At 36.0% G+C, this 72089-nt stretch overlaps 1 protein-coding gene and 1 long non-coding RNA gene across 2 annotated transcripts; both read right to left on the bottom strand.

Annotated features, from left to right (window-relative positions):
• Window positions 1-12195: 12195 nt before the first annotated feature.
• On the bottom strand, window positions 12196-43760 carry LOC130239971 (uncharacterized). The gene is made up of 3 exons (XR_008838727.1): window positions 43672-43760; window positions 18480-18607; window positions 12196-12255 (listed from the first exon to the last, which is right to left on the bottom strand). It is a non-coding gene; the product is annotated as an uncharacterized LOC130239971 (long non-coding RNA).
• An 11284-nt stretch (window positions 43761-55044) lies between these two features.
• Window positions 55045-65706, bottom strand: LOC130240024 (neurofilament medium polypeptide-like). Its single transcript, XM_056471440.1, has 5 exons — window positions 65695-65706; window positions 61505-61578; window positions 57390-57501; window positions 55487-57243; window positions 55045-55128 (listed from the first exon to the last, which is right to left on the bottom strand). The coding sequence occupies exons 1-4, from the start codon at window positions 65704-65706 to the stop codon at window positions 56215-56217; spliced, it is 1227 nt and encodes a 408-aa protein (XP_056327415.1). The 3' UTR covers window positions 55045-55128; window positions 55487-56214.
• Between the last annotated feature and the right edge of the window lie 6383 nt (window positions 65707-72089).

The following is a 72089-nucleotide window of genomic DNA, read 5'->3' as shown; positions in this document are numbered from 1 at the left end:
CTTATTATCATATGACAAATGACTTTTGATTAGACACACAGCTTTTGGTAGAGGGCTTGAAATGTTTTTTTTTTTTCTACCCACAATCCTCTTTGGCTGGATCAGCAGGGTATTAAGGCATGATCTTCAGTAAAGCCTAAAGCTGCATTGAAAACAAACTGAGAACGGTGAAACTAACATAAAAAAGGAAACTGACTTGACTACTCATTTTTGGGCACTGCATAAATGCTTTATGTGAATAAAAACACGTTTAGCTTTAGATGCTAACTTTAGATTTAAAATCCCTACCATTATTATTATTTTTTTTTTCAAATATTGTATAAAAATACAAAAATAAAAATTTTAAAAGATATTACTTAACATTTTTTATTTATAATATAAACTGAGCAATAACTAAGGTCCCTATAAATAAAAAAAGAAGAAAATAACCATTTAAATTAATGCAAGTAACATAGATTTTAAACAAATATATTATAAATAAATCTATACAAGGCGGTGCAATGGGCAGCACTGGGGCGACACAGTGGTGCAGTAGGTAGTGCTGTCGCCTCACAGCAAGGTTGCTGGTTCGAGCCTCGGCTGGGTCAGTTGGCATTTCTGTGTGGAGTTTACATGTTCTCCCCGTGTTCATATGGGTTTCCTTATGGGTTCCCATATGGGTGCTCCGGTTTCCCCCACAGTCCAAAGACATGCAGTAGAGGTGAATTGAATAAGCTAAATTGTCCGTAGTGTATGAGTGTGAATGCAAGAGTGTATGGGTTTTCCCAGTGATGGGTTGCAGTTGGAAGGGCATCCGCTGCATAAAACATATGGTGGATAAATTGGCGGTTCATTCCGCTGTGGCGACCCCAGATTAATTAAGGGACTGAGCCAAAAAGAGAATGAATGAATGATAATATAATATAATATAATATAATATAATATAATATAATATAATATAATATAATATAATATAATATAATATAATATAATATAATATAATATAATATAATATAATAATAAAACATACTAATAATAAATACATAAAACAATACAGGAGAAAATTAACTGGATTTCTTTGTGCACTAATCCAACTTATGCCTCGGAAATGCAGTCATTTATAATCATCTAATGATCAAAGTAAGGCAGATAACCTTTTTAAAGAGGGCAGAAAACAGGTAATATGCTCATGTTTTTGATACACACTTACAGGATGATTTCCCCGTTTGTATGGCGGATGTGATTGTTAGCACAGCGGTGTAATTACACAACTTGTATTAAAGGCCAGCACTGTCTGAGGCTCATGCAGGAGATGTAGTCATTACTGCAGCCCGGGCCAGTAATACTTCATAATGACAGAGCCTGGCAGTTATTTAAAGTTTTCATTGAAATCCTGCCCTTTTGACCCTGCGGGATCACACAGCGGAGCCGCAGCGACCCCATCCCACCAGGCCAATCAAACAGCAATGACTGGCTCACTAATAGAGCTAATGTCCTGATTCAATCAATGCGGCTCGTTTACAGCAAACTGACTGTGGACGGATCAGACAGTAGAATTAACAATCAAAGAAAAATGAAGTTTACAAATCAATGTAGCTTGTCTTTAAGCTCTCAATTGTTTCTCTTTAAACAACATGATATTGGAGAGAGATTGGAAAATAAACTGAGAATGTTAAAGTTACTACAGGGATAAGATACGATCAAAATCAGGTTTAATTTTGCGAAGCCAAAAAGTCAATATATTGCAGCAACCCTTTGCCCTTCGTCATTGTAAATGAATATTAGCTGCTTCAGTCCAACATCTACATTAACAGGATGATGAAAAGGGAATAAGGGTGAACACTTCAGCAAGACAATGATCCAAAACACAGACAAGGAAACTCGCAAATGGTTTCATAGAAAGAAAATCAAGCTGTAGAATGTCCCCGCCAATCCCTGACTTGCATCCAATAGAAAATACTAAATAAAGGTCAGATCTGACAGACGAGACCCACAGAAAAAAAAACTGTTTACACAAAAATCACACCTTATCAATTCACGTGACTTCATTCTCCATATGAGAGGCATCTTTAAGCTGCCATTACCAAAACAAGCCTTTTCATATAAAGTATTAAATACATTTCAGTAGTTCAGTACTTTCTTTCTTTTTTTTTATGTTTTCTTGTTTGGGTTTTTACTAAAATATGGTTCAATTCAATGTCAACAACTCCATTAGAAATATTATTTCCAACATAAATATGACGTGTTCAATACGCATTTTCCCCGCTGTATATTCTTTAGGAAAATATTCCAAACCCAAATGATGTGAGCTATTTCTTTTATTGAGTTAAAATACTTTTAACAATTCTCAATCTCAACAATTCTCAATTCTCAGGTCTCATTAATGGTATAAGTCATGTTTACATGTTTTATGAATATAATGAGTGAAATGGGTTTAAGTGAAGTACTGAAATTATTACTGAAATTATTACAACTGAACTTAAAAAAACAGAGCTATAAATAAATACATATTTACAATTTTAATAAGAAAATAACAAAAGCACATAAATCCACTGAAACCTGCAATTCCAATGAAAGTTCAATGGAAGATTAAGATATCGTAATATAAATAACATCTTAATCTGAAAATATCTAGTGGGAAAAACATTTGTAAAAAGTTGGGTTGTGATATCAAAATAATAATGAACTGAGAATGATTTAAAAAATAATTTATTCTACTCCTGATCAGGACTCGAATATATACAGTTGAAGTCAGAATTATTAGCCCCCCTGAATTATTAGAATTATTGAATTATTTTTTTTCCCCAATTTCTGTTTAACAGAGAGAAGATTTTTTTCATCACATTTGTAAACATAACAGTTTTAATAACTCATTTCTAATAACTGGTTTATTTTATATTTGCCATGATGACTGTAAACAATATTTTTCAAGACACTTCTATCAAGCTTAATCTATATATATATATATATATATATATATATATATATATATATATATATATATATATATATATATATATATATATATATATATATAGATAGATAGATAGATATGTGTGTGTATGTATGTATGTATGTATATATATGTGTGTATGTATGTATATATATATATATATATATATATGTATATATATATATATATATATATATATATATATATATATATATGTATATATATATATATATATATATATATATATATATATATATATATATATATATATATATATATATATATATATATATATATATATATATAGATAGATAGATATGTGTGTGTATGTATGTATGTATGTATATATATGTGTGTATGTATGTATATATATATATATATATATATATATATATATATATATATATATATATATATATATATATATATATATATATATATATATATATATATATATGTGTAGATACTCAAAAATCAAATGACTCAGACTCAAGGGCAAAAATCGATACATCCCTGATTGATAATAACAATAATTGGTAGATGTAGTAAATAACATTTTGAAGAGAAAGTTATTTGTAAACAGAAAGTACATGAAAAACTATAAGTTCTGACTTTTGATTTCAAAATAATAAACTAAGAATCATTAAGTCAATTCAGGGCAATCAGTTTTCCACATGACGTCAGTGATGTTTACCTCCTCTTACAGTGTTCTTCATGTTTATATAACCTGCTGCACCACCACATCAACAGCATGTGCTTCTCATTTTAATCAGTAACACCCTTTCCAGTTAACACATCATTAAAAACAACATTTACACTTTATAGACAATCTGATAACAGCTCATTACGCGCAAGTGCCATTTACAAGACAATAACTTTTACATTATTAGTGAAACATATATAACTCAGAAGCCCTCAGTTGAGTATTAACATTAAAATATTTGACAGACATCATCCAACATCACAGTACATGCTGTGTAATATTTATCTTTTATGATTATATTTTGCATTAATTGTTGTTTTAAGAGCTGACATTATCAAATGTCACTCATGCAAGTCCAAAAGCATTGACTGAGTGAAGCCTATTAAAATGCAAATATAATTACCATATAATTATGAAAGTTATGCAAGCAAAAATATCACTTTTACAAGCACGAGTGCAGTTTTCCAAAATAACAGCAGCACATAAATGAGATCACGTGTGCTTGTTGTAATTCAGTTTTTTATTGTTTTCTTCTGGAACATAAAGTAATGCAAACAACATATAGCAGGTTAAAAAAACTAGGACAAATCCAGAACATTTACAGTGGGTAAAATGGACAAAAATGCTAAATTGGGAGCAAAATAAAACCAGGTAAATACATTTATAAAAGTAAAATCTATATATATTATAGGTGGGCATAGATCATTTTTTTAATCTAGATTAATCTCACTATAATCTTGGAATTAATCTAGATTGGTCTAGATTAAAATGGCTCATTTGAATTCTGCCAAAGGCATTCAGAATATGTGTGCTACCCAAATAATGACTAAATATAAGCCAGGTGGTGCATTAGACCAGGGGCTCAACTCCGGTTTCCAAAATACATCACAAACTGCTTGAGAAACTGTTCTACTTTGATAATTGCTGATGAAAATAAATTATATTCAATAAGATGTACATGTGTTTACTAACTTTTTATTCAGTTAAACATGAATTTTGAACTGTAGGCCAACATAAACTCCAAACTGTGATTTTTGATTACCTTAATCTGACTAAAGTCATAACTAAACTAAACAGAAATGGAATTAGTGGCATTATTGAAGTAAACACCGCCAAGAAGTTTTGTGCACCAACAGAGGAAATCGGCACTCGAGCACAGAGATTCACATGCTCGTATTACATGAATGCTATCTCGACTTGTAATACTGCGCTCACGACATTTGTCAATGAAATAACGCCACACGTAGTAGGTAGATCTGTGTAAAAGGCCCAACAGAGTCTGCTGCCACAGCTGGAAAACATCCTAGAGGAAACACTGGTAATTCACTATAAATTACTATAGTATTTTTTTCACATGGGTTGAAAGCATGCAAGAGAGCTGTCTTTCATAAATGGCTTCATTATTGACAGGAGAGACTGACCTTTTTTCTAGAGAAATTTCACTGAAGGAAAAAAAAAAATCACGTGAAATTACGCAATTACAGCTTTTACTAATGTTTAGCTATTATTATTGCAGACTCAATCCAGTCAATACAATAGAATTAGATACAAATAACAATTTTTCTGTGATTTAACACTGGGTTCATGTTGGTTACACACATTTACTACACTGAAGTACACAAAGCTGCCTTCTGTGCGAGGCGTTCTTCAAGCGTCGCTACAATATTTACAATAGACAATGGACATTTTCTGAATTTTTTTTCGCAAATCTGACCACACCTCACTTTTATCTGGGAGAAACCGTTCAGAATTTAGCCCTTCAAAAAAAACATCTGCCCCAAAACTGACACCAGACAATCCACTTATCTAGAAAAAGTGCTTCCACAAGGACAGAATCACCTGCCTCCATATGAGCCTCCTTCCTTTCATCTCTAAGTAGTGTGACTTGAACTTTCTCTTTGAAAAGTCAGTGATCATTTCCTGTCACGCACATGTCCCTTCGCCAGTGTGTTGTAAGCGGACCGTCATGACCCCTGGCAAAAAAACGGACTGATGCTTAACTCTGTACAACAATGCAGCATCAGTGCCGTCTGTGTCGCGTCCAGCCATCAGAACAACCTGATCATTGTGCCAAACATTAAGCAGGAGCTCTGAACATTCCCGGCATACCCGGATTTACATTACAACTGCTTGCTTACGTCACATATTAGTTTTGGGGGTTGAGATTTAAAAAATTCTCTACAATAAAGGGATAGTTTACCCCAAAATTTTAATTTACTTAATATTTACTTTCCCTGAAGTGGTTATCAACCTTTAGGAGTTTCCATCTTTTGTTGAACACACACAAAAATAGATATTTTGATGGAAACCTCTAACCATTAACTTCTAGCAGAAAAAATTCAAAGAAAGAACGAAGAAAGAAACTCAAACAGGTTATGAACAAATGAGGGGTGAATAAATGGTATTTTCATTTTTGGATGATTTCATTTTTATCCCTATAAATATTAAACTTCTTAATGCAACTCTGACATGAATAGCACCTCATCTCATGCATTGTGTGTAAAAGTCTGCCTTTACTTTTTTAACCTTTCAGAATAATGATTTTTAAATAAAAAAAATTAACTAAACTTAAATTTTAAGTGGTAAGTTATAATTAAAAAATGAATCAAACACTTGAAACCATTCTGAAAATTACTCTGAAACTATTCTAAATTAACAAAACACATCCTTTATTCATTTTCCTTCAGCTTAGTCCCTTTATTCATCAGGGGACGCCACAGTGGAATGAACCACCAACTATTCCAGCATTTGATTTACTGTACACAGCGGATGCACTTCCAGCTGCAACCCAGTACTGGAACAAATCCATACACATTCACGCTCACATTCACACACACACATACACTATGGTCAATTTAGTTTATTCAATTCACCTATAGCACACGTCTTTGGACTGTGAGGGAAACCGGAGCACTCGAAAAACCCACGCCAACACGGGGAGAACATGCAAACACAGAAAAGACAACTGACCCAGCCGGGACTCAAACCAGCAACCTTCTTGCTGTGAGGCAACAGTGCTAACGACTGAGCCACGGTGTCGCTCTAACAAAACACATAAAAAATCCAAATTGATTTGATGTCAAAACACTGACGTCCATTTGGCATCTATATATTGATACCTTTTGACCAGAAAAATTATAATCACAAAAATAGTATAATATAAGAAATGTATCATTCATCTGAAAGATTCCATTTGGATTTTGTATGCCTAATGCATGTAAACTACTCTGTAAAAAATAAATCGTCCTCACTTTGATTTTTTTGTTGCATCAAAGTAACTTGTGGTTAAGTGCACCGCCATATTGCACCAATGCGCTCGTGGTGACCCGAGTTCGATTCCCAGATTGAGGTCCTATGCTGATCCTTCCCCTCACTCTGCTACCAATGATTACCTGTCAATTCTCTACAATGTTCTATCCACTACAGATAAAAAAAAATGAGTTAAAACCTGACTAATTTATTAAATTAAGTTAAAGTAACAAAAACATTTGTTGTCATGACTTCATTCATTCATTTTCTTTTCAGCTTTGTCCCTTTTTTAATCAGAGGTTGCCACAGTGGAATGGCCCACCAACTTATCCAGCATGTTTTATGCGTCGGCTGCCCTTCCAGCCACAACCCAACACTGGGAAACACCCATACACGGTTGCATTCACACACATACACTACGGCCAATTTTGTTTATTCAATTCACCTATACCGCATGTCTTTGGACCTTGGGGGAAACCGGAGAACCCGGAGAAAACTCACGCAAACATGTAGAGGACCCACACAGTAATACCAATTGACCCAGCCAGAGCTTGAACCAGCAACCTTCTTGCTGTGAGGCGATCATGCTACCCATTGCACCACCGTGATGCTCGTCATGACTTTTTGACATATATTTTTAACAATGTACTTTAATGCCAAAATAACATCAAACTGACATTTAACACTGGCATCAAACCAAGTACAGGAGAGTTCGTAAATTGATTTTTAACGTGTTTTTTGATGCTTTGGTGTTAGATGTCAATATGATTTTGTTTTGAAATGAAGAAAATTGATATCAAATAATTTGTATTTTTGTTGTGTTTTTTTAAGTGAAATTTTACAAACTAATTTCGAGAGAAGCAAGTCATATTATTAATCGGGGGTCACCAATCTCATTCCTGGAGGCCCTGCTAGGGTTTAGTTCCAACTTTCCTCAACACACCTGCTTGGGTGTTTCAAGTATACCCGTAAGACCTTGATTAGCTTGTTCAGGTGTGTTTGATTAGGGTTGGAGCTAAAATCTGCAGGAGACTGGACCTCCAGGAACAAGTTTGGTGATCCCTGTTATAGATTGTGGGTGGTCTCTCATCTGTAATCAGCAATAGTTCATTCAGATTGATTCAAGCCAACAAAAAAAATAGACCTATTTCACCCTACTGCCTTATCTTCATTTTGGAAGAATCCCCCTTCCACCCCAATTCCTCCTAATCCTCCGTTTACCAGAGGGAGCTCTCGAGGCCTACTTGATCTCATACCCCCTTCATGTTAATTGACCTCAATTATCTCAGAGCTCGGAGTTCTCTCCCGGGACAGCATACCAAGCCTGCTAATAGCATCAAGCAATAGCTAATATCTGTGAACTCTTGAATTGTTTTTATAATGTTGTTTTAATATTAAGGAACCTACTAGGAGAATAATAAAAAAAGAAAATCAGCCAATATTTCATATTGTATGCTCTAAAAAATGCGTGGTTGTTATGAATTGGTGTTGGATAAAATATAGACATACACAACCACTGGAGTGCCATTTCAATTTAATTAAAAAATTCACCCAACATTGGGTTTGTCCATATTTGACCCAACGTTTGGTTTATGGCAACCCAGCATTTTTGATTAAATCTAATCTTAGACTATTGATCACATTTGCAGCCATGTGATTTCTTTTTCAGATGAAGCAGAACTGTCGACTAAAGCTCTGGGATGTGTTTAAATCAGCCACGATCTGTGTAATTCACACAATAATAGAATGCAAATGTTTTATTGATCCCTTAAGAGACATCCAATGAAAGTAGGAGGATTTGAGGAAACCTCACAATTAGGGAAGCCAAATAAGAAAGAGGAAAGAATCTGTGAAGGAAGGCAGCACGAGTGATTTGGGATCTGGGAAAGTTGAAAGACGTTTCATCATAGCGATAATGGAAGAGAGAGCAGCCAGACTCCTCACAGGACAAACCACAGAGAGCTCATGATAATGGATTTCACATGCCTCGCTCTCTCGCTTTGTGTTAAGCGGCCTGCAGCTAATTTGTCGTCATTTCGGTGGCCTTGTGTAATTGAGATCAACGGCAGGGATTCATTAATTGTGTCAGCGGAGTCAAATGAAAACAAAAACAGAATAGAAACGTACAACTGATTGTTTAAGGACTAATAAATGGCAAAGTCTTAACCCGGTTGAGCTTTTAACTTTCTTAAAATTGTTATACATCTTAAATTTCAGTTTCATTTCCTTTATTTATCCTGTTTAAATGTATATATTTTGTCCAAAAAACTGACCATCATACATTTTTACTTTTTACTTCAATTCTTAAAGCATTTGGCATAGAGAAAATTTTAATCTTTAAATATTATTTTAGTGTGTTTACTTATTCCTTACAGGTCAGATTTAGAATCAGAATGAGCTTTATTTTCCAAGTGTGCGCAAACACACAAGGATTTTTTTTGTGGACTTTTTTCAGGAGCTCAGAATACATATAGTACATGGATGCATAACACAACAACGCAGAATGACATCTAAATAAGTGGAAAATAAAGTAAACAATAAAAATTCTGAATTATATACATCTAGGTGGTTTATGTGCAATATGTGCATTGTTGACATTTTTAACTGAAGAAATATGAATTAAGAGTATTTACAATTAAGTGGCTTTAATCCATAAGCAGTAAGGGGCCTGTATGTTTATGACCATAAGAAAACAGGTAGCAAATTTAATCTGTTGTTTAATTTTAACACAAATATATTCTTTATATTTGTGAAGTTATGCTGACAGACAATAGAAAATATTTTGACATATTTATCCCAACAGAAGTTATCTGACGTGTCGATTCATCTAGCTATATAGTCTACTTTCTATATTATGCACAGTACTGTATATATTGTATCCAGATTGCATGCATCAAGTATTTTTAGTAGTTGTGTCATTATAATATAGCAATAGTAAATACACAACACAAATAACACACGAGCAATTCCATGCAAATGTCAACCTTGCCATAAAAAAAATATATATATACTTTTCGCCAAAATAGAGAAACCATTTCTACATTTTTGTGTAAGCAAGTATTTTACAGTACTTTAAATATACTCATAAATGTATAAAAGTGTTTCAAACTATTATATTTAATTTGGCAAAATCACACAAGTGGCAATTTCACAGCTGTTATATCCATAATGGAAAAGTGTCACATCCATAACAACACTTTTTCCTCATAAATGCAAAAATGTCATATCTGTTTGATTAGCATTGCTTCTTTTGGGTTGTGCAGATTAATTGACAGAATTTTTACAATGTATGCTGTATACTGTAAACTCGCAAACTTTTTTTGTCACATCCAAATCGCATGTTTATTTTCCTCATTTAAAATATAAAAAAAATTTTACAGATTGATTTTTTCTGATCCTATAACTTTGTGGTTAGTTGTTTTGGAGAATATAAACAGATGTGTCAATTTAATGTAATGTTTGAGTTTTTACTGCAAATGTCACATCCATAATGCTGGAATGGCATACAATTAGGGTTGGGTCGATAGACGATGCTATAGTCCATCGCCAATGGCCGATAGACATCACAATGCTGAGCCGGCAACGGGATCCTCCGCCCCACCCCACCCCCGTCACAGCAGCAACCCGCTTGCGAAAACTACATACAGGTCCCATTTACACTAATGTGCCTTAGTTTTATAATGGCATTTTAGAACGAAAACGATCCACGTCCACACAGGCGTTTCATACAGCAGTTCTAAAAAAGCCCTTCTGAAAACGCACATCACATGACCACACACCCACGCGCTGCAGCATACGCACATGTCTGAGCTCAAGCAGTCAGCGGGTGCTTTGAGCACAAAACCCCATAGAGCAGTGCACGTGGGACAGTTTATAAAGGATGTACCGCTGGATCGCGTCTCACTATAGTTGTTAAATGTGATTTTAATTAATCTTGTCTCTATCTAACGACTCTTCATTCTTTTGAATCTATCATGTAATCTATCAGTACATTGCTTCAATCTTTCACTTTCATGTTTGTACTTAGTAATTTTAGCGAAAACCTCAGATACCGTTGGTTGTGCACGTTTAATTACCAACCAAGTTTGTCGACATCATTATAAGGACACAGATCACTCTGCCTATTCATTTGACAGGTGGTGATTTGTGTGTAACTATTTATTTGTGTGTAAATTTATTTATTCATGATTTGGTTAGGAGTAAAACAAAGACCATGCGGGTCAGGTAGTAGGCTACAAATTATTATTTCGTTATGAATTATTTAATTATTCATAAATAATTAATTCACCGCCGCCTATGAGGACGATGCCATCGTCCATTGCAATGTTTCACATTAGACATCGTACAATGCCAAATTGGTCGACATCACCCAACCCTACACACAATAATAATAAAAACACACTAAACAAAAGGTTGTCACACTGTTGCACATGGCCTCATAATACTGTAAATAAATTAATCAATGGTTAAAAAGTTATCAAATTAAAAGATGATAATGATGTTTTCAAATGAACATGTCCAAATAAAAACTGATTTATTCTACCTCAACTTCCTATCCACACAGTTAAATACATTTTTGCTGCCTTAAATTTTTTAGTTGAATCAAATTAATTTTTCTAGTTCTCAACTTACATCAATAAAACTCATTCAAAATACCAAGTTACACTTTTTATAACTTAAAAAATGTTATTGAAACTTGATTAACTTAATAAAGTTGAAAATATTTGTTGTCTAAGACTTTTTGTCATTATATTTTTTACATTGCAATAAAAAGTTTCATGTTGGTGTGGGGAAAGGAGCGAGGACTCAAATGCAGACAAAAAAAAAATGGACTTATTAATTAGAAAATAAAACAAAAAGCAACAAAAACTACCATGAGGGGTGAAACATAACTAAAACACAAATAAACAAACAAACTGGACTGGGCAGGCTGGCAGGGATCAGGGCTGGAACAGGACTAGATAGAATAAACGATGGCGAATTGGCACAGAACAGTAGACAAGTGGGAGTTATGAGGAGAAATAATTAACAAACAAACTGGTAAACATAATAAACTAATAATAGGTTAACAAGGAGGGTGGGACTAAACAATAGACCAGATAGCAAATTACACAAAGAAACAACACAAGCCATGTGCTCACGTAAAACGAGACTAGAACACACAGCCAATGAGAAAACTCATTAAACACATGAAAAACAACACTAAAGCCCGTGGCCACAATGTAAACACTGAGCCACGAGCTTAGACAACGCCAACACAAACCACAAACAGAACGCAAGGCACAAGCACATGATAAATGAAAACACTTACCGTGCACTCACATGCGTCATATGCATGTTTCGATCCCAGCCCCAACCGAAAACGGCGCTGCTACAAAAGACGAAACAAACAGAAACTATGAGTGTTTGACCAAAGAAAACTCGAGCAGAGCACAACATTCTAGACAGGACAGGACTAGTGATAAGTAGGGGTGGAAAGGGGGATTCTATATTTATAGTGGCTTAATAATCGTCTGATTGGTGAATCATAAATTGGATAATGCGGGACCAGCCTCAAGCAAACATAAGCATGCGATCCTCTCAAAATTTGTTTATAAATAAACTTCACTTAAACATGGAGAACTCTGGGCTCTGTTGAACTATTTAAAAATCCATTAAAGACATCTTTTTGGACAAGCATTTAATTAACAATATGGTTGGCTGGTTATATATTTTTGTGGTACTTTCACATGAACTTTATGTTGATCTACATTGTTTACTTTTCCTGTACAGAACTTTATGACTTATTGTTTCTGGCATAACAATTCTTCCATCAAAACATGCAACATATACAAAGTTAGGAGACGAATAGTTCAGCATTTCAGCGACAAACAACTGATTCACGCAATGACAGGCACTCAAAAATACTACGTTCAAAAGCCCAAGCCTTTCTCCAGACATCTTCATAAAGCTATTTTTACTGGCTGAGAGATCATTTGGTGGACATTTAACTACAGTCATAAAGACGCGAGCAGTGGAGGCTTTCCTACAGATTCAGAGCGCAAACTCCACAGCGGAAACTCTCCCCTCAGTCTGTGTGGCATCACGAGGCCTCCAGACAGACCCTCCGGCACCATCCGCATCAGAGAGAGAGAGAGAGAGAGAGAGAGAGAGAGAGAGAGAGAGAGAGAGAGAGAGAGAGAGAGAGAGAAAAAGACAGAGAGAGAAGAGAGAAGAGAGAATATAAAGGAAGTCTGCAAAAAAGCAGAGATGAAAGTCTGACAGAGAGGTTTGCAATAACACACACAGAAAAGAAAAAGATATCCAGGGTGCAAATTATGGGGAGTCTGCAGGAGTTTGACTGAACAATTCAAGTTCAACCTCAAACTAAAGGCAGTGAAAGATATTTATGGTTTTCAGTAGGGCTGCACATTTAGTTTTTTTTCTGCGACATACATTACAATAATAATAGTTCACCAGAAGACTTGAATAACTGGAATTTGGAAAGAAATCACCATTTTTAATTGATTGGGATGATTTCGTAGTTAATCTGTTAAATACAAAAAGAAAAAAACAAAAGAAGAGATGTTTTAAATAAATGAAAGACAGCATTTCTGGAGAGTCTAACTGTATTCAGCTACAAAATACAACTGTTATAATTTTTCATACAAACATGTTTTTAAGAGTTCACACTTAGCTGATGATTGATAAATAAAATGTGTTCATGCTGTTCCAGAAGAGAGCCCTGAGCTCGGAAGATCCTCGAGCCCGGTGCCCCCTTCCGTTTCATCGGTAGAGAGGAGAGCCTGAGCTCATGTAGGTCCCGAGAGCTTCCTAAAATCATTAATTTGTTTATTTTCCTTCAGCTTATTCCTTTGTTTATCAGGGGTTGGCACGGTGGAATGAACCACCAATTGCTATTCCAGCATATGTTTTACGCAGCAGATGCCCTTATATCCGTAACCCAAAACTAAGAAAAACCCATACACTCTCACATTAATATACTATGGCCAATTTAGTTTATTCAATTCACTTATGCCTCATGTTTTTGGACTGTGGGGGGAAACCGGAGTACCTGAAGAAAACCCTTGTGAGCATGGGGAGAACATGCAAACTCCACACAGAAATGCCAACTGACCCAGCGACTTTCTCGCTGTGAGGCAACAGTGTTAACCACTGAGTCGCCCTGCCGCCCTGGATTATGCTAGGAAAAAGGGTGAGGAGTAGATGAAGGGATTCTTCAAGATGAAGATGACTAAGGTCAGGAAATCTGGTTATTTATGTGTGTTTTGGATTCATCTGATTGGCAAATCATGAGATCGCTAATGTGGGACCAGCCGTGGTCAATAATAAGCACATGATCCTCTCGAAATTAGTTTTTAAATAAACTTCACTAAAATTCACTTGAAATCTTACAGTCATAGGACTTTAAAAATAAGTAAACAAGCAAATGAAAACCTGTCACTCTATTAAGGTTAAACTTCTCAGGGACTCCACAATGCAGTTCCTGGTCAACTGTAATCCCACTCAAGTTTCCTAATAGATGAATGAACTAAAACTGAACTGACACTGCAGATCTTGCATTGTGACTATTGCGGATCTGCACGTTGCGATATCGAAGGTGAAACGATATATTGTGCAACCCTAATTTTAAGTACACTGAATGTCCAGTGGGGTCCAAAACTACAGAGAGCAGTACCGAATGTGCATCTATAGCTGTGTTTGCAGCCACTTATTTTTAATGAGCATTTTGGATATGCACATAAAAAACAGATGATGGAAATGCCAAGATGTGCATCAATTTTGAAAATGCCCATATTTTCAATATTTTCAATATCGAAAAACATTTTTTCGATAAGAAAAAAATGCACATGAACTGTGATACAAACACTTTTACCGAACATATGAGCATTAATAAAAGTCATGGGATTATGTTATAAGACATCATGTGAAGACAAAAATGTGTGTGAATGGCCAATGCAGAAGGCTGAGCACATTGTAAAACATCTAAAATGTTATTTTAGTCATTCTGAAACGCCCAACCATTTCTGTATTAGTGTTATTATAGTTAATGACCTCCAGAACTGTCAAGAGCGTCTGTGCTCAGCATCTCAAGCCTTCAAACGCCACCACACGTTCAGTGTCGGCATCATCTTCTGAGGCGCAAGTCATTTGTTAAATAAAGAAAAGAGTCACACGGCTTCTTCTATAGCAGCAAATTACATTTTTACTTGGATATTTGGCGCCAGTTAATCAGGAAGTCACGATTCTGTTCTTTTTGACTCAGTGGACGAAAACACTTTCTTATTCGCACGTCTTTTATGCAATATTCCAGTTTTGCGCATAAACTGAATTTGCATCTATGGACAGAAACATAGTGGCATGTTGTTATCTACCTGAACAACATTTCTCATTGTCAGCATACGGACATAACTATTGTGTGAGAACATCCTGCTCTTTAACGCAAACTGTCCAACTTAAAAGGTGCCATAAAATGGCAGTCTGGATTTACCTAGGTGTAGATAAATAATAGCAGTTCAGTACATGGTAATGACAATAGCGTGAGTCTTAAAGCCCATTTTTTCCCTTATTCTCATGTAAATCCCATGAGTCTAAAATCTTGATGAACAACAGGCCAATAGGAACGATCACTGATTGTGACATTACTCAAGGGATCATTAATATGCATGCCCCTCAGCAGCATTTGATTGTGCACAATCAGGGGTATAGCACTTTTTAAGACGGATCATTTAGAAACAGGTGAATAATAATCATATAATTGTAAAATTTTGGATCTCATTCAGCTGTCCCCCGCACTTTTCAAATGTTCGCTACGTCCCTGGGCACAAAACTTCCTAGTGGGATTACAACAATGGTAGTATAAAACTGCTTTCATAATTCATAATTTCAGAATTCATAAATTTATGTGGGACTCATATTTAAAAAATATGATTACCTTTAATCCATAGCTTAAGCCTGTCTTTTAACAAAGTAAACCAAATAACCTATGGAAATTCTGAAGAAAGAGTGATGTGAAAAATCTTGTAAACTGACCTTAAATAATGCAATCAATATTTTTTCTACAAATGCTTTTTACACATTTTTAGATTGATTTAATATTGATTTGGAATCAAATCAGGGTTTCAAGGTGCAGTCAAAAATTTGTCTTAATGGTTTACTTTAAACATTTTAGTAACTGTAAAACTTAGACATTCATGAACAGACTTTTAATTCACTTCAGAATTAGATGGTACAGCAGTAAAATATAACGCAATGATTTTCTATTGACTCAACTGTGGATTTAAATAAATCACAAATGTAACCACAACAATCTATGAATTTTGTTGCGTCTTAAGATAGCCGACAGTTATCAGACTCCTGGAAAAAATTTCTGATTGTGACCTAAAAGTTACTCACGGAAACTCTCTACAAAGATTAAGCCTTGGAGATGTGAAATTCACTGTGGATGATGGGCTGGTCAACAGCATGACGGCAACACAGACCCTTTCTCCACAATAGTTTCCCCTTGACTCTGTCATTTCCTCCACTCCCCCTTCTCAGACGTCTCAAATATTCAGGTGACTCAGAGGAAGACAGCAGCTTAGCTATGTCTGGAATCCATGAGCCATGCGCAAACACACACACTCTCTGGTTTAAATAATATTAAAGGCACTTGAAGAGTCACCTTAATGTTGTATGACTGGAATAGGGGCCACATGAAAGTCATATATGATGCAAGTTAGTCATAACCTTGTTCATTGTGCAGAAACAGGTGACTTCATCTCACTTTGATGATGGAGCCATGGAAATTAACGGTCTGCTGTTTGTTTGGGTCTTTGTGTGCTTTGAAATTGGGCTGAGGTCATCAGTGAGTCTTGTTGTGTAGTGCTTAAAGGCCAAAGGTTGGGATAAAGGTCATTGTATATCATATTTTGTCAGAGGAAGATCGGACCCCAATTGAGCCAAGGTTTGTTCTCCATTACTGTCAATTGGTGGAGTTTTGGTTCCATTGCCAGTCGCTTTTGGCTTGCTTAGTTGGCTTCATGAAAGCTGCCTTACTGAACTGAATCATCATCAAACTAACAAATGCAAAACTACAACTGTGTGGCACTTAATATAACTAATGAACTGAATATGCATTGATTGGCTTTGACAATTTGCATTTTATAAAGTGGTATGGAAATAGATAACAATGATGATGGATGTCAAAGCAACACTTAAAAAAAGCTTATTTTTAAATTGAACAGTTGGGTTTTATAATTTTTTTAAAATCCATTCAGCCAATCTCTGCATCTGATGGGAGCACTTTTATCTTAGCTTAGCATACATTGAATCGGATTAGACCATTAGCAAATAAAAAAAAATTTATTGAAAATTTTACATTTTTATTCTTTTATTCTATTTAAATCTTGACACTTCTGCATTTACAGTAAAATTAGAATTATTAAACCCCCCTTAATTTTTTTTTCTTTTTTAAATATTTCCCAAATGATGTTTAACACAGAGCAAGGAAGTGGTCACAGTATGTCTGATAATATTTTTTCTTCTGGAGAAAGTTTGATTTGTTTTATTTCAGCTATAATAAAAACGGTTTTTAATTTTTTAAAAACCATCTTAAGGTCAATATTATTAGCCCCTTTAAGCTATAATTTTTTTCGATAGTCTACAGAACAAACCATCGTTATACAATTAACTTGCCTAATTACCATAACCTACCTAGTTAACCTAATTAAGCCTTTAAATGTCACTTTAAGCTGTATAGAAGTGTCTTGAAAAATATGTAGTAAAATATTATTTACTGTCATCACGGCAAAGATAAAATAAGTCAGTTATTAGAAATGAATTGTTGAAACTATTATGTTTAGAAACGTGTTGAAATCACCAAGTTTGATGGAAAATGAGAAGTTGCACTTTTCTAGACAGATGAGGCTAGGGACAATAATCTCATTTATAATAAAGGAACATAATAATAATATTATGCAGTGTTGTTACATAGTTACCTATAGCTGGGAGTATTTTCAGGCACTGCAGAAGATCACTGTGCCTGCTGTAGCTTCGGCACGGCACCAAAATTCCTTTATTGTTATACCAGAATGAGAGTATTTGAAATTGTTTTTGAGCGAGATGCTAATGGTCTAATCCGATTCAATGATTTATGCTAAGCCAAGCTGAATGAATTCATAAATTGTAAAACTCAACTGTTTAATTCTAGGGGAGTTGTAAAAGGAGTCTATTTTAAAAAAATATATATTTCTGTAATCATTTACTCACATATTTGATTTTCTCTTTTATGTTGAACACAATAAGCTATTTTGAAGAATGCTGGTTCCAGTTGTTCCCTACTCTGGAAGTCAATAATACCAAAGACCAGCCTTTTTCTACATATCTACTTTTGTGTTCAACATATCCTAAAATATCCTGTAGGTTTAAAACTACACTAGGGAGAGCAAATGATGTGGTCATTTTCATTTTTGGGTGAACTTTACCTTTAAGTGACTGGTAAAGAAATTTCTCAGTGTCCTAATATGTAAATATTTAAGTTCACAGGGATTTAAGTGAGGGATTTGCTGAAATGTCAATGTTACCAAACATTTAATTTCATTTGAAATGTCTCACCTCAATTTCCTTTGGTGCAGGAGTCTTCTGAACGATGAACTATCAACCTCAGAGCGCTAAACTTCTCCCTGAGGCATTTTGTTTCTCAATCATTCTCTCTCTCCCTCACACACAGTCTCCGTTATGCCCTACAAAACAGAGTAATTACACATCATTTTACATCTTATAGGTGGTGTGGAGCAGACAGAGAGAAGCAACGTGAATTAAAACAACTCCAGGTAATGACACAAAACATCAAAGCTACGAGAAATGAGAAAAAGAGCAACAGAGGAGCAGGAAAGAGATGGATAGAGCAGAGAAGTAGGCCGCTTTACAGGTCACGCCACAGAGGACATCAAAGACTTCTGTCTGCCGAGGAAGAAGGAGCTGGAAAGAATGACAGGAAGAAGAGAAGAGACAGATAAATGAACAGAGCGAGAGACGACTGCAGTCTACAGGTAATGCAACACACGGCACATCAAAGACAGCCAAATTACAGCTTCATTGCCTGTGACGCCACAGAGCGGCCGCAACCCAAGACTCCTCGCAGCGCTGCAGAACAACATGCAGGGGCAAACACACACATACACACTATTGGCTCTGAAAATGATACGCAGATTCACCTAAATGCACTTCTAAACACTTGACTGCAGTCCTTTAATTTAACATTCATTGTTGTTAAACAGAACAAGAATGTGGTGCTATAGCTTTGGTAAAATTACACTTAACAAAAAACACACCGTTAAAAAAAAGCTTTTCTAATTTAGATGTTTCTAGTTCAAATATCTTTAAAAAAAATCATAAATCAAGAAGCAATTTCTCGCAAAAAGAAACATTGTCTTGTTTTAAAAAAATAATGTTAAAATTGAGTTTTTCCTTAAAACAAGCTAAATAATCTGCCAATGAGACAAGCTAAATAATCTTGTTTTTCCTTTTGACATAAGATTATTTTGCTTATCCCATTGGCATGTAAATAATATGTTGTTTTTTTTTTTTTTTTTGTACAGATATTGGCATTTAGGCCTTTAAAGGGGTGGTCCAGTGTGTATTTTTAAGGCTTGGTTGTGTTTGTAAGATACAAAGCAATGTGTGCTCATGCTTCATTTGTAGAAAATCACGTTATTTTTTCATATATCTTACTTTGATTATATACAGCTACTCAGCTAACATGAAAAGGACTGTCATATTTCCTAGCTCCTCTGAAAGGCCCGCCCTCAAGAGGCTCTGATTGGTCAGCTAACATAATGTGCTGTGATTCGCGGACTGGCTCCACATCACCATGTCACGCCCCTACAAGCATGAGCTTTCGCGCTGTGTAAACAGAAAAGCTGTTAACAGCGTTAGCTGCCTGAAACGGACAGAAAATGAAAAGCACACCGGGCACACACCTGCTCTATAAAATAATACCTGACAAGTGTCTTTCACATACATTCGGAATAAGCATGTGTAAGTAATATAAAATTACCCAATTTTTGCGAGTTTGTTATTAGAGATGTAGAATGCATGGAAAGGGTCCGCATAGAGAGACACTGCATCGCTGCTGAAGATTGTGGGCGTTTACAGGGGTTTGACTGATAAATATGAATTTGTAGCTAAATTGTTAGCATTCTGTTTAGACTTTAAAATGCAGAGGTCAAAAACAATCAAGATGGAGTGAGGATGTACTGCACCAATAAAAACAACGACAACAAACACTGCACCAAGCAGCCTAGGAATTATATGAATGCCTAAGCACCCAGAAAAACACAAAACAAAACCTAATTATCAGCATTAACTTAAAAAATTAAAATATTTATTCATTTTCTTTTCGGCTTAGCCCATTTATTGATCTGGGGTCGCCACAGCGGAATGAACCGCCAACTTATCCAGCTGCAAAACATCCATACACACTTTTATACACTATGGACAATTTAGCCTACCCAATTAACCTGTACCGCATGTCTTTGGACTGTGGGGAGCACCCGGAGGAAACCCATGCGAACATGGGGAGAACATGCAAACTCCACACAGAAACGCCAACTGACCCAGCAGAGGCTCGAACCAGTGACCTTCTTGCTGTGAGGCGACAGCACTACCTACTGCACCACCACGTCGCCCTAATTTTAAAAAAATGCATACTATAAATATTAAATAAATCAGTAATGATGAAGACCTGACTGCAGATTGATTCAGGCGAAGCACAATTTCTAATCATAAACGTGTGGGAATTGTGTGTAATTATTGAGAACACACACAAATGCTTAATTTGTGCATCAATACTAACAGTTTCACCTGTGCTTACACTGAAAAAAATGATTTCTGCAAAACTGTTGCAAACAATTTACACGGGCTGAATTTAAAACAAACATATTCAATTTAGTTATGTTAAACTTAATTTGTTTGTTTAAATTCAGGCCAAATAAATTGTTTACAACCACTTAACTTAAAAAAAAATGTGTAAATCCAAAGAATCATCTCTGAATCATTTTGTGTGTGTGTGTACTATATAACCCCTGTAAGTAACAACAATCATTCATACCTAAATTGCAATCCTTATCAATTATAACTTTACTAGTGAGATGCTGGTTTGTTTTATCCATCTGAAAAACATAGTCTGTGTCATTTAGACAGACAGCAGTGGGATATTTTGATCAGACACTGCTGTGAATAATTTATTTATTGTAAGCTGGCAGCAAGTTACTGTTCTTTCTGCAATATCTGAAGCAGTCAGCCTTGTTTTTTAAACATTAGCATGGTTTTGAACCGATTGTTCCAATGCATTTGATTACTGAATTCTTGGAGTTAAAGTTTGCCACAGTTATTGGCTTAAAAATGATCTGATCACAAAAATAAGAGATGCAGAATTAGGTAATGGGATTGGAATAGCAATTTTTGCCTACTAGGGTTGCATTATTAGTGTGTGTATGTGTAATATATAAATGGTCAAGCCTGAAATAATGAAAAACCAGATGGCTGTTACCTATATATGACCATCTCTACATCCCCTGATGCAATGTTATATCTATGTTTTTTGAGTTTATGTGCTTTTGCTGGGACTTTTTTCCCCCTGATCTCACACTGCCCTACTTTAAGGACAGTCTGGGAGGGGCCTTTTTTATCTCCTTTTTCTTATTTCCTATTTTTCTATGCTACCTTTCGACTGACCCGTCTTACCCTGAAATGTGTGATGTTTGTGTATGGTCAGAAGGGTCATATTTCGCTGCATGTAGCAGTGTTGTGACAAATAAAAGCTCATCATCATCAAATTATTCATACTAGGGCTGGGCAATAAAATCTGTATCAATATTTATTGACCGCACACCTTTGTCAATATTGACAAAAAAAAAAAAAAGTTTGGTATGAAGGCTATAGTTTTATTAAAATGTGTCTCCTGAGCGCATGCCTTGGATGCAATGCCAATAAGCTTATAGGGTGCAAGTTTGTCATTTGCAATGGAGGAGCGCGACTTGCACGACGTGCATATGGGAACGACGTATACATTTTGTGCAAGGGCCTAGTTGAAAACATCTCAGATCCGAATGCCGCGAGCACGCCGCGAGCGCACCGCGATTAATGCAAGTAAATTAACCAATCTCCTATAGTTGTATGGAATATACACATTTCCGTAATAACAGCAGACTAATTACTTCAGACAAACACAGCGCATGCAAACACTGCAGTGCTTTTTACTTTTCTCCATAAACTTGTATAGGAGCTGCAGCAATGGTTTGTCCGTTTGTCATCCTCTGAGAAACCTGGAGGGGAGCCAGTGGAGCGCAAGCGCAAAGCGAATTGAAAATGGTGACGGAAGCCACGCACTCGCGCTTGTCACTTCAGGTCAAGATAACAACACACGTGAAAATGAGTGCCATGAAGCAGCAGTTAGGGGATTGTTAACGAAAAAGGATGTAAGGATGTCACCTGAGTGGCTTTTTGGTTTCTTGTCCATCCCATCCACTAGCACCCTATCTGAAGGATTTTTTAGCACAGTGGGTAATAAAGTCATGCAACTTCACAATTGGAAATCTTGCAGTTTGATTTTGAATAATGATGGCTGGCTCCTTTACTTACATTTAGCAGACGCTTTTATCCAAAGCGACTTACAAATGAGGACAAGGAAGCAATTTACACAACTATAAGAGCAGCAGTGAACAAGTGCTATAGACAAGTTTCAGGTGTGTAAAGTCTAAGAAGCAAAGCATTAGAAATTTTTTATTTTTTTTTTGAAAGAGAGTACAGTTAGTGGTATAGCCAGAAAGGCAGTTGCAGATTAGGAAGGAAAGTGGAGACTAAATAGTTTTTAGTCGTTTCTTGAAGACAGCAAGTGACTCTGCTGTTCTGATGTAGTTAGGGAGTTCATTCCACCAACTGGGCAGATTGAATGCGAGAGTTCGGGAAATTGATTTCTTCCCTCTTAGGGATGGAACAACGAGGCGATGTTCATTCACAGAACGCAAGTTTCTGGAGGGCACATAAATCTGCAGAAGTGAGAGCAGATAAAAAGGATCAAAGCCGGAGGTCGCTTTGTAACCAAACATCAGAGCTTTGAATTTGATGCGAGCAGCAACTGGCAGCCAGTGCAAACGGGTGAGTAGCGTAGTGCCGTGCTCTTTTGGGTTCATCAAAGACCACTCATGCTGCTGCGTTCTGAATAGAATTAGCTGGAAGCCCGGCTAGTAGAGAGTTGCAATAATCCAGTTTGGAGAGAACAAGAGCTTGAACAATAAGTTGAGCTGCATGTTCAGATAGGAAGGGTCGGACCTTTCTAATGTTATAGAGTGCGAATCTGCAAGATCGAGCAGTTCTAGAAATGTGGTCAGAGAAGTTTAGTTGGTCATCAATCGTTACTCCAAGGCTTTTTACCATTTTGGATGCAGTAATGGTTGCCCCATCCATCTGGATTGAAAAGTTATGGTGTACTTAAACGCTCAGATTTGATTATCTAAATTTCATTTATTTACAGACTTTGAGGTTATCATTATTATTTACACCTTAATGTTTGCTTTGATTGTTCAGTGTTTGCACTTTACCATTGCACACACTTTGTAATATTGTTATCTATCAAGAGTCTCTTTAACACTGTTTATTTTATAATGAAGAGATGAAATATTTTGTTTAAATATTTTTGGTTATGATTATTAAAACTATTGGCATTAGTAATGTTGGTAAACTTAAATGAAGTGATTAAAAAAATCCTAATATTCCTAAATGGATTGTTAAAAAATATTCAATAATTATTGATACTGAATGATATGAAACATGATGTTGTGATGTTTTTTTTTGTTGCAATATTGCTTAGCCATAATTCATACCCCTGGCAAAAGGTTGACTTAAGGTTTTTGTTCAAATGTAAATAAAAGCGAAGAAATATATATTTTTGTTCCACAATGATGTCTCTTGTACAACGTCTTATAATTTTTTTGGGAGAAGTCGGTTTCCTTTTTGGTAAAAAAAAATTGCTTTGTTGGTTAAAAGTAACTTTAAGTCTGAGTTTGCCAGAGGTATGGATCATTTCAGGCTTGACTGTGTGCAATATTTCAAAATATTAATCATATACGCGTTTCAGTTGTAAAAAATCACTAAACATCCTTATTGATTTTTATTTTCTGAGATCCGTATAGAAACAGACAAGAGGTTACAATACTTTCCCCCTAAAGATTCTTCAGAGAACTGTCTTTTTATCCGATTTCTGAGAAATATAAGAAAACACGCAACTATATGTTTTGGGTAAAATCCACAACAATAATTCCTGTCCTGGAAGCATCTCTGTGGAGAGCCATCTTTGATTTATCTGTGCCGAGAGCCATGTTTAACTTAGCTGAACTTTATGAATGCTGACTCACAGACTTGTTCAGAGTGCTGACGGAAACTTCAGCTTGTGTTAACAAACGGCTGTCTCTTCACTTCTAATGGCAAAAATTATGTTTGAAATGTTGTTCTGAATCAGTTACACATAAACACATTTATTCATGGATACAATGCAAATGGCAAAATGGCATAATACTTTCCCACAAGACCACCACCTTTCTCTTGAGTAATAATAGGACCTGTCGAGTCTACAACTCCAAATAAAAAAAAAAAAAAAGGCCCCACATTTCACCCACCACAAATTGGCCTCACACCGCGTGGAGATTTAGCGGCTCCGTTTAAGTAATCAGAAGCAGATCTTTCCTTCTCAGCTGCACTCTCTGCGAGTTGTGGAAAGTGTCAGTATGGAAAATAGCCCTAGTCATTGCATCATAAATAACTAACCATTTAATAATGACCCAATTAATTAGCGGGCATGGGTTCAGTTTCTAAACGCTTTCTCAAACTGGGAAAATCTGCTAAGACAACTGTAAATGCAGTGCTCCCATGATGGAATAACCAATTATGGAGGATTGAAAAATTTAATAACAGTTGAGGAGTAAAGCCCAGGGTTTTCCTTACTGATAACCATTATTTATCCAGATATGTTTAAAATGTTTTACCATGAGACTTGAACCACCACAGACGCCCATTCAAGGACTGATCACCTTGTCGTCAATGTGTGTTTTAAGTCCCTCCCACAAAATGTGATGTCATCAACTTAGTAGTGCCCATACAGTCAAGCATCATAACATTTTATAAAATGTTCAGTTAAATCATTCAGTGAAATGATTCCAGTTGTAATACCGCAATTTAGTTTGTTAATTCTCATTGTTAAATTAAGATTTAATAACTTGCTCTAAACAACTTTCTATTTTGCATGAAGCCAAATGATATCTTATTTTTCATCTCCTCCCTTCCAACCACTTGACACTATTTTAATTTGCAATTGATCCATTTGATAATTAAAGATTATTTAAATGTTATCAAATTTCATTCATTTAAAGTCCTGGTTGATTAAATGCTTATTAATTTATTTATTCATTTGTGTTAACTAAAACATTATAGAAATATCAATTTATTATCAGTTTCCTGTATTGATTTTATTCATGGGCATATCCCATTTATTGACGCTGTTGAACTGCATTATGGGATCTTGGTTTCTCATAAAGTAAACTACTAATTGCAAACAAAAGTCAATTTGTTAAACTTTAGACTTGGGCTGCATATTATTGGGGGGAAAAAAACACAATTCAAAAGCTCAATTTGAAAAAGAAAAGAAACATTTTAGATTCTAGACTGATTGAGATGATTTTGTATGATTTTGAGAGTGCATCTGTATAAAATATAATAAATTACATACGGAGATAGCTGTTAAGCTGAAGCTGTATAGTCTTCATTGTGTGTGTGTGTATATTTAATTAATCATTAATAATTAATAATATACAATTAATCTTTGATAAAGCTACAAACAATAATTCCTTGTGCCCAAATGCTTTAAACACTCTTACAATTTATACACAGGCCTTAAAGACAGAAGGGATAGATACATTTTCACTTTATTATGGACAAACTGAAATGACCCAATTCACAAGTGTTCTGAACTGTTGGTCAACTATAATACTGACTCCACATCCTGCGATGTGACTATTGCAGATGCGCACATTGCGATATTGATCCTAAACTAATATAATATATTACGGAACTCTATACTCTAAAGAGAGGATCAAAATTTAACAGATCAATAATGTAATTCAAAAACAACCACACTGTAAAACTCGATTTGTGTTGGTACAATCTGAATGAACTTAAGTTAACTTAAAATGACTGAACATAAAACAATTAAGGTGTCCCAAAAACAAAACAAAAATAACAACAACAAAAAAAAAAACACAGCAAATGTGCTGCAAATCCTCACAACGCAAACACATTTTTAAAAAACGCACTGTATTTTCACACAACGCAAACAAATAAATAAAATGCGCTGCATTTACTCACAACACTCTCAAACAGCACGAAACAAAACAATGAAATAATAAAATGTAAAAGACGATGGAATTAGGATGTTAAAATAAACAAACAGAAAACTCACCTTTCAAAAATCTCCTACAACTGCACTGTGCAATTTGGCAATAGTCACGGCACAGCAGTTCTGTCATGTTTTTGGTTCTCTTGAAACATTTCCACTGTGTTCCGATGTTTTTCAAGTGTTGCAAGAAAATGCAGCACACTTTCGTAAATTGTTTGTGTTGTGAGAAAATGCAGCACATTTTTGTTATGTGTATGCATTGTCAAGATTTGCAGCGCATTTGCAGTCAAACGAATGAAGATCTTTTCTCAATTTGCTGGCGTTTTTTGTAATTGCACGTGTTTTCTTAAACTCCAGCACATTAAGCTCTCTCGACCAACATACATTTCCCATTTTTTTACATTGTCACATTGCATTATGGGATTTTGGTAAACTACTAAAATTGCAAGCAAAATTTAATTTGTTAAACTCTAGAGAGAGCATCAGAAGTTAACAGATCAATAATGTAATTCAAAAGGGGAAACAAAGCAAAAACAACTAAACATGAATTCAAATGATAACAAATACACTAACACTAACTGTAATACTAAAATAACATGACAGCGGAAAACTGCATCAGAAAAAAAAAAAAAAAACACGCAGGGTTCCACACAATACATTCAGCTTGTCCCAAGACAAATCAATTAAGTTAATTTAACAAACTGAAGGGCAATGAACATAAAACAATTAAGTTGTCCCATAAAAAATCTCAAGAATTGTGAGTTTTACATAAGCAGTTTGAACAAGCAGCAAAATATGTACTTTTCTGAGTGTGTCAAATTCAAATATAAAATGCCTTGAGATGTTTTTATATTGATAGTTTACCAATGCCAAGTTTTCGAGGATGGCTAGTGAAAGCTGTCATGTTGATTTACGAAGTGTGAAAGCACAACAGAGTCACTTCACAAGTTCAAAAAGAAGATACGACTGTACGACATTGAGAGTAAAAAAAAAAACATTCCAGCATCACTGAAGTATTTGCTCTGGATGAAAACATGCCACGACACTCATCCCACACCCAGACATGACACACGTGGATCTGAGCTGCGACAGAGACAGACAGACAGACATGAACGGAGACAGACAGAAGAACACGCAGACATGTTGAAAAGACTCTTGGGGTCACGAACCGATAAGATATTAGCCGAGAAACAGAGAGAGAGAGAGATGCTGACAGGATTAGAGTCTCGTATATAGGCATCCATCATCGCATCATGTGGACGACAGCTGTGTAATAATAATCACACATACTTACAGCACACACATCCTGAACATGAATCAGGAGACACAATCTGACCAAACAGACACCCAGCAGGAAGACTTCTGGTGCTTTCATGTCTTATGCACCTCTCCTGCTCAATCACCGCTTCTTCAAACTCTAAGTATAAGGGATATCCTTGAGAGTTAGCCTTAATATGGTAAACGTGTGTTTTATTATGATGTTAATACTGCAGGGGGAATAAACAGACAGTCTGGTGACAGTTGTGTGACCACAGAGACGCTTTCTCACAGATCGAATGATGAATTTACTTATTAATCAAACGCAGATGGGACATTTATTAAAAGTGAAGTCATTTGGATTTTTTTGGGTGAGGGAATTTATTGCATTTCAAAAATCTAATTATAGAATGTCACCAGAATGAGCTTATCTGCTTAAAAAGAAACGTTTTATTGATTAAATCAGGGTTGTGTTTTTTTATTATTTGTTTGTTCAAAAATGTAAATTCCGTCAATATCTGGCCCTCCAGTTTTTTTTTTTCTAAAACATATTTCAAATAATTGAAATTTTCGAAATCTGCATCTTGTTGATATACACTATGAACAGCAGCTACGCTAATTATTTTCTTTATTCTCCATTTCCACCTGGGGAGACTCTTCCCAAGGCCCTCAGACTATGCAGAGTCACTGATTCGATCCAAGACCACCGACGAGATGATCCCAAGGTTTCCATATCCTGGACCAGGCCGTATCCTGAGCAGCTACTGTGGTGGTCATGGAGGAGTGGAGAACATGAGACTGATTGTGACGCTCCAGAGACAGACGAGTCTTTGCTGAGGCCAGCTTCCAGCCTCCGCCACTGAGACTGCAGCTCTGCACAAGACGTTTGGCCAGCGGAGAAATTAAAATGGTCGTGCCCAACTGAGCCTGGTTTCTCTCAAGGTTTTTTTTTCTTCACTTTCACCATTTAGTGAAGTTTTTTTTCCCTCTCCGCTGTCGCCACTGGCTTGCATGGTTCGGGATCTGTAGAGCTGCGCATCGTTGGATTTGCTCTTCAGTATTTGAACTCTCAGTAGTGATTATTAAACCACACTGAACTGAGCTAAACTGAACTGAACTTAAACACTACAAACTGAACTACACTGTTCCTATTTACTATTTACTATGACCTTTTATGTGAAGCTGCTTTGACACAATCTACATTGTATAAGCGCTATACAAATAAAGGTGAATTGAATAATAATTATAATAATAATAATAATAATAAATAACGTCTCACATTTATATAGTGCTTTTCTGGACATTCAAATCTTTTTTCACATTGGGGGGAATCGCCTCATCCACCACCAGTGTGCAGCATCCACATGGATGACGTGACGGCAGCCATATTGTGCCAGACCACACACCAGCTGATTAGTGGAGAGGAGACAGAGTGCTGAAGCCAGTTATGGGGGATAGTTAGGAGGCCATGATAGACAGAGGCCAGTGGACAAATTTGGCCAGGATGCCAGGGTTAAACCCCTACTCTTTTTTTTCAAAGGACATCCTGGGTTTTTGAAGAACCACAGAGAGTCTGGATCTCGGTTTAACGTCTCATCTGAAAGATGGCACTCACTGAGCAGTATAGAGTCCCCATCACTACACTAGGGCATTAGGACCCACACAGACTGCAAGTAGATTGCCCCTGCTGGTCTCACTAACACAATTTCCGGCAGCAACCTAGCTTTGTGGTCTCCCATCCAGGTACTGAACAGGCGCAGCCCTGCTTAGCTTCAGTGGACGACCATGTGAGAGTTGCAGCGCTAGCTGCCGGCTAAGTTAATGTCTTTGACTTCCCTAGGATTTATTTCCCTATTTTCCTCTGCAAGTCTACTGCTACCAGTTTCCAATATTCCTTAAAATATCTCATTAAAAAAACAGTTTACCCAAAGAGGACCAAACGGTGAGTACATTTTCATTTCTTGGTGAACAGACCCTTTAACCTACACTGTAAAAAATGCTGGGTTCCTCACAATTGCTTTATGTAATTCCAACACAAAGTTCACTTAATCCTTTACATATTTATTTGGATTGAACATTAAACAGTTAAGTTGTCCCCATAAAATCCTTAGGAATTTTTTCAACTCATTTTAAATAAAGTAATAAGTAGTACATAAGTAAATAAATTATAATTAATTATATTTTAATTAATATAATTAGTAAATAAGTTTAAACAAGCAGCAAAATCATTTTCTTTTTCAGTGTAGTTACATATACAATTTAAGGTATATTGTTTATTTTAATTAAAATAAGTTACATTATATCCAGCTCCAATGACAACATTTATGATGAGAAAATAAATTAATGAATAATTAAAATAAAGGGCTTTTAAAATCCCGGACATCAATTCTGTTTTATGATTTTATACATTTCACATTCAAGTAATCACCAAAAAATGATAATTAATGGTTTTATTCAGCAAGCATGCTTTAACTTCATCGAAATACATTCATAAAGTTGCAAAATGTTGTTTTTATTTAACTAAAGTTGCATGATTTTAATAAGAGAATATATTAAAAAGCTTATTTTTCAACATGTTTATCATGAAGACTAAGGTAGTGATGCTGCAAAAATGTAGCTATTAACTCCATCACAAACTGAATCACTCAGATTTTTTACTCCGTTCCTTACTTACGCCTGAAGTTGTCTAACACGCATCGCCTTTAAAGCCTCACCGCATCCTCTGACAAAAAAGAACTAACTAACACTCCATCTAATGATGATTCAAGCACAATTTGCAATCCAATTTGCATTTATCATATTTCAGGCTGCATCACAGAGCCCACATGCTGATCAAATTTCTTTGCAGGCACATCTCAATTTTCCCATTATTTCCCAAAGCATTTTTCTGAGATCTTCTGGTTTATAAATGCATTTGGGTTGTACAACACACACACACACACAGTAGCAGAATACTGTAATTTTGCCATCAATTTAGTAAACAATGTTTGGTAAATAGAGCCTGTCGGCACTGAAGGCCCTTTCCACCCTCTAGTGGCAGAATAAATGTTGTACACAATTTCCACAGGTGCTGAAATCTCTCAAACATCTTATGCAAATGATTTTCTAACACTTTATCTTCACAACCTAACTTATATATATATATATATATATATATATATATATATATATATATATATATATATATATATATATATATATATATATATATATATATATATATATATACACACACACACACACACACACACACACACACACACACACACACACACACACACACACATATTTGGATAGAGGAGCGCGGGGCACAAAGTAATGCGGGGCAAAATGTAACACAAAGTTTTAAGGTGTTTACTCAGGGTTAACCATGGCATGTTTCCAAGATTTTCACCAGTGTCGGCAGACGTCTTCCTGCAAATTATTGAAAAGGTTTGGCAAAATTGGGATGAGAAACAGAGAAGAAACCATTTTTGCTGAATAATTTTTTTATTATAGTCGTTTTTTTTTTTACTTAAAAGTCTGAAAGTACGCAAGTAAAATCTTATACTGCTGTGATTACCGCCAATGAAACCATTTTAAAAATGTAATATACACACAGTGACTGCTAGCCAGTTTTGAGGAAAACACGCCACAGCAGGGTTAGTTGTAACAGGGTGTTACAAATAAGCCACACACTGTTTGACACCATTTAAACTAACAAAATATTTGTTGAATTTTAAGTGTAATGTTGAGTACTTTTTATATAAAAATGTTTTTTAATAGAAAAAACATTATTTTATTGCTAATAATGCAAATAAATGCATTGTATAATAATGGGTAATACTGCAAATAAATCCAAATGTGTTATCAAATAAATAAATAAACATACTGTGCTATGTAGAATAAAAAACAATTGAGCCAAGTACTGAGAAAATATAGCTACTATTTAAAGTGGATTTAAATGAATTGCGTGAAATCTGCCTTTTAAGAACGTGTTACAACTAACCCTCTGTCTGTTACAACTTCCCCCCCAAGTGGGGTAAATAACAACGTTTTTAATCCTGGCACTTTTGGCAATACTGCACATAAATCATAGGTCCAGCGATCACACAACCAGTGCTCAGTTTTAGGAGAGGCTTGAGTTTTGTTGGTAAAAAAGATAGGGTTTATCTAACCCCATTACTTTGTTCATTATTTGGCCAAAACCCAAAAGTGTTACTTTGTGCCCCGCTCTCCCTTAAATTTGTTTCCGATATGAAGAAACTCCAAAAAAAGAAGCATTTCTCAATCACAGGCAGCTGTCTGTAATGATGATGATATGCCATGTCCTAAATATAAGGTTACATAACTAAAAAAAGTGTTTGCTAAATCAAGTAGGCGACACACGATGATGTTATCCACCGTTTTTAGCCCATCGAGTCTATTTAAATGTATGCAAATGAAAGAAGAGAATGACGGGCCGACGTCGTCGCTGCTCTTCTCCCTCAGCTAACGAGGGTTTTTAATGTTTGTCATATTTAGCATGTCATTACACTGTTCACAATAATCATCATCCACTTGAGACTAATTAAACACGTCGACGACTCAACCGTTAGTAAACAGCAGCAGGTGGACGGTTTCATTATTCATCTGTTTATTACCTCACAGCGCAAACAAAACCACGCACACACACGTGTATCAACATCTCCTGGAATCTCTCGTGCATATTAACGTTCATTTACATATATACAACGTAAATAACGGAGTGTGTAATCACATGTCAGTTTAGTTGGCTCTGCTTTGACTCGACTAGCCTCAAATCAATGATGTGCAATAGAGCAGCAAGCGCACGTTGCATTAAAATGGCAGGTTTGCGTAAACGCAGCATTTATATCTGCCGCTCTCACTGTGTGGGCTTCCTCCACTGCAATTAAATGTTCACTCAGAGAAAAACAAGTTTATCCCACACAACACACATTATTGGCCAACACTGGTTAACAAAGTGCAAACCGCTTAAGCCGCTGACAAATATATGCTTAGACATCGTATCTGAAGGAGGACGTTCGTTCAGTGCAAAACATCACATCAAAGTTGTACAGTAACTGTGAGTCAGCGCTGAAAAATGGTCGGCCCGAGCAGAAATCAAACCATAATGAGGTCTGAACAAAACTATAAAATGGATTTCTTGTTAGCATATTTGATCTTGTAAAACTTGCAAATTATGGACTTCTTGAAGGGTTTATAGCGTCTACAGGAGCAACTGAAATGGCATGTTTGTAACAGGCTAAAATGTTTAATGGATGGGACCAAGAAAAAATTGAGACAAAGGAATCAATCTGTGGGCAATTTAAACTGAACGAAGGGTGTTTCTACTGGAACAAGTGACATTTTCAGAGCAGCTTTCAATAAAAATGTAAACAAAAAAAAAGACATTTGTTATCAGAGAATTAATATGAAGCCGGTGGAAAGTGTTGACAAGAAAGACATTTTATTTCTCAACCTTCTGTCAACTGCAGTCTTGTTCAAAGAAACAAATTACCGCAATACGAAAATTCTGGCATCATTTACTCACCCTTATGTCACTTTCAACCTGTTTGGTCTTTTTGTACTGTGAGACACAAAAAGACTGTAGCTGAACATCCAGGCTATTTTACACATCTAAACTCCGCACTACATCGTAAATATTACTATTAAATGAACACTCATTTCTCAATAATTATAATAGCGTAATATTTTGTCAATTATACACTGTAAAAAATATGTATCCCTTAATTCTTTTGTTGAATCAAATGAACTTTTCTAGTCATCTCAATTTAAATCAGTCAAACGGACTAAAATATTACGTTAAAACTTAGTATAGCTAAAAAAAAATTAAGTTAAAACCTGATTAACACATTAAATTCCCGAACTCTCGCATTCAATCTGCCCAGTTGGTGGAATGAACTCCCTAATTGCATCACAACGGCAGAGTCACTTGCTGTCTTCAAGAAACGACTAAAAACTCAACTATTTAGTCTCCACTTTCCTTCCTAATCTGTAACTGCCTCTCTGGCTATACCACTAACTGTACTCTCTCTCTCTCAAAAAAAAAAAAAACATTACTAATGCTTTGCTTCTTTCTTGTATACTTGTCTATAGCACTTATTCACAGCTGCTTTGGATAAAAGCGTCTGCTAAATGACTAAAGTAAATGTAAATTAAGTTAAAGTAAGATAAAACCATTTGTTGTCATGACTTTGTCATATTTTTTTACAGTGTATTATTTAAATGGCCTTTTAATCGATCATTCACTTAGAACAAATGAACAAAAAACAAAAAAAAGCATTCACTTCATGATGATGTATAAAGAAAGACTCTATATTCAAGATACGAAGGTAAAATTTTAGAAGAAAGTTTGACATTTTCCCCAAATATCAGCAAGTTTTAAACCACAAAATAACTTCCGAGCTGGAACAGAACATTAATAGCTGAATTAATCAGTTTTCAAACAATTCAAGTGATACAATTAATTAATCCATAAGGAAAGTCACAAGCGTTGGTGTTAAATCACCTGTTTTGAACATATCGTTTGAATGACTGAATCAATGAATCACTCATTAAAAGATTAGTTTACCCAAAAAAATGTATTATCTTATTAACCCTTTAACTTTAATGAAAAAGAAAAAGTGAAATAGTGTTCCGGAAATTCCTTTAAGCATATTTTGAAAGGACAAACTTTGGGGAAAAGGTAAACCAAACTGTTTAGATGCCAGTAAAGGGTCAATTACTTATTTGACAATATTTTTGGTTCCTTTTCTGGACAAAGGTCTCTAGGGATTGAAACTACATGTGGGTGAGTAATAATAACAACACCATTTTCATTTTTGAGTGAACTAAACCTTCAAGACAAGAACTCACTTCCACCTACAGTAACTTGTGGTTTTATGTCATAATCATTTATCCATTACTGGCCTAATCCAGTCAAATGACCAGCACAACTCAGCAGAATATTGTTTAATATCATTACATCTTCACTTGTCAAAAAGGCAGACCTCTAGTCACATACAAGATCCACAAGTACCAATAAATGTTCAATATGTTGCCCATCAATCCTGCTGCCAGTTTCAAATGGCATTTTAAGGCATGAAAATTTCAACAAAATATTAAATTTAATGTGAATGATTACTTTCTTGTTTGTAGTTTGTACAAGAGTCACAGAAATGACTTAAATCTTTTCAGATCAGTCTAAAAAAATGAGATGTCAGAGAAAGTTTACAGCCTCAAAACAAATAAAAACCAAAACAAACCGATCAGTACTAATCACAAGCTGATCACAAACCAAAAATGTTTTGGTCAGAATATACCACATCCATGTCTAAACACAATTATTAAACTATGGTAGAGATTTTTATAAAAAATAGAAAAAACACATAATCATCAGATGACTTCAGATCAACTTAAGGACAACCTTTACCAGATTTTTGATACTCTTTTGTATAATTTCACAGCTTAAACCCTTGAATCAAAGCCATTTACAGGCAAGTGCTCAAATGTTTTCTTTAGAGAGGGAGAGACCAGCCTGATCTCACGAGAAAACTTAAGTATTTTACGTTTTGACAGTTTAGTGGCTAATTCGTACAAATTCGTATGAGTTCAGTCGTACGAAATTGTACTATTTTAAAAAGGAGGCGTGGCACCTAACCCCACCCCTAAACCCAACCGTCATTGGCAGATGAGCAAATCGTACTAAATTGTACAAATTAGATCGTACGAATTAGTACGAATTAGCCACTAAATCAAAAAGTTACGAATTGCCGTGAGATTGTGTTGGAGAGACAGAGTTTTTTGAGTTTATGATCATATTAGCTTCTCTGGCTATGTCATGGCAAAAAAAAAAAGATACAAACATTTTATATCATTTATATCACTTTTTTATAATAAGATTGATAACTATAAAAAGACAATATAAATAAAAAAACAATACATGAAATAAGATACAAACCTAAAATAGTTTAAGATTTACTTTTGATAAAACATCTATCATTTTAAAAGGACTCATAGAACAGGGTGTCCGCGGGGTCTTAAAAAGTATTAAAAGTTGATAAATCCATTTAGAGAAATTTAAGGGCCTTAAAACATTTTTTATCAGCATGCTAAAGTTTGCCTGAATTCCATAGTTGAATATTGGGATGTTGTGTAGTTTTTCGGAAATTGATCAAATCCTGCTAGATTTGACATCACGCTGCTTTGTTTACTGCAGTAACCAGGGAAACACTGTTATTCCTGCTGTTCTATAGGCACCAAACTGCTGGATTAGCATTTTTATTCAGTAAGTGAATGATGTTTTAGTTTACAATCAGTATTTAGTAAATATACTGCAAGTTAAAATGTCACAGATGAGGTCTTAAAATGTGTGGAAAGAGTCTAAAAAGGCCTTAAAATGTATTGAATTTAATTCTCTGATTCCTGTATATACAGCCTGATCTCACCAGAAAACCTAAGTATTAAACATTTTGTCAGTTTAGTGGCTAATTGTACGAATTTTAAAAAGGAGGCGTGGCACCCAACCCAACCCCACCCCTAAACCCAACCGTCATTGGGTGATGAGCAAATTGTACTATATTGTATGAATTAGATTGTACGAATTGATACGAATTAGCCACTAAATCAAAAAGTTACGAATTACCGTGAGGTTGTGTTGGTACAGTATATAACCTGTTATAGTCTCTTCAGATAAAAACGTCTGATTAACATAAAAAAGGGCATTCCAAAACTATATGTTATACGTTTAATGAAGAAATAAAGACAAATGGGTTTGGAATTATGCCGATGAGGGCAAATAAATTACTTTTCAAACTACACCTTCAACTGAGAAGCAAAGCAAAAGGGACGTGAAACGTGTGTTTGCACTGATCTGTGCTTTCCCAGTCTCTCTCTTTTCTACAACTCTATCTCTGGGTTTTCTCTAGTGCTTGGCATCTGCTGAAATAGCGTTGTAGCTGTTTGGAAAATCTGAGTCTGGAAATCATTCCCTCACTTTTCTCTCTGCCGGAATAACAGTGGATTGAGCGAACAGTAGCGTTAAAGTCAGACGCTCCTTCTTTGAAAGTCTCCTCGGAGTTTGACTGTCTTTTAATAATGTGTAGTGCTGTAAGTGCTGAGCGTGACCCTCCTCCCTGCCGCTCTCCTTTCAGGACCACACAGGCGTAGAACCACATCAGAGCAGAGCAGGCAGTGTGCAAACTCACACACACAGAGTGTAAAGTGAGCAGCAACAGAACCCGTCTGGCTTTATGAGAGACAGACACACACCGGCCTGAAATAGCTCTATGCACAGACACCATTGTGGAACGTGCCACAGACGCCAGCCGCTGCCACACTCTGTCCAGACACACACACACATATTCACTGCAGTGACATTAAGTGTTGTGGCACCCAGGAATCAGTCAGGTCACTCTTGTATGGAGTTTCTTTTTTCTTTCCCCTAACATTTTTTTATTTTTCTCATTAATTTATAGATTGCAAAATCACATAAACGCACACACAAAAAGATTAATAGCCTGATAAGTGATTTTTTAGTGGGTTTTCCCAAGAATAATAATATTATGTAAATATAATTTTTCCCCATATAAATACAGATTGTACTGTATATTTATTTTTACAAATGTCAGTCCTATAACTGGAATTACACATAATTCATAATATACCAATAAATTTATAATTTTATTGGGACCACTAATACTAAAACACTGATATACTATTTTTCTAAGAAAGTCTACAAGCATTTTTTAAATTACTTTTTATTTTTTATATATATAGGTCAGTGTAACAGAAAATAAGAAATGCAATTGATATTTATTCATATTTCTTTATTATTAAATTAAATAATTATTAAATTAATATTATGTTTAGGCTTTATACGTATGGATCACAGCACACAGTTCAGAACACACGTGACCCGCGGATTAATTTTTTTTTTTTTACTTGTAGATTCATTCATTTTCTTTTTGGCTTAGTCCCTTTATTAATCTGAGGTCGCCACAGCGGAATGAATCGCCAACTTATCCAGCATATGTTTTATGCAGCGGATGCCCTTCCAGCTGCAACCCATCTCTGGGCAACATCTATACACCCTCATTCACACTCATACACTACGGACAATTTAGCCTACCCAATTCACCTGTACCACATGTCTTTGGACTGTGGGGGAAACCGGAGCACCCGGAGGGAACCCACTCAAACGCGGGGAGAACATGCAAACTCCACACAGAAATGCCAACTGACCCAGCCGAGGCTCAAACCAGAGAGCTTCTTGCTATGAGGCAAAAGCACTACCTACTGCGCCACCGCATCACCCCTACTTGTAGATTAATTCTAAATTTGTAATGATCGCCTCTCGCGTCATTCAAATCAAATGTGTGAAAGCATTTAGGCTTTCCTGTAAAATACAATGATGACGAAAGAAGTTGTGGTAGGTTATTCAGGATGTGGTGGGTTTCTTAGGTTATTAAAAGGGTTTTTGGTCACTACTTGTTTAGCCTGCATTAATGCATTCAGTGTAAGCTGTGCAATTAATCATTAAAAGATCGGGATCTCAACACCCACGCAACATAAATTATAAATAATGGTTATTTGCATACGTTTAATAATCGCTACATTCAAACGTGAAAATGCAAAAAAATCAAGAAAGTGATTCAGTCTTTAGTCTTTTGAGTTAATGAAGTTATTTATCGAATAACACAGAAGTACTGGGATAACAGATTATTTATATAAAAACACTGATGTTTATGGTAAAGACTAAAATCACTGTCATATGCATTTAACTTGACGCTAAAAAATTAAAGTTGAAGGCAGTAATTATACTATTTAACCAATAGGTGGCGATAATCAGCCATCAAAAAAATGCCACTGAATAAATCTCTAAAAACAAGAATATATGAAGAATGCACAAATAATTCTTTATAAATAAAACATGAAGTTTTAGGAGTGAATAACTGGATAATTTATTGAAATTGAGACTAAAAATAAATATGGCTTGTACAAATTATAATGTTAGATTTACCAATTTAGCGTTATCAGCAACAGTAGTAGTAGTAACAGTAAATTTTTTACAGTACTGAATATTTTACAATTTATTTTATTTAGCTGATTATTTCTTAATTTCATTTTTTTTAATTAAATTACAGGTGCTACATTCAGTTTATTAAAACGAAAGGTTTCTTGCAGTACTATTTTTGTAATAAATGGAATATTAAACTTAACATGAGTACTTTTTAGTAACAATTTAGATTTGACAAGCTTAGCTTAAACTTTAACTAAATTTTAACTCTTTATTGTCATGCTTCTGCTGTAAATAATCTAACTATGATACGGTGAACAGAACTTGTTTGTCTTGTGTGCATTTTGTAAGCATTACATCTCCTAATTCACATCAAAGCATACTTTTTTAAAGTGCGTTGTTCAAAATGCATCTTACAAATGACCAAGCGCGTCTCCTGAGGAGGAAAACACGAACCAAGCTGTCTGCATTTTTTCAGTCCAAGTCACAAAAGCCTGGAAGGGCAGACAAACGCAGCATGAAAGCATCAAAGCAGGACAGTGTCGTCTCACAGTTTTGCGGTATAACTGAGAGCCGTTCATACACAAATACACACGACAGAAACCCGAGAGCACAGCACCTACTCATTAAAAGTGCTAGACTGTGAACTATCTATTTTTCAACACACCCAGCATTTCAGAAATAATAAAACATTTCGGGTGGGATGCAACCACGAATAGCTCCTGCACATTATTGCGCGTCTTTCTGTGTGTGTCTGCGAGCGAGATTGTCTGTCAGTTTAAATGTAATTTGGGCACTAGTACATCTCAAAAATAACCATGTACAAAACTGAAATTATAAGTGCCCAAAACCAACAATATATACTTAGGGCTGCCAAAAATGGTTTTTGAAAATTGCCTTGAAAAATAAAAACATCAAATGGTGCCCAAAAATAAGCCCAGGGGACATTAGAGGTACACAAATGTCAAAACAAACACATGAAGTCTTCAGAAATTACGGTCTAAGACTGCTGCTGAATGGCCAGACATTGAGCATTTAAGTTATACGCGCTCTGTCCTGCTGAAAACCAGCTCTGCCATGATTGATGGCTCTAAGATTAGACACAAAGGGAAATGTTTGGAGCTGGTACTACTGAGGTTATATGTTTGGTTTGGTCAGTGACTGGTCAGCAGAGGGCAGTAGATCAGTCCTAAACATTCCTTTCCTACATAAACTGCTTAAATGTGCTGCACATACTGTTCCTTCATTAAACTCATTTTCAGATAATGTCCATCCCACGCAAACTGACCAGCCACAATCTCATTCCACAGATGACAGCAGAATATAAAAATAGGAATGATCTGCAAATTCTTGTTATGTCAAGCAGTGACAGTGACATCTAATTTGAAACCATTTCATCTATTTATTTTCAATATTAGCTATTATGAACTCAAGACCACATAAAATAGGCCTATTTGTACTTTTCTTATTGAACTAGTTTAAAGTTTTATATTTAATTTATTTATATATTAAATTAAAAAACATTTTCTTAAACATATGCTGCTGACGGAAGTAATTATCTAACAATTATGCAAATTGAAATATGTAATACAATGGACCATGAATGACAGTAGCAACACTAAGACAAAATTACACCATGAAGCTCATAGCCAGAAGGGTTTGGGTAGTTCAAAAGACCCCCCCACTCATGAAGGTCCAGAATTTGTCCCATACATATGCTACATACATTTGTACTATTTTGACTGCCATGTCATAATAATTGTAAAAATAAAGAATCATAAAAGGCTTTGAGACCAAGCAGAATCCTCTGTTGGCTTTCACTTGGGCGTGACTTCTGCTAATCAGTTTTAACTATTCATTCCTTTCAGTGTAGTCCCTTTATTAATCAGGGGTCGCCACAGCGAAATTAACTGCCAACTTATTCAGCCTATGTTTTTTTACGCAGCAGATGCCATTCCAGCTGCAAACCATCCCTGGGAAACACCCATACACTCACATTTACACACATACACTATGGACAATTTAGCTAAGCCAATTTAGCTTAACCAATTCACCTGTACCGCATGTCTTTAGACTGTCTGGAAAACCGGAGCACCTGGAGAAAATGCCAAGTGACCTTTTGTGCAAGAAAACTTATAAACGTATAACTATAAAAACACAATAAAAACACAATAAAGCCCTTGGCTTGTTTCCATTGCGGTCCTCGCTGTTAAATAAAACAAAGAATGACTTCAAAATACAGATGAAGCATAAAACAAACAGTGCCTCCACATTTTTAAAACAAGAACAAAATAATTCGCAAATACATTCCTTCATTCATTCTTCTTTTCGGCTTAGTCCCTCTATTAATCAGGGGTTACCACAGCGGAATGAACCGTCAACTTATCCAGCACATGTTCTACGCAGCGGATGGCCTTCCAGCCGAAACCCTCTTCACAATCAAGTAACATGTAAAATAAAACATTCTTATGAGGCGCCGTGTAGGATTTAAATCAAACTTTGCTTATCAACACACACATAAACACGTGCATATACACCTATAAATTACTCGCATATACACCTATACTTTTAGATGGTCAAAACAACATATATGAAACTTGTGTATATACATATAAACTTGACACACGCATACACTCACACACACACGCACATACATATAAACTCCATTTATGCAAACACTACGACACACGCGCACATACATATATACTCCATCCATGCAAACACACCCACATTAACACACGCACATACATATAAACTCCATCCACGCATACACACCCACATTAACACACGCACATCCATATATACTCCATCTATGCAAACACACCCACATTAACACACGCACATCCATATATACTCCATCTATGCAAACACACCCACATTAACACACGCACATCCATAAATACTCCATCTATGCAAACACACCCACACACATACAACTCCCAGCATGCATAAACACCCGTTAAACAGTCGAGCAAACATCCAAAACAAGATACACAAACGTATACAAAGTTGTGCATATTTGCAGGTGATTTATATGTGAATGTGCGTTAACTTTTCAGTGTGAACGGAAGGCATTAAGTAATTTTTTTTCTCATGCAAATCAACATGAATTTCAGAGTGATCTTGATAGCCGTGACGTTTTTCGGTGCTTTATTTACTTGTGCTAATTGCAATGAGGATGATATAGTCAGGCGAATAAAAGTGAAACAAGATTATAAACCTGCAGCGCATTAAACACACGCGTCTTTAGTCTACCGCAAAACACAGAGTAGACGCGCACTACAATTTAAAGCACCGATAGCGTGGCCGTCTCTCTCTGAACCGCAGATGGCGTGACCGCAGTCTTGAACTGCGGGCCTTGATGGCGAAACAAATTGCGCAATTCAGATTCTGTTTGCAGTTCAGCTGAAGGGGACACATTTGACTCCACTGAATTAGATATGGATCTTATTATAGTCGGCGAAGCAAGAACATTTCGCAAAATGTTAGTTGCGTCTGTAACGTTAGCGCTATCACTGTTCATCATGGTCATTCAAATGGAGAAACGTGGCAAAATAGCTTACTTCATCTTATTTTCTGATTAATGGCAGCTGGCAAACCAACAATGTGCATTCCTGCCACCTTCTGGACTGAAGTGTGGACCCAAAATAACCCATTAAGGATTGCGACACCATACAGAAAATCATATTAGACAACAATGTATTTATTATAATAATAAATAATATTATATACTTCATGTGTGACCGTGTATTGATTAAACCTACTGCTTTCATTTATTTTAGGATTTTAATAAACATTTTGCTGGAGCAGTCATGTCATGTTTTCAATAATCAAAAGACCTAATACCTCAATTAATCACATCATTTATATTTCATAAGCTTGAAGATAGGATAGATTTCACTACAACACGGCTAATTGAAATGACCTGATACATGCTTATAATTATAAATTATGATATATTTCGTTTTGGCTGTGACTTTTACACTGAAACGACTTCTTTTTTATGAACTGAGATAACTTCCTGTTATACTGAAATACCTTCCGTTTAAAGTGAAAAATTCATGCGCACTCACATATGAAATCACTTGCATATATGTATATACACAAGTCACTATATATATATATGGGTGTGTTTGTATAGATGCAGTTTATATGTATGTGTGTGTGTTAGTGTGGGTGTGTATGCATGGATGGAATATATATATGTATGTGCGTGTGTTAATGTGGGTGTGTATGCATGGATGGAGTATATATGTATGTGCGCGTGTGTCGGTGTGTTTGCATAAATGGAGTTTATATGTATGTGCGTGTGTGTGTGAGTGTATGCGTGTGTCAAGTTTATATGTATATACACAAGTTTCATATATGTTGTTTTGACCATCTAAAAGTATAGGTGTATATGCGAGTAATTTATAGGTGTATATGCACGTGTTTATGTGTGTGTTGATAAGCAAAGTTTGATTTAAATCCTACACGGCGCCTCATACATTCTCGTCCACCATGCAAACTAATTATCCTCATCAAACAACCATCTTTTGATAGCTTTTTTTAAACCTCCTTAAATCTTTTATTTCCTTGATCGATTTTGGCAATTTGTTCCACATTTAATACTAATTTAGCTATTGCTATCATTCATGAATTTTCAAAGTTACTTTTTTACAGGAGAGGCTTGAAAATCGTCAAGCTCTGCATTATTATTATTATGCTTCGTTTTTAATTATCCAATGGCCAAATTCAGACTGAGGGAAGTTTAATGTGTTGGCCAGTTTGTTATTTGCCTAATTAATGACTGTTTAAATGTCACTAAAATGCAGTGTTTAAACCTCAGAATTAAATAGAAAAGGGTCCACTTTTTGAGAATTTTTTTTTTACCCCTTTCACCAGGCTGGCTACAGTGCAGCCATGGTTGATGGTACCAAATGTCATGGTATTTTCACACGGACAATGGAAATATCATGGTTTATCTGGAAATGCACATTGTAGGCCCAATAGCATTTTAGGCAACATAACATGTCTCACCAGAAACCTGTCTGCCATCGTGCTACGTAAAAACCAAAGTTTATATGGCAACAAACTGTTTATGTAAGCAATATCTCACCTACTTTTCATATATGGATATTCATCGTCGTTCAGTGGATTAATTATTTCAAACGGGCTGAAACAGGAACTAGCGTCGTGTGTATTTTTGCAATGAACAACACTAACAAACAATTTTAGCGACCACAACATCGGCGTTCGGCTCGGGCCAATCAAAATGCTCAACTCTTCAAATTAACAGTTGCATCAACTAATCGCGTGAGCTTTCAGGCGGGATTACTCGTTTATGCAACCAATGGCAAATGAGTAGAGTTCGGGGGGCGTGATTTTTTCCCCAAACCAGTTTGGCGGACAAACCTGTTTGAAAATAGTCATGGCGTAAATTGAAAAGTACAGGCTTAGGCTCACACTGTAAAACAAAGTAGGCTTTATCATAATGGTTATTTTATGAAGGACATGTCGGCCAATAATTTAAGGCAAACTTCAAAATACACATAAAAATACAGATATTACTTTAAATTACAATACAATGTACAATATTTATGTTGCTGTTGTCATGTAGCGTTCATTGATATATACGTCGACTCGTATCAGTTTCAGTTAGGCTACACACGTGACATATATATTATAAAATGCACATTGAGTATTATATGTACTGCAGCTAAGATTTGTACAGACAGAGCAAGATTGAGGTAAAGTTGGTTTTATATTCCCACATTCATTTTGTAACAATATGTGATATGCTCCCTATGTTGTTTACCATGGTATTTTGAATATTCTGTCTGAAATCACATGACTTGAAAACAACATTTGACTGTAAACAATGTTGTACTTTGATAATCATTGGCTGCTAATATATGATTTCACTATTTAGAATTTGCAAAAAATATTTTTGTGCAATTATATTATTAAGGTAAAGTTAAAATGTGTCAATATAAAACTATCTTTACCTCAATCAGACCAAGCTGGTTTATTACAAATGCTTAGTGTGTCTGTCCCGCGGCCACAGGCTTTCTGTCTGACGCGCAAACAGCCGCTTCTTTTCAGCAGTGTGGTTTTTCTTTTCTAAAAATTAGTTTGCAGCATTGAAACCGCACAATTACCCTTCAACCACCTCATAAGCAGCAGTTCAGCCTGTCTTACCAAAAAGACGATCATTTCTCCTCGAGCACACGCTAACTCGCGCTCTTTCATAAACACCTGCGTGCGCGCTTCAACCTGCAGGACGCAGACATTGACTTGCTAATTATATAATCTGGGTAATTAGAATCATAAGTCAGAGCTGTAATACTAGCTCTGAAGCACTGAATAGAGGCTCATCTGAAAGGGGAGCGATAACAGCTTCAGTCTTGTACCACAGCACCTGACCGAGCGCAAACCTCACACAGCGCACGCGCTTCCTGGAATGGTTAGTCACACACAAAATATGTTTTATTGCAATGTTTTGATCTAGAGATCACAGTATGTGTGTGCGTGTGGGAGAGACAATGTTGGGAATCAACTTGAATACTGTACAACACTATAATTATTGCATTTTATGCATATAAATTACTATTTATTACTGTCAAACTTAACAAATAGCAACTATTCATTGAACCGTATGCGAATGCTGACTTACTATATACTGTACAGAGTTTCTACAGGTTTTAACAAGTCAAATTTAAGACTTTTTAAGACAATTTTAAGACCATAATGAATAAAATTTCAGACTTTTTTTATTACACAGGGAGTACAGAATTATACATAAAACCGTATACAAGGCAATTAACAACAAAAATCAGTCATGTAAATCAAGTATTGTTTCAGAAGTTGGGATGTCTTAAGAGCTTTGGGATGACTATTGAGGTCAGGGAATCATAAAAAAACATTTTAGATCAATGAAAAATAGTTTAAAGTTTGGTACAGTCAGCATACATTTTGTTTTGTGAATGTGGTACTTTCAAAATAAAATAAGAAGTTTTGTTATTTTGTCCATTTATATTCTTTCTTCTTTTTTTTTTTTTTTTTTTTTGGCTTAGTCCCTTTCTTAAATTGGGGTCGCCACAGTGGAATTAACTGCCAATTTATCCAGCATATGTTTTACACAGAGGATGCCCTTCCAGCCACAGCCCATCACTGGGAAACACACACACACTCATACACTATGCAAACTCCACACAGAAATGCCATCTGAACCCAGCCGAGGATCCAACCAGCGACCTTCTTGCTGTGAGGCAACAGTACTACCCACTGCGCCACCACATCGCCTGTCCACTTCCAATAATCCAGAATTGCAATCCATATAAATCCATTTTAGCAGTTATATTGATACATTTCTAATACAGTTCAATAAGTAATAAGGAAACTTGGGACCAAAACCCCTTTGTGTAACTGCAATTGAAAAATAAAGGAAGAACTGTTTCCGGCTCCATTTTACAAAAACAACACAAGGGTGAAAAACCTTCCTTAAACTTACTTATAAAATCATTGCATGGATAATATTTATGTAATATTTTACAATTAATTTATTTTACTTCATTAGAAATTATGTATGTTTTAATATTTGACCATATCTTTGGGGAAAAAGGAAAGAAGGTAATGCTTGTTTCCATTTAGCCATTGCTATTGGAAGAAGACTTTTGTTTGCAGTTAGGATTTTCCTAATATAATTGTTATAAAAAATTTTATCCATGATAGAAAGGCCCTCAACAGTAAGCTCTGGAAGAGAACCAGATAAATGGTTGTATATCTTTCTGGTTTTAATAAGGTGAAGTAATTTTGGGGAGATACAATGAACTATTTTTTTGTATTCATTCCTTCATTTTCCTTTTGGCTTAGTCCCTTTATTAATCTGGGCTCGCCACAGTGGAATGAACCGCCAACTTATCCAGCATATGTTTTATGCAGTGGATGCCCTTCCAGCCACAACCCAACACTGGGAAACATCCATACACTCTCATTCACACACATACAATACGGACAATTTAGCTTACCCAATTCACCTGTAGTGCATGTCTTTGGACTGTGGGGGAAACCCACGCGAACGCAGGAAGAACATGCAAACTCCACACAGAAATGCCAACTGACCCAGACTATAACAAAAATTAATACTTTTTTAACATAATCATTTCAAAAAATGGACTTGTTTTTTTAATTGAATAGGCTTGTTTCTGAAAATTGGACAAACCTAAGAGGAAGTTTAGAACACTTAAAATCACAAAACAGTAAAAAGTGGAGGCCACCACATTTTTTAAAGATAAAATTAGGGAGAAAGAACCATAGAAATTATTGTTATAAAGACAATTCTTGATCCAATTCATTTTAAAGATATTATTAACAGCTTCAAAATTGAATGCATATACAATTTCAGACTTGCACAAGGGTAAAATGTTATTTTGGAAATGTAAGACTTTTTAAGACCCCACAAATACCCTGTACGTAGTTACTAGTGCAGAATATACATTTAATACATTTAATATACAAAATTAATACAAAACTGAAAGAATACACAGTTTCAAGCAGCAGGCCTATAGTTAGTGATGCAGATAACTTGTCGGAGTGTCTCATTGCTGTTTTAATCACGAATTACAATCAGTTATTTAGCAATTTTAACTGATTTTTGAAGTCCAAGAATGAGCCAAGAAAGGCTGTGTTCCAAATGTCATTTCTAATGTGAACCTATACACTGCTCCTGAATTTACACGCTCAGTAGGCCATTATTACGAGAAAAAAAACTGTGAAACCGCTAAAAAAACAGTATGAATGTTTACAGTATATATAGGGAAATTAGTGGCTTTAGATACAACAAAATTATGTTCCACTGTGACACTATCCACTTGACATTTTTTGTAATTTTTGTAATCAGCAAAGTGACATGCATGAGTGTTTTCAATGCTTAAATACAAAAGTACACGATATGACCATATGTATGTACTATGCAGTATTTGAAGAGCGTATCCAATAAGCCCAGGTCTACTTCAGTTTACCATTTATGATCCATGTAGTGCACACTTGAGCATGCGTGTCTTTTAAAGTATACAATTAAATGAGTGTGGATAGAGATGCAGACGTGAGCTGATGCACACTATCTAGTACAACCGAATGCACTTGAGCTTGCCTGTATGGACAAATCTATCTTGTCTGATTTGGAACTGCATACTAATGTACTGTTCTTACTGTTTCTGACACATAATAATATTATAAAAACAGTAAGAGTACATTTGGGGGTGACATGGTGCGCAGTGGGTAGCGCTGTCGCCTCAAAGCAAGGTTTACCCCATAAGTCCAAAGACATATGTGGTAGGTAAATTAGGTAAGCTAAATTGTCCATAGTGTATGTCTGGTCCTCCAGGTTGGGGGTTGAGAGTTGGGCTAACAAACCACCTCAAAACAAAATATCAATGGTTAAATATCAACTTCGATATAAATGGCCCTGGTAATAAGTAAGAGTACGTCTAGAAGTAGTTTAAATCCTTTCATAAAAGTTGTTCTTTAATTATTGAACCACACATGTCCTTGTCCTGGGACGATTAAGAAAAATTAATTATAATGAAGTTTGACACGTTGCATTGTGGCAGGGTTATTTGTTTTACACAGTGGATGCCCTTCCAGCTGCAACCCATCACTGGGAAACACTTTTAACAATAATAATTTATGTACAAATATATAAATGTTCTGCACAGTATATGTACACAATAATTAGTATTTTCCAATATTTGCCTGTATTTTCAGACTTTTTAAATGCACTATAGGACCTTGATCTCTGCTCTGACAAATGCAGATGTAGATTAACAAATGTTTTGAACTTTAAGAAGTGTGTATTGAGCTGATAGTCAGGGGCGGACTGGCCATAGGGAGCACCAGGAGAATTCCTTTTGGTCTGATAGTCAATCTGGCTTGCCACCATGAATCTGGCCTGCCATTTCCACAACTACCATATCCCCTCCCCCTCCTCTACACCTACCAAAATTTGACAAAAAGTAGAGATAGGAGATCCCAGGTTGCATAATGCAATTTGAAAGTGTAAAAATAACATTTTAGGGATTTTAGTTATTACAGTAGATCTGTGTTTGATAGACATTACCATACTGTATATGAAAAACCTAAAATACTATTTCTTTTTCCACTATAACTAATATTTCCTCCAGTGGAAGAGCTCTTCCTGAACACATGCAAATGAAGAAGCTTTACCTGTATGGCTGTAGTGCTGTACAGTATGTGCTGCAGAAATAGAGTGAGATGTTAGTCTAGTTTTGTCAAATGTAAAACATCATCCATTATAGCAGTCTTTTACTATATATATGGTCATTGTAGATACTCTACTGACAGTATGAGCGGTGTATGCTGGTGAATCTGTACTGACTCTGCAGCTGATCTTCAGTTTCTGTTCAGTGTGATGATGTTCAACCTTCCTGTGACAAACAAAAAGCACTCATGCATGTGCACACACTCAACTCATCATTACAACCTGCATCTCATCATTACAACACACACACACGCACACGCACACGCACACACACACACACACACACACACACACACGCGCACACGCACACACACACACGCACGCACGCACGCACGCACGCACGCACGCACGCACGCACACACACACACACACACACACACACACACAGAGTCAGGGTTCATTAGACTCACAAAGCTCACTGCAGCACATGAGCTGGAGGAATACAGTGGGCCAGGTGGACCTGTACTGCATTCATCAGATGACCAAAACACTGAATATGAAAACAAGTCATAAGATGTTTCAGGCCGTAATCAGCCTGCTAAAAGGGGTGGTTCTTTTTTCTCAAAAGTGGACCTTTTTGCAGTTATACACCTCCCATTCATTCATTCATTTTCTTTTTGGCTTAGTTCCTTTATTAATCTGGGGTCGCCACAGCGGAATGAACCGCCAACTTATCCAGCATATGTTTTACCTGTGTTTTACGCAGCGGATGCCCTTCCATCACTCTTACACTAGGGCCAATTTAGTTTATTCGATTCACCTACAGCACATGTCTTTGGACTGGGGGGAAACCGGAGCACCAGAAGGAAACCCATACGAAAACGGGGAGAACATGCAAACTCTACACAGAAATGCCAACTGACCTGTGAGGCGGTCGTGCTACCCACTGTGCCACCGTGACGCCTATACGCCCCATTTTCTATCTAATTGTCAGATTTAAATACTGAATTTAGATGACATGTTAAGCATTATTTTTAGATGAATTAGCTTGTCGGTCATCATATCCGGTTTTTGATGTAAGAAAAACATTTCCTAAAGATTTATAATGAAGAAATGTGAAATAATACTTATTTTTAAAATACATTTTTATTACTTATATTATTTGAGGAAAAGTCTGTTTTAAATTACAAACTGTCGTCTATTTTATGTATTAGGCAAATAACAAACTGGCCAGCACATTCAACTTTCTCCAGCTAGGCCAGTTGTCAGTTTGCATGTTCTCCTCGTGTTGGCGTGGGTTTCCTGCAGGTGCTCAGGTTTCCACCACAGTCCAAAAACATGCACTATAGGTGAACTGAATAAGCTAAATTGGCCGTAGTGTATGAGTGTGTGTATGAATGTTAGAGTGTATTGGGTGTTTCCCAGTACTGGGTTGCGGTTGGAAGGGCATCCGCTGTGTAAAACATATGCTGTAATAGATGGCAGTTCATTCCGCTGTGGCAACCATTGGTAAATAAGGCACTAAGCCAAAGGAAAATTTATTTTAACAATAGCAATGAAAAACAAGGTTCATAATTTAAAAATTGGTTTTAAATGTTGGGAAAAAATATTCAAATGTAATGTTCATAAAAGGCTAGAATGAAACATTTCTCAAGCTTGCACATAACCATGGTAAAAGTTCAAACGAGGAATGAAAAAGGTGGGGTTTAACTAGCATTCTTGTACATTTTCATACTTAAAAAAAAACAAACAATGCATTTTTCTTCTAACATTTACACAACCAATGAACTGGGTGTCTGCGGGGTCTTAAAATGTCTTAAATCTCAAAAGATAATTTTAGGCCTTAAAAAGTCCGGGGTCGCCACATCAGAATGAACCGCCAACTTTTCCAGCATATGTTTTACGCAGCGGATGCCCTTCCAGCTGCAACCCATCTCTGGGAAACATCCATACACACTCATACACTACAGACTACAATCACCAACGATCCATCTCAATAAAACTTTAAACTTTATGTAAAAAACAGCATTTAATCACTTTCCTTACAGTAATTTGTTTAAAAGTTCGCCATTTATCTACTGTTGAGGATACTGGCCTGACTGAGATGTTTATTATTAAATTATTATTATTGTATCTTTAAATGTAGTAAATTATAATCATTTTTGATTAATCTTTTCCAACTGAGATATTTAAATAAAATCCTTAGCATTTAGCCCTGTATACATGTAAAATTTCATTCATAATGGTCTTAAAATGTCTTAAATTTAACTTGGTGAAACCTGCCGAAACCCTGAATGAAACATAAAATGTAATAAGTGATGTTTTCGCAATAATCGAGTGGAATGTTCCTAATGTTCACATAACTAATATCTATTAAATGACATTTTTAAACTAAAATAAATGTTTCATAATCTAATATAAAGTTCCTATAATCTAAAATATCAAGTTCAACTTTAATTTATGTGGAATTCTCTGGAACTTTCTGACTGTAAACTGCATCAATGTAAATTAAACATCCCTTTTTCAGTATAACAAGAAGTCATGTGACAACATGAGAAATTATTATTAAACATGCATAATAGTTCACATATCATAAACTGCAAGCAGTACAGAGTGTACACTGCTAAGCATTGAATAAGATTCAACCTAGAACTCAAAATTTATTATAATAGAATCTCACTAAATGCTTAAATATGGTTTTAATAGGAGGTCTTGTTTTCCTTTAAGATGTATATTCTGCAAGGCACATCAGACACTGGGTTTTCTGTGTGATTTGCAGTCGTGTGGATGGGTAAATAGTGTGTCTCCCTCTGCTGGTGAATGTAGATGAGTGCACCCACACAGTATTTGTATTTGCTTGAGGTCAAACAATCACACAACACGTTGAAAACGTTCTGCAAACAATTAAGCCTCTAATGTCAAAATAGTGAACATGGGTGGCAAGTAATTTAGAAAAACATCAACTAAACAAGCAGGCTGTAATCACATAAAACCTTTTGTTTACTTGATTGCAGGTAAACAAGAACTCAAATGTGGTTACAATCACACTGATGTTTCTGGAACTGTGGGTTTTAAGAATGAAATGAATGTTTAAAAGCTAAATAATAGCACAGTTTCACTGCTTGTCCAGCAAATTAAAAGACAAGAAGAAGCTTTTGTATAGTCATGATGATTACAGTTAATAGGTGTTATTACTGTACACAAAAATGTTGTCAAATCAAAAACATTCTTGAGCTCAGTTTTCAGAGACAGCTGCCTCTTTTTTTCAAGACAGCCGTAATAATTCTGGATGGACAAATATTCATATCTGACAGAGCATCAGCTTTTGATAGACAGATGAGAGATTGCTTGGAAAATGACTGATATTTGGTGTTAGCGATTCACCTCAGAAAGCCTCTGTGTATATACTTCTCTTCAGACAGTCTCAGTTATACTCTTATATCCTGTTCAGTAAAGCACAGCAGGTCAAAATGTACAAATATAAAACACTTTATGGATATATTTACTGCAGCGATATTTTACCATATGAACATCAAGGGCTCTATTTTAACGATCTAGGCACAAAGTCTAAAGCGCACGGCTCAAAAGCATTTAGAGCTTGCCCGAATCCACTTTTGCTATTTCAGGGATGGAAAAATACGCTCTGCGTCCTGGCGCATGATCTAATAGGGTTGTGCTTATTTTCTTAATGAGTTATGGGTGTGTTTTGAGCAAAATTTGCATTAAACCAATCCGAGTTTGATCTCCCATTCTCTTTAAGGGTCAGTTGCGTCGCATCATTAAATTTCTGTCGTGTCTGGTGTAAACAGCCAAATTGCTCATCACTGCGTATCTCGTCACGTAGCGTGTTGATGTTTATGTCTGTAATACTTATATCATTTGCTAATTACTAACCTCATGCAGAACTGAATCTGTGTCTCATTTTGGAGTCTGCTACTGTCCACCGGTGATCACATTTCGGTCACGGATGCATGCTTTCAGAGCCTTTCTAAATGAATGGATGAATGAAATATGTGGTTTTCCACTAAGGCAACCCAGGGTGCTGAAATATAATTGGCATTGGGTAGGTTAAAATTAATGAAACAAAGACAGCGTTCCGGCAAGGCAAACACATTTTTAAAGAAGAATATCTGACTTCAGCATTGTTTTTCAGATAAACAAAAATGTACACTTTGCATGTTTGTTAAAAATCTGCAAACTTATTATGGTATTTTGATGCTTTAGAAGAGTCAAAAACTTACATACAGCACCTTTAATTTTGTTTGTTAAGCACAAAGATTTGTTTCAAAACTATTTCAAAATTCAGTTCTAATTTCCAGCAAACGAATAAATGAACAATAATAATGAAGTGTGGTCAAAAAACTGAGTTATATCCAAACACGCGTCCTATTCTTATACCCCATATGGTAATGCAGACGTCTTCAAAACCTGACAGGTGGGCAAATCTAAACTTGTTTTTTATTAAAACAAATATAAATATGCATATAATAAATAATACTGATAATAATAATAACATTATACAAATGCAAATTGTCATGAATAAACTGAAAAAAGCCCCAGAGAAAGAGAATGAATGGAGGCAGTAGTTTTTATATTTATGTAATAATTTTGTAACATTGTAATCCTATTATTATTTTTTCATATGTAAAAATATTTGTGTATTGCTGTATATCCTGTGTGTCTTAAGCAATGTGTAAGCGTTTGGACTCGCAACTAACGCGCTCTGCGCTGGACTTTAGACCAGCTTTTAGTTGGTCAGTAGCGCAGTCTTCAGATCCTCAAAATAGCAACATGCCAACAATGCACTTTACATATCTCCTTTTTAGACCAGCACACACATGAGTTCACAAAGTGGCACAAATTAATTTGCTATTTAAACAATGTGGCGCAAAACGTGAAAATTACAGTTGCGCTGGTCTAAAAATAGCAACAAATCACACCAAACACGTCTTGCCCCAGATGTATGATAAGACCTAACATGGAAAACATCTGCTAATGGTCAATATATTGACAAACATGTTTGAATTATGTTCACATTTTTATTCATGATAATAATAATAATAATAAATCAAAGCTTCAAACTATATGATTGGTGTAAAAAAAAGTGAGGAAAACCTGATAAATTCTTTTGATATAAAGTAACGAGAACAAAAACAAACAAACAAAATGTTATCAAAATACATATACGGTATGTTACACATAGGTATACATTTATATATCTATGTAAATATATTTTCAAAAAATCAGGGCCATTACAACCATATATATATTCTCAATGTAAAAAATACATCCATTAAAAAATTCAGTGTAGCAGCCATCACTGGTTATACCGATTTTCAGATTCTCGACACCGGTTGCACGAGTCATTTATAAAAAATACTCTTCAATCAAAGCTGTAAAGGACACGCTTTCTAAACTGTTTAAATCAGCTACATTGTTCTTTGTATTATCTGTTTTTGTATTATCTCTTTGTGAAACCATAGCTGATAACTAATTTTAATTATACAGTTTATATATTTCAAAAAACGCTCGACTTGAGGCAAAAGAATTTGCACAGAATAGCCCTATCTTCCACAACAGCTGATCTGACACTACAATACAAAGTGAAATATAGTTATCTGCATGGAAAACAAACAAACAAAAAAGCTAAACATTATTCTTTATAAGAGAATCACATTTCTTAGTCGGCGTCTATTGTGTGTGTACAACAGAACAGAATCCAAATCAAAAATAGAAAAGACACTAAGAAAGGAAACTAAATAGAAAGAGTACCGTCAGGATTAGTAAAACTTGAAATCAGAGTTTTGTCATTGGTATGTGTAAGCTGTTCCAGGGTCCCATCCAGAGCTCCTCTTCATCAGACAGTGTTTGCTCACATGGAGACTCGACCGACTCTTTAAACCTCCCCATTGTCCACAGAGGACTCCTGCTCCAAACGGGCTTTATCGATGTTGGATTTGGGCCCTATGCAGTTGGGACCTTTCACACTGCACTCTTTGGAGTTGAGGTTGTGATCAGTCATATAGGAATGGGCAGTGGTGGTGCCAATAGTAGGCCCATTGTCTTCTGTTCCATTTAAAGGTAAATGCTCTTCATGTGTGACTCCTAGCTTGTCTAGTTTTTTAAACTGTTTTCCTAATCGTGTTGGTGAGCCCAGTTTTAAATTGTTGGCGTAAGGGGGCCTTCGTGTTCGGATGATTGTACCGTTTTGGGCTAGGTATACTGATCCATTGATGTTACTGTGGCTGCTAACGTTGGGTATGCGATTGTGCTGGATGTCCGGTCCACTGTCCTCTCCTGTTGAAGTCGCGTCATGCTCTCGGTCCAGGATCAGCTTGATTCGCTTCTTTTTGCCAACCTGGAGATTAGACAGAAACATTATTAAGTCAATCTACCATCAATGTACACTTTCTGCTAGGTGAGGATTTGAACACAAAGTCGAATCAACTCATATAGATTTAGTAACAGACAGAGGTCACCAAACTCCTTAGAATCAACATCGTATAAAGCCACAAACTAGGATACAGTTTTTGGGAAAGGAAAGTGAGAGATCGTATCAAGTAAATAAACCCACAAAGATACATTTTAGGGGTGATGGTAACGTTGGTTCACTCAAGTAAAGAAATTCCAGAAGCACATCACCTCCATGCAGTCAGAAAAGAGAAAAGACTGAAAAAAATCACTCCACTCCAGGGCAGACAGCAGTTAAGTCTTACTTGGCGTTTTTCTTAGAATGCTGTGGAATCTCCTGATTCTGACTCGGCATCTGTTATTTCAGTGGTTCCTTCAGTTCCTGACTGCTGTGAGCGACGTACAGATCTGCTCTCAGATCCTGAGCCACTGCCAGATGTTACGGCATCCTCATCCTCCTCTGCAATGGGCGAGAGGCCTCCAAACGCTTCATCTGAGCTCTCCACCACGCTGCTCTCGTATGGCGTACCTTGACTTTCAGGTGCTGAGGTCACGCTTGATCTCCGTGACATTGATCCATCACTCATCTCACTGGCTGACTCTTTGCTTTCTGCTGTTTCATCCTCCTCCTCCTCCTCTTCTTGTTCTTCTTCAGAGGCCTCTTCCTCTTCGCTCTCTTCATCAATCGTGTCCTGGGATGATCGGGTAATGATGCTCTTGCGAGAGCGGCGGCTTCCTCCTGCTGATCTGGAACTTGTGGAGCTTCTCTCACTGCCAGACATTGAAACTGCATCTGATCCAGCATCGTCTGATGCAGCAGATCCGCTCTTTTCTGTCTCGGATGCCTCTTCAGATCCACTTGCTGACTCTTTCTCACCACTGCTTTCTTCAGCAGACACTGATGACTTTACTGAAGACCGGGCTGAAGACCCCTTAGAGCTGCCACCTGATCCACTGCCACTTGCACTACCAGAACCACTGCCACTTCTGCTGCTCCGTGCTTCTGCACTTGAACCCTCAGTCCGGGATGATTTCACTGATGACCGAGCTGATCCCCATCCGGACTCTTCAGATCCTTTAGACTCTTCTTCAGATTCTTCCTCAGACTCCTTTCTGTGGCAGAACTCTTCTCAGCACTAGATTCTTCCTCGGTTCCTGATTTTTCAGTCCCAGACCCAGACTCTTTTCCTGATCCTGAGGACTTTCCAGACCCAGACTCTTCCTCAGAGCCAGATTCCTCCTCTGAACCAGATTCTTTCTCGGTTTCAGATTCCTTCTCAGATGCTTCTGTTCCAGACTTTTCAGTCCCAGATTTAGACTTACTCTCGGCATCAGATTCGTCTGGTTCTTCTGGTTCGGATTCAGAATCAACAGTACTCTCGTTGGCATCATCTCGGTCCAGATCCACTTTCAGATAATCCTTATCATCAGTTGAGCCTGCTACACTACTCCTCTCAGAAGATTCCTCATCCGAGCCTTTCTTTCTGCTCTCTGCTTCTGATCCGCTCCCACTGGCCTCTGGCTCACTGACACTGATAGACACTTTTGATTTCTCTGACTCAGCTGCAGACTCATCTTTATCACTCATAGAGCTTCGACTGATGCTGCTCTGTGATTTCCTCCTAACTTGCAGCTTGTTTGCTATATTTATACGCTTCAGTACTTTCCCAAGTCGACTTCTGGCAGGGGACACACCATCAAGGGAATCCACGCTCTGCCCACCTGTCAGGCTCTCTTGACTCCCAATACGACGTGCAGAAGTTAGTTTGGCATAATCTTTGTCTTTCTTTCCTTTCCCAAACATCATTGGGAAAATCCTGGCCTTCTTCCACGGGGATGGAGCTTCAGTTTTCTTCCCTGCAGCAAGCAGCTTACTGAGCTTCATGACGGACTTCAGCTTCTTTGCAGCTTTGGATTCCTCAGGTTCAGCCTCAACTGGCTCCTCAGCAGGAATCTCTGGCTCTTCCTCTTCAATCTCATCCTCTGGTGGGAAATCCTGGAATCCCACACGTTTTCCACGTCCTCGACCTCTCCCTCGCCCACCTCGACCTCTTCCCCTACCCTGTTTGGATATCATTTCCTTTAAAGCAATCTCATTCATTATAGGTAGTAAGAATTAAATGGCCAAGCCTAATATTACATGATACATGAAATGTAAATAAATAATCGATGATGTCAAGAAGTTTGTAAATGAATGTGTAACATTACCTCTGGGCCACCATAGTAATAACCTTCATCCTCCATGAAGGCCTCTCCATACTCATCATACATCGGAGTGATTAGCCTCCTGCGGCTGCCATAAGGTGGATAGGGATCAAACCTGGATGTAGAAAACAGAATAATGCAGCATGTGAACTGTTTGTGTGTGCAGAAAAATATTACCCTTGCTTTAAAAAAACATCTCAGAAGCCTTAACCAAGGTTTATAGTTATCCAAAAAGCATTGGATAAAGTTTTGCATAAACTTCCGTGCTTCTAAAACAATTTCAACACATTTTTCATCCCGCTTGCTGCCTAATCCAGGAACTGGCTTATGATGACAGTTAAATTCCAAGCTCAAAAAACATTTAGCTATAACTTTTTTTTTTCTATTTAGGTCTATTCCAGAGACAGGAATGGGTTTTCAAGGCATCTCTTTCAGTGATATATGTCAAGCAATAAGGGACAGAAAAATTAATGCACAGCCTAAGCAGAAGAAATTCAAATAAAAATGTAAATTCTGATTATTTTGGGGGCTCAGATCTCCAACAGGTTCGAAAATATGATCACTTATTCAAGAAAGGAAAGGCAAAAGGAGATGCCTCATTACACTTGCAATCAACATCGGCCCATGTGCTGCTCCACCCACGCAGGACAAATAGCCCCTGTGATCCAAGGATTAAAGGCTAAACCCCCATTAAAGATTCCTAAGCTCTCTAAATAGCCCTGGATCTTCAGCCGGCCGGGCCTTGCTGATAGCAGGTGCAGTTCAGCCTGACAGAAGTGCAACATTTATCTTCCCCACTCTCTCCCTTGATGTCTGTGGAATCAAAGCCATCCTTCTTTCTCCAGGGCCTTGACTACGGACAAACAAAACCTTGATATTCAGAGAGTACAATCAGATAAAAAATTCTCTTTCAGCATTGCTCAGTTTTTAAAAATCGCTAAAAGTATCTTTATTCTGTTTTGTGCTAAGATTAATAACTAGGTGAACAGGTGTTTTTGCATCACATCTTCTATTAAATTGTGCGTTCTAGTGATTGGAAGGCTGGATTGAGCTAAGGATCAAAAGGTTCTTTGTACTACAGAACAAATCTTTGTTCTACAATTTATTTTAAGATTAGCAAATGATTTTCGATCCTCAGATTTCTACATTGTGCATTTTAATGTTTGGATTGAGCTGAGGACTAAAACCATGAATTATTTAAGCTACACTTCACTTTCTTGAAAAACCTCCCCTAGAGTTAAACAGTTGAGTTTTACAATTTTTTTACCGAACCGGTAAGTGATATCGATAAAAGTAGTAATACCGTTAAAACCTTAATGATACCCATCCCTTATAATCACAGATGATCACTCTATTCATCAGAAACGTCCTTCTCCGATTCATCACTGACACCTGAGTACATTATTCAACAACTTCTTCAAGTGAGAATTTTGTTTTGCTTATTTTCTTTGGCATTTTCACCTCAAACCAACTTTCAAATGTAAACTCTCTCGCGACGCTCTTTACGCACGGACACACGAGTCACTATGGCGCTGTATGCACAGACTTCTGCATTTTCCCACTAAAGCTGAATATATATCTTTTTCAGATGCTTATTAGCTATCAGATAAGGCAGTGTTTCAAAAGTCATGTGCAATTGGGTCAATCTACTGACCGTCAAAGCGAGGGCAGGACCATCTCTCATCTTAGGCGCTCCTTGGATGTTGACAGCTATTAACACCTCTTAGAAGCAATAATTGGTTCAAATGAGGTGTCAATCAAAAGGACAAAGGACAGCTGCCATTTTGATATCAAAATATCGGTAATGTTTACATCTGAAAAGATGATATACTACCGAACACATTTTAGATTTGATTGCTCCGGCAACTAGTTTGAGATGACTGCAATGCATTACGTGGATGTTTATCTAGATATAAATGTGTGGTGGACTAAATATTTCACTGAATTAGATTTGCTGTGTGTAATTACACCATGTTTGTCGAGATGTTATTGATCTGTGGATAGACATGAGCCATGAAATGTGAGTATCTTTACTGTTGTTATTGTTTCTTCGGTTGTTGGCAGTTTGACAAATACACTAATTGTGTCCGCTGTGTTCATTTTGTCTTAAAATGGTTGCAATGATTTTAATTAATCTTTCTGTGGGGAGTCATTATATTTAGCAAAGCTACATCTTAAAACATGCTACAGTGCATCCGGAAAGTATTCATAGCGCTTCACTTTTTCCACATTTTTATGTTACAGCCTTATTCCAAAATGGATTAAATTCATTTATTTCCTCAAAATTCTACAAACAATACCCCATAATGATAATGTGAAAAAAGAGCTTTTGAAATTGTTGAAAATTTATTAAAAATAAAAAACCTGAAAAAAATCACATGTACAGAAGTATTCACAGCCTTTGCTCAATGCTTTGTTGATGCACCTTTGGCAGCAATTACAGCCTCAAGTCTTTTGAATATGATGCCACAAGCTTGGCACACCTGTCTTTAGGAATTTTCACCCATTCCTCTTTGCAATACCTCTCAAGCTAACAGGTTGGATGGGAAGCGATGATTTACAGCCATTTTCAGATCTCTCCAGAGATGTTAAATAGGATTTAGGTATGGGCTCTGGTTGGGCCACTCATGGACATTCACCGAGTTGTTGTGAAGCCACCCCATTGAAATTTTGGCGGTGTGCTTTGGGTCCTTGTCCTGCTGGAAGATGAACCGTCGCCCCAGTCTGAGGTCAAGAGCACTCTGAAGCAGGTTTTTATTCAGGATTTCTCTGTACATTGTTGCATTCCTCTTTCCCTCTATCCTGACTAGTCTTCCAGTTCCTGCTGCTGAAAAACATCCCCACAGCATGATGCTGCCACCACCATGCTTCACTGTAGGGATGACATTAGCCTGGTGATGAGCGGTGCCTGGTTTTCTCCAAACGTAACGCCTGGCATTCACTCCAAAAAGTTCAATTTTTGTCTCACCAGACCGGAGAATTTAGTTTTTTTTATGGTCTGAGTGTCTTTCAGATTTCAGATTTAAGCTGCTGAAACATCTCAAGAATGATCAATGAAAACAGAATGTAGCTGAGCTCAATTTAGAGCTTCACGGCAAAGACTGTGAATACTAATGTACATGTGATTTTTCAGGTTTTTAATTTTTAATACAATGCAACAATTTCAAAAACTCTTTTTTCACATTGTCATTTTGGGGTATTGTGTGTAGAATTTTGAGGAAATAAATGAATCCTTTTTGAAATAAGGCTGTAACATAAAAAATGTGGAAAGAGTGAAGCGCTATGAATACTTTCTGGATGCACTGTATGTACTGTGGGTGGTACATCAGAATTAAAATGTTAACCTCAAGACGTCTGTCATTAGAAATCTTGACGTCTTGATCTTGTAGTGCAACATATGTTTAGTGGCACTCATAGCAAACCTTCAGTGCACCACAGAACTCCTAAAAACCATATGCTGCTTTGCTCCCTCGAAAATCTAATTACTCTACCAAACCTAATAGAGGATGCCATTACACTTGAGTCTGAACTCCGGTCTGCGAGTCTTACATGCGCCTCACGTCTTAATGAATCCTCTGAGCTTATCTAAAGACGGCTGTGTGGAGGTGAGGGCACATTAATCTCATCAAAGCTTCCAGCATCTCCTCAGAAGAGCTGACGTTAAACCGAGCAGTTCAACATTTGCAACAGCATCTGTTCTGAGGGTAAAGCTGTTGCTGTGGTACAGTACGTGTCAATTTGAACTGTTTACACCTTCTTTCTTTCTCTTCTGCCGTCTCCTTCTGTCTGCACACATGAGATGTTCAGTTAATGTATTGTATCCACTGCAGGCCTCTTTTCTTTAGCCTGAAACCACATGGAATGCCTGTTTCTGGTTGGATTGTTTTGGGCTCAGGTGTCTTGTTGTCATCGAAACGATTGCCAAAATTGGAATGAAGACAGAAGAGAAATAGAAGTGATCAAGGATATGATTGAAAACAGAAGGAGAGACAAAGAGAAAGGGAGCTAAGTGGGAAGAAATTACACAGTTTGCTTTCAAAAGAAGGTAAAGGATCTGCAAAACACAAACTCTGTGTTAAAGAAATACACAATAGGTTAGGATTTAATATAAAACCCACCCTTGATCATAGCCGTAGTAGTCTTGGGTGTAGTAATCCTGCCCAGGGTCGATACCTGATTCCATGGATAGAGCCTGAAAAACAAACATGAAGACAGATGTTAGACTTCACACAGGCTGCTAAAACTAGTTAGGGTTTGGTGCACAGTTTACTATCTAATCCATAACTCTTCTGGTCCACACTTAAATTAGGTTTGGTGTTAGAAGATTTAAAAAGATAAAAAAGAAGCTTACCAATGTTCCAGTCATCAAGAATGTAAATACAGTGAAAGTATTTACAGATTGTTAAGGTTTTGTGATCAAGCACCAAACATTTCTTCTTATTATTAATGCCCAACATAGTTGTGCTATATTTTTTTGGTGGAAACCATGAAAGTTATTTGAGAATTCTTTGATACATAAAAAAACTGTTTATTTAAATAAAAAAGTATTTGTTTTGATTTATTTAAATATACTTGTTTTACAAATGTTTTACCTGTTTAAGTCATAATTTATGCACTTATATGCTATGTATAGTAATTATGCACACATGGATTTCTGAAACTTTCATTCCCCTACTTGGTGCACAGTTTACTATGTAATCCATAATTCTTCTGGTCCACACTTAAATTAGCTTTGCTGTTAGAAGATTTTAAAAGATTTTAAAAGAAGAAGCTCGTCAATATGTTTCACTCATCAAAAGTGATGTTTTGTTTGAGCAAAAATGCAATAAAGCAACACAAAAAATACAGTGAGATTATGCAACAGTATTTTAGATTTATAAAACACTCTTTTCTATTTTATTATGTTTGGAAATCATTACTGATTGCTACACAATCCTATAGAAATTGTTCTGGTTCTGTTTTTTTGGTCAAGCACCAAACACTTATTATTATTATTTATAGCGAACATAGTTGTGCTGCTAAGTATTTTAGATTTTGTGTGGAAACCATGAAATTTTATTTGAATTTATTTTCATGAAAGATTATTTTAGAGTTCTTCTATAAATTTTAAAAAAGTATTTACTTTATTTAATTTTTAAAACTCTTTGCATTGATTATTTTAAATATACTTCCTAGCAGGCATAGAATTGACATTGACATTGTACCTGAACATCGTTGGACATTGCATTTTGATTCGAAATGAAAATCGGGTTGACGTCAGAACCCAACGTCAGGTCAACGTCAATGTCCAAAGTCAGACAGACGTTACATTTTAGTTACTTTTCAACGCAACCAAAAAACAACAAAATATCAACGTCTAACGATGTTACAACTTGACGTTGTGTGGACATTTCCAATACGACGTCTATAAGACAGTGTATTTTGGTTGCCATAGCTGACAAATTAATGTCAGTATTTGATGTCAATATCACAATGGTTTAAGATGTTGGCTTGACGTTGGATTTTGGTCACTTTCCAACACAACCTAAAATCAACCAAATATCAATGTCATTTCACGTCGTTATTGGACGTCAAAATAACATTATCCTTATATGCTGGCGACCTAAATTTAACCTGATATTAATGTCTTATGATGTTGTGTTCTGCTGGGATGCCATATAAACATTTTACAGTTTTAAGACATGATTAATGCACTTATATGCTATATAAAGTAATTCTGCACACAAATGGGTTCCTGAAACCTTTATTGCCCTACAAACTTGTTTGACTGTTTGAACACTAAAGAACATATTTTAAAGAATGTTGTAAACCTGGAGTATTTTTTAAAAGAATAGTTATGCATTTTATTCCTTAGTGTAAAGAGCTTTTTGGCCTTTTGTAGAATGGAATGTTACTATGGATGTTAAAGGCTCTAGAAGGAAAATGAAGAATAAAGATGCACAATTTTTAAGAGTGTACACATACTTAACCCTGCCATATGTCAACATTTATGTAACAGGATCATAAAAAAGAGATCGGTGGTTGAAAAAAAAGAACACAGAAGATATATCAAAACACAAGAAGGAGAACTGTGAAAATGCATGCAGAAAAACCGAGAAGCTACCTCAGGCCGGAGCAGAGAGGGTCTCAACAGCTGCTGCTGCTGGCACAGTCACAAACAGAGAGAAAAAAAGATCTAATACTGAGAGAGAATACATGAGAAGCAGCACAGAAAAGAAGACAAAGACAAAGAGAATAGCAAGAGAAGATGTCGCTGCATACATTTAAAAAGAATGATCAGACCCGCAACATGACAGCAAAAAGATGTGCATTCAAAACCGGAAAGAGGGGGAGGAAAAAAAGAGCTCTTGGAGAGAAAGATAATGGCAGACATGCAGATGAGGAAAAAACGTTGTGTCTTAAGAAATACTGCAAACTTTAAGAGCTAAAGTGCTTGAAAGGTCAGAAAAGGTCGTGCTTGACAGCATGCATACACAACCTATATGCATTAACACTGCCGTGACGAATTTATGGAGCAGAATTATGTGTGCAGGCAGAGCCAAGATAAGATGGGACTCTTCAATTTACACTCTTTACTAGGGTGTAAATGTAAGTTTAATGGTAAAGTTTCTATTGCTGTCTCATTGTGATTCTAGTTAATGTCTCTCTCAAGGCACCACTGGCAGTCTGAAGTGACAAATGAGCAAGGCACTCTTACCTTTGACTCATTAAAGAAAAAAGCTTTATACATTAAACGAGCTGTGCATAGAACTAGATTTTTTTATATGCTCTGATATAGAGAGAGAGAAGATGTGCAGTCTGATGCAAAAGTCACCATTATGATGTGGTATCATTCATATCCATGCAGGAACATTTCAAAGAGGTCATATTATGCTTTTTTTCCCAAGTCAAAATGTGTCTGTGAAGTTTCATTTCAACAAACTCAATGCAATAATGGAACACATGTTAAAGGGATAGTTCACCCAAAAATGAAGATTCGGTTATCATCTACTCTAGCTTCACTTATTCCAAACCTGTAAGAGTTTCTTCTGTTGAAGAAAAAAGAGGTATTTCAGAGAAACCTGTAACCATTGACTTCCATAGTATTTGTTTTTTCAATGGATACAGGTTTTCAGCATTCTTCAAAATGTCTTCTTTTGTGTTCAATAGAATATAGGACCTCTTAAAGGTTTGGAACCACTTACAGAATTATTAGCCCCCCTTTAAATTTTTTTCTTGAAATTTTTACAGTATGTCTGATAATATTTTTTCTTCTAGAGAAAGTCTTATTTGTTTTATTTTGGCTAGAATAAAACTTGTTTTTAATTTTATAAAACCATTTTAGGTTACAATTGCCTAATTACCCTAACCTCCCAAGTTAACCTAATTAACCTAGTTAGAAATAAGTAATTAAAACTATTATGTTTAGGAATGTGTTGAAAAAATCTTCTCTCCGTTAAACAGAAATTGGGGAAAAAGTAAACAGAAGGGCTAATAATTCTGACTTTAACTATATATATATATATATATATATATATATATATATATATATATATATATATATATATATATATATATATATATATATATATACACACACACAAACCCAATGGCTCTTAAAAAAAAAAAAAAAGGTTTCAGATCCCTCTGCTTTATAGCTTGTGCCTCAGATACTCCAGTGGCATCAAACAAAACATCTGCATGTGTTTTAAAGCTTAAGAGACAGTCCTCGCTGCAGCCTACAGCTTGATGACGTACTGGACCAGGTCCACTACGTAATGGACAATAGCCTACACCCCCCCTACCCTAAACCCAACCGTCACAGTAGTATGGTCTTCAGGTTGCTCTTCAGTGTTTGGACTTTCAGCAGTGAAATTAAACCACACTGAAAGCTGGACTGACACAGTTTTAATTTACTAGAACTTCGATTTTAAGCTGCTTTGACACAATCTACATTGTAAAAGCACTTTAGAAATAATGATGAATTGATTTGAATTATGGGCATTACCTTAGTGTGAGGTACAATGTCTACTACGCATTGGACCTTGCTTGTTGAATTCACCCGTCACGGGCGTCCCCACCAATATCAAGAGCAAACCTATACCCTTGATGTGAAGTATTTAACTTCTGTATATTACACTACAACTGAGGACTACAACTGAGGTGTTTTGTAACTCTGCAGATCTTTTTCTTGCGCAAATCACAATATTATGCGCTAAAGGGAGTGTAAAAAGCATAATAAGACCCCAGCAACACACAGAGTTAGTTGTTTTTCAAATTCCAAACACTAAAATAAAAACAATATTAATGTTAAAAATACAAATCTTACCTGTCTGCCCATGCCACGCCTGCTGAAAGAAAAAGAAAAGTTAGAAAGAATGACATCCAGCTGAAAATGCAACATCTTTTGACAGGCACAATTCTTCAGACTTATTTTTGTACAGTCTGACTCGCTTGTATCTATCTTACAGAAAGCGTTTCAACACATGTCCTCTCTTATCACCAGTCCAGAGTGAAAACAGCATGTTTAAATGGGAAAGCACTTGAAAGATAAAAATGCACTCGGGGAAATGGTGCAGATAGTCCTGACACAAGCAGTTTTTACCTACAGCAAAGACTTCATAAGCGCAGGTTAATCTGATTTTTGAAATAAGTCATTTTCTGGTGAATGGTAAAGCAACACCTACAGTTCACACACACACACACACACACACACACACACACACACACACATACACACACATCCTATATTTAATGCAGCAGCTGTAAGAGGTTCCATCATTCACAAGCAAAACATCCAAGAAAGTTACATTTCAGAGTTTCTGAAGGGCAACAGAGTAAAGCTCACTAAGTGATTAAAATACTGTGACAAATGCACAGTGTATGCTGCGTGTGTGTCTGTGTGTTTACTTCAATATGTTTTTGGAATGTCGCCCAAAGTAAAACACCTGATGAAATGTCCTCTAGAAGACGTCATCAAAAACAAAACAAAACAATGAAAAAAGCAAGGCAAAAAAAAAAAAAAAAAAAAAAACCAAAAGCAGAGTAAATGAAAACAAAACAAAAGCATAACAAAAATATATACAAAAAAACAAGGCAAAAAAAGCAGAGTAAAGCAAAACAAAACTTTGCAAGGAAAAGAAAAGCAAAAAACAAAAGCAAAGCAAACAAAAAGCTACACAAAACAAGGAAAAGCTAAACAAAAAAGGCAAGCTAAAGCAAACCAATGCAAAACAAAGCATAACAAATATATACCAACAACAAATATACAAAAAACAATAAAATAACAAGTCATATCAAAGCAAAATGAAACAAAAACAAAGCAAATGAAAAAAGAGAAAGCATATAAAGGAATAGCAAAAGAAAAAGCTAAATAAAATCAAGACAAAACAAAGCATAGCAAATATATACAAACAACAAATACACAAAAACAATAAAAATACAAGGCAGAGCAAAGCAAAATGAAAAAAAAAAAAACTAAGAAAAGCAAAGCAAAAGTGCATAAAGGAATAACAAAAGGAAAAAGTAAATAAAATCAAGCAAAGTCAAATCAACATGATACAAAGCAAAACATAAATATAAACCAAAAACAAATGCACACAAAATAAACAATAAAATAACAAGGCAGATCAAAGAAAAATGAAACAAAAGCAAAGCAAATGAAATGAAAAGCAAGAAAAAACAAAAACAACAAATATCAAATACACAAAAAACAATAAAAATACAAGACATTGCAAAGCAAAATAAAACAAAAGCAAGACAAATGAAAAAAGCTAAACAAAAGAAAGCAAAGCAAAAGTACATAAAGAAATAGCAAAAGGGAAAATCAATGCAATACAAAGCAGAACAAAAAGTATACTAACAACAAATACACACAAAAAAAAAAAACAATAAAATAACTAGGCAGATCAAAGCAAAATGAAACAAAAAGCTAAACAAAGCAAAAAAGCTAAACAACCCAAATGAAAGCAAAGTAAAAGCATAAGGAATAGCAAAAGGAAAAACTAAATAAATCAAGCAGTCAAATCAACACAATACAAATCAGAACAGATATATACATAACAACACAAACAAACAACAAAACAACAAGGCAGAACAAAGCAAAATGAAACCAAAATCGAAGCTAACTAAAAGCTGAACAAGACAAAGGAAAGCAAAGCAAACGCATATAAAGGAATAGCAAAATAAAAATAAAATCAAGCAGAATCAAATCAGCACAATACAAAGCAGAAAAAACATAAACCAACAACAAATACACACACACACACACACACACACACACACACACACACACACACACACACACACACACACACACACACACACACAAAACAATAAAATAACAAGACAGAGCAAAGAAAAATGAAACAACAGCATAAAAACAAACAAAAAAACAAAGTTAAAGTAAACAAAAAGCTAAACAAAATAAAGGAAAGCAAAGTGAAAGCATATAAAGGAACAGCTAAAGAAAAAAGCTAAATAAAACCAAGAAAAAGCAAATCAAGGCAAAACAAAGCATAACAGACATATACCAAAAACAAACACACACACAAAAATAAAACAACAAGGCAGAACAAAGCAAAATGAAACAAAAGAAAAGCAAATGAAAAAAGAAAGCAAAAGAAAAAGCTAAATAAAACCGATGCAAAACAAAGCATAACAAATATATACCAATAACAAATACACAAAAACAACAAAATAACGAGACAGATCAAAGAAAAATAAGACAAGCAAAAAAACAAAACAAAACAAACAAAAGCAAAGCAAACAAAAAACTAAACAAAACTAAAGCAAAGCAAAAGCAAATAAAGGAATAGCAAAAGAAAATAAAGCAAAAGCCAAAGCAGAACAAATATATGCAAAAAACAAACACACACAAAAAAATAAAACAACAAGGCAGAACAAAGCAAAATAAAACAAAAGAAAAGCGAATGAAAAAGCTAAACAAAACAAAGGAAAGCAAAGCAAAAGCAATTAAAGATATAGCAAAAGAAAAAGCTAAATAAAACCAATGCAAAACAAAGTATAACAAATATATACCAATAACAAATACACAAAAACAACAAAACAACAAGACAGATCAAAGAAAAATAAAACAAGCAAAAAAAAAAACAACAAACAAAACAAACAAAAGCAAAGCAAACAAAAAAACTAAACAAACTAAAGCAAAGCAAAGGCAGATAAAGGAATAGCAAAAGAAAATAAAGCAAAAGCCAAAGCAGAACAAATATATGCCAAAAACAAACACACACAAAAAAATAAAACAACAAGGCAGAACAAAGCAAAATAAAACAAAAGCAAAGCAAATAAAATATCTACACAAACAAAGGAAAGCAAAGCAGAAGCACCTAAAGGAATAGCAAAAGAAAAAGCAAAAGAAATTCAAGCAAAAGCAAATCAACACAAAACAAAGCAGAAAAAATATCAACAACAAATACACAAAAAACACAACAAAATAACAAAGCAGAGCAAAGCAAAATGAAACAAAAAACAAGAGCAAAGCAAACAAAAAGCTAAACAAATCAAAGCAAAGCAAAAGCATAAGGAATATCAAAAGGAAAACTAAATCAAATCAACACAATACAAAGCAGAACGAAAGATATACTAACATCAAATACACACAAAAAAAGAATCAATAAAAAATGAATATGAAAGAATAAAATGTGAGTGCACATGCTCTTAACATGTTTTATGAAATGCAGCCTATAAATAAAGAAGCGGCGAGGCCTGTCGTTGAGTTTACGTCTTGTTTTACATTAACGCATTTTGAAATATCCCTGTCAAACGCACAAACACATCTCTCTCACACATAATGAATGAGTGGCAGATGAGTGATGTGAGATGTGTTCAGTATATGCCACTGGGAGGAAAGTGAAGTGCGCGTGTCCCTCAGGGAGACAAAGGCCGTTTCTCAGCTCAAAGAATGCAGAGACTTCGTCCTCTTGTGTTAATCTCATATCATCCAAGCAAGCATTTTTTTATTTTTAAAAGATGTCTAATGGATGTCTAATAGACGTTTAAACATAGTCGTCTTGGCTAAAATAAGGCTAAATTTAGGCTGTCAGTGAAAATTAAAGAAACGTTTAATAGCCCAAAACGAGATAGGTCAAACAGAAATGAATGACTACACATATAAAGTCTGTCTAATCTGTCTATTTGATGGCCAGTTTTGGGCTATTCTTATGGCTCGTTTCCACTGATTGGTACAGTATACGGTATGGTTCGGGTCGGTACGGGTCACCTTTATCAGGCTTGCGTTTCCACTACCAAGGGTAAGCACTGAAGCCTAACAGCAAGAAGGACGCTGGTTCGAGTTCCGGCTGGGCCAGTTGGCATTTCTGTGTGGAGTTTGCATGTTCTCCCTGTGTTGGTGTGGGTTTCCTCCAGGTGCTCCGGTTTCCCTCCACAGTCAAAAGACATGTGCTAAAGATGAATTGGATTAACTAAATTGGCCGAGTGTGTGTGTGTGTGTGAGAGAATGTGAGAGTGAATTGGTGTTTCCCAGTACTGGGTTGCGGCTGGAAAGGCATCTGCTGCGGAAAACATATGCTGTAGTTGGTGGTTCATTCCGCTGTGGCGACCCCTGATAATTAAAAGGACTAAGTCAAACTAAAATGAATGAATGAATGAACTTAATCTATTTGTGTTGGGGCAACATTGAGGAATCATGTGGAACTCAGGATTTTTACAGTGTTTTTACAGAAACATAAATCACACACACACACGCACACACACACTCCTCAAACTTCATATCAGTATCAAATGAACTATTGATCCATTATTAAAAATGCAAAAACACCATAGTCAGATCCTCAGAAGAAGTGCTCTCATGTTTTAGGAGCAGCAGGAGAGATGTTGTATTTTGATGATGAAAGGAAGAAGAAAGAGAGGAAAACATGAACAGAGGAGAGAAAAGAGAGAATTAAGGTTAGTGATGTCAATGGCAGATTCATCGATTGATTAATTAAATTCCCCAGATCTCACAGTCTGCGCTTTCATCCTGCTGAGCAAGTAGTGTGAATATAAAGCAGTTTCACTGGACTTACAAACAAGACACGGCACTTCCTCACAGCATCCATTCAGCGCACACTTAAAGGGATAGTTTACCCAAAACTGATAGTTCGGTCTTCATTTACTTACTCAGGTTTCATTTATCTATTGAGCACAAAATATGTTACTTTGAAATATGTTGGAAACTTTAGGTTTATGCACTTCTACATGAGTGTTCTCGCATAGTACTTGACAAAATCATGATGTGCAACCTGTAACCATTTACTTCCATAGTATTTTTAGTCCAACGATGGAAGTCATTGGCTACAGGTTTCTAACATTTTTCTAAATATCTTCTTTTACTCATTTTACTTTTGACTCATAAAGGTTTGGAATTGCTTCAGATTGCGTAAACTTGAAGTTTCATTTTTTGAGGTGAAACATAAATCTTTGAGTCTCAAACTTCTAAAACAATCTTTGCAATATTTGATTATATATAGTTGGTTTAGAGTTGCTTTTTCCATTTATGTATTTCCTTTCAATTACACTGCACTAAAGGTAGACAATCTGTTAGTTTACACTTTCCTTGAGATTAATGAATCCAGGAAAAATAATAAAAATAAAATAAAATAATAATAAAAATAAATAAAACACTTGAAAAGCAAAACTATTTAACATAGTAAGACTTTGAATTATTAAACAGGGCAAATATGTAAAGAAGTGCAATCCTGCAGAAGTACCGTCTGGAACAGAAAGTTTTCAATGTAACCAGTGACAAAATAAGGAGACATTTACACAGAACGTGTCTTTGTGTCTAAAACGTTAGATGCAGCTCAGGAACGTTTTTTTTTAAGTACCTCCTCCACCATGTTAATGTTAAATAAAATAGTTGTCATGCCAACTTGCTAAACAGACTATCACAATGCTTGCTTCACCTCCAACTTCTTCTGATTGGTCCACTGCTTTAGAACTGACAAAACTTTTAATTCCTTTAACTTGACAGTGTTTGAAAAACGTGGCACTACAAAATATGCAACGTAAAGGCCCGTACAAACCGGACGCTTTTCGTATGCGTTTATCGTCAGCGACTTTCAAGACATTTTTCCGGATTCAAACCCAAGCGATTTTCACAGGCGTTGAGCAGAAGAGTATGCAAACAGTGTTGCCAGATGTAGCTGACTGATTCCAGCCCAAAAACTATCCAAAAGCTGCCGAAATGCAAAATGACCCGCCCAGTCATTTGGAACTCGCGCTCAGTGGGGGGTGGGGGTGTGGGGGGAGACAACACTGTATGAAAAATCACTTCTTGACGTTAGATGGCGCTACACAACTTTAAGCTTCTGACACCTGCTTGTAACACAGAAGAAGAAGACAAAGTTGATTGACACGCTTGTTGTTATGGATGGTTCAATTAGCAGCTCCAGCTCTAGCAATGAAGAAATGATTATTGTTCACCAGAGCAATCAGCAGCTCCACGTTCATATCGCCTCTGGGCATCTTCTTTTATGTGCGCTCGCATTGACAATTATGCATTTGAGCACCTTCAAGTGCTGTTTACTGTAGCTTCAGCAGCTCCGTGCACAAAAGTGCCAATCTGATTGGTGGAGTAGGTTTTAACGTGGGCGCGTCAAAGCAAAAAAAAAAAACAAGCATGAGGCGCTTTTTTTTTAAATGATGCTTTTGCGTCTGGCGTTTTGCGCGTTGGTGTGCACGATCACTTTGACGCCCTTTATT

The sequence above is a fragment of the Danio aesculapii genome, chromosome 13, assembly GCF_903798145.1.
Source record: "Danio aesculapii chromosome 13, fDanAes4.1, whole genome shotgun sequence".
Classification (NCBI taxonomy): Eukaryota; Metazoa; Chordata; class Actinopteri; order Cypriniformes; family Danionidae; genus Danio; species Danio aesculapii.
This window is presented reverse-complemented; position numbering and strand designations above follow the sequence as displayed.

Excerpts from the sequence above, each read along its gene's own strand:
- LOC130240024 (XM_056471440.1), bottom strand. Across the intron at positions 57,502-61,504 it reads TACTACGGCTATGATCAAGG|GTTTGATCCCTATCCACCTT; the intron begins GTGGGTTTTATA and ends TTCTACATCCAG. Across the intron at positions 57,244-57,389 it reads ATTACTATGGTGGCCCAGAG|GGTAGGGGAAGAGGTCGAGG; the intron begins GTAATGTTACAC and ends ATATCCAAACAG.